The 72089-nt window shown below is 44.9% G+C and overlaps 1 long non-coding RNA gene across 1 annotated transcript; it reads right to left on the bottom strand.

Moving 5' to 3' along the window:
* Positions 1-38887: 38887 nt before the first annotated feature.
* Positions 38888-40908, bottom strand: LOC125516522. The gene is made up of 3 exons (XR_007287369.1): positions 40770-40908; positions 40473-40500; positions 38888-38943 (listed from the first exon to the last, which is right to left on the bottom strand). It is a non-coding gene; the product is annotated as an uncharacterized LOC125516522 (long non-coding RNA).
* Positions 40909-72089: the final 31181 nt, after the last annotated feature.

Raw genomic sequence — 72089 nt, 5'->3', positions numbered from 1 at the left:
ATTGAGCAGGCTCGAAACAAAGTGGGGGCGCAGAAAAATATAGTAAGGTGCCATCACACGAAATTGTAGCCATACGAAAACCTTGGTTGTCTGAGGGGTAAGCAAATGCAAGCTTCGAAGAAAAGTTAATAAACATGTCAACTTATCTTTTGTCTGTGTTCCCCTCCTTGGTAGGGCATGCATTTGGTCACGCATAACATCTTCTTCCCCACACATGATCGTTCCTCCCGTCCGTGTATCCCAATGAGATAGTGCTTGTGTATCCACCCTTGTTCTGAAAAGACAAGAAACGAGAAGGCGCGCAAGGGAAAGACTTGGCAATTCATTAGTTACGCACCTAGCCCAGACAAAGGCTGGAAGAACCCAAAAACACATGCAACTGATGATGTATGGTAGAAAAGAAGGAAGAGTCGGCTCGTCTCTCCTTTTCCATGTACTGTGATGTGGAGCATCCTATGGACATCACCATGTCAAGAGCCACTTCGTCAAGTGACACATGTGACATCTACTTCACGCTTACAAAGGTGAATCGTCTCCTTTACACGTGTCCACTTGTACCCTTTGAGGATGGTGTACTACTTGACCCCTCTCTCGTGTGCATGCATAGGTGTGAGCGGAGCTGCACGTTCTTCAAGGAGGAACCCAATTGGAAAAGTACAACTACACCATCCACGAGGAGAACGCACGAAATAAGGAAGCTCGCCAAGTCCAAGGAGAAGGACGGGAAGACCGCAAGGAAGACGGAGGCGAGAAGATGGAAGAAGAAGCACGGTTCAGAGGACCCCGTGCGCATGGGCCTTTTGGACCCCGTGCGCATGGCCTATCCAGAGAGTTTCTGGATACCCCATGCGCACGGGCCTCAAAAGACCCCGTGCACACGGGACCCTCGTGCCCACGGGGCTGACTTAGCCCGTGTGCACGGGCCTACCTGCGAGTTGGCCGGGAGATGCCCCATTTGCCCCTCCACTCGTCCCTCACCTCCAGCCACCTATATATTTCATCCCTAGGTCATTTGTTAGGGTTAGCAAAGGACATGACATGATCTATGTGAGCTTTGCTCCTTGTACCACTCCTCCTCTTGAGAGAGAGAGAGAGACCTCTCCAGTGGAGATCAAGACCTCCTATGGAGAAGATACCTAGTGGATAGATCAAGACCTCCTATGGAGAAGATCCCTAGTGGATAGATCCCCATCATAGGATCACCATGACCTCATTCCTCATAGGATTGGGATGAACTAGTACCTTGTATCTTTCCTTTGTTGTCTTTGAATCATTGTATCTCTCTTTGTGTGATTGGATCTAGCATATGTGTGATTGGATCTAGTCAATTGAGTGTCTTCCCTCTTGTGTTCATCTTGTTCTTGGGGATTCCCCCTCCAATTCGTGAAAGATCTCCACTTAGGGTTCCACCCTACACCATTTTGGTATCATGAGCCATGGTTTCTCACGAAATTGGAGCCCCCCTCTTTGTTTTCTAGCCTAGTTTTGTTGTGTTCTTCCCCAATTTCGAAAATTCCCACCAAAAATAGCCTAATTTTTTTTGTGATTTGTTGGTTTTGGTGATGTTTTGTTGGATTTGATCCATGGATTTGCTTGGTTTCAAGTGGATCTAGCTTTCCTCCACCTTCCCCTACTTTGCATCCCCAAAATATCCCCAATTTTGCCCAAGAAATCTCCAATTTCCGCCACGAAATCACAAAATTTCCGCCCACCCCGTGCCCACGGACCCCAGACCCCGTGCGCACGGGCCCTCAAAAATTCTCTAGACACCCCGTGCCCACGGACCTGTACTGTGCGCACGGGACCCCGTGCCCACGGGCTCCTACCCCCGTGCGCACGACCCCCCAGTACAGACGCGAGTGCTTCACCGTTTTGCCCATAACTTCAACATCCGGAGTCCGATTTTCGCGTTCTTTAGCTCGTTGAGTAGCTATTGACATCCCCCATCCACCTAGATAGGATCCAACACCATTTTACTCCATCAAAGTTTTGACATTTTGGCTTCTTTAACTAGGCCTTCCACCATATCATCCGCAAAACCCAACATAGCCTTCCGCAACCTAACCCATTTTGCTCCATTTAGCATTTGTGGTTGTTTGAGTGGTGACTTGAGTCTCCTAAGGTGTTTCGGCTACTTAGGGACGGTTGCTTCTTCATCATCCATCACCACCACTTCCACATTGTCATCTCCGCTACCACCATTTGACTTTTGTCCGTGAGATTTTGAGTTCGCGGTTTTTCCGTTTCCTAAGGTGTTTCGGCTACTTAGGGACGAGTCTCCATCATCTTTGTATCTACATCAAGAACACCGCCATTGTACTTTCCCCTTGCAATTGCATTGATAACCCCTAGCCCCTTTTGCATCACTTGCCTATCGAGACTAGCCATTTGAGTATTGCCGGCAACGTTACTTGTGCACATTAGTGATCTACACCTCCCATTGCATACATACGATATCATATTGGTATCACATCATCTCTTGTGTCACAAGATTGTTCCCGCATATACACAATTGCTATCTTGGTTTGTGCATTTCGCATAGTGTCCATATCAAAAAAAAGAATAAGATTTTAAGCAAAAGAAGAGAAAGAGCAAAGATCTTGTAAGAAAGCGTCACAGCATCATACCACATCGCACATAAGATTTTCATATCCGATCATCTTGGATCATCCTGAGAAGAACAACGGGAACATCATACATATAGCATACTTGGGATAGAAAGCTCATACATTGTGCATCTTATAGGTTGTGCACAAGTGTCGTATCCGCCTATTGAGCAATCGTGCTAGCGTCTCTCTTGAGTTGTGCAACACGAGCATTTTCCATGGATTCCACATTTTTTGCTCATTCCTTGGTTGCACGACCCCATTTATCTATCCGTGTGTGTGTTTCTGTGTGCCACATATTTCTATTGGTCTACTTCTTTGACTTGCGAATTTGTGAATCTTTTCCAACATTATCGACTCTTGCTAACATTTTGCATCAAATTTTTGTGCCACTATCCTCACCGAGCTCCACCTTAAGCCTTATTTGTGTAGGTGTGAGAATTGACAAGATCCGGTACCAATTGTGCTATTTCCTTGATACATTATTGAGTGATCATTGATCCAACTTCAACATTGGATAAGGTACATTGGTCTAGTTCTTTCCTTTCTTCCACTCATATTTACTCGAGTCTTGTGATCGATAGGCAAGGCATTTCATCTCCGGTCTTCGACAACAACGACGGCGTGAACAACTACCTCACCAAAATGTCCATCTTCGGACTACAACACGAAATGCAAGGCACACAATCCACCTTGCGAGAGCGCCTCGACAACCTCGCCATCGACATACACCACTCCGAAGCAAGGAAAAGGGACTACATCGACACCAAGTTGGGCGAGCTAAAGGATCAACTACGAGACTTGGTGGCTGACTACAAGTCTTCTTCGCCTTCATCATCCTCAAGGCAGTGGCGAGCAAGTCGATCATCTTCGGAGCGCAAACAAGATGCAAGCGCAAGTCGTCCACGTCCACATCTCCATGGCCACCATCACCAACATCGTCATGAAGGGAAAGACACCTCCAAGCATCATGTGCACAACGACGACGAACGACATCTACTACGATCTCAAGCACGACAACGACATCATCAACATGAAGATGCTCAACAAGCACAAACATACAAGTCCGAACAAGCCCTACTTCACGCCAAGTCCAAGATTCATGAGCATAAGAGAAGACCGCGAGACGAGCACCACCAAGACGGAGCTACGGCTACAACAGCCACTTCGGCATCTTCGCCAAGTGCTATCAAGGCATCTTCGCCTTTGGACGTACGGCATCTTCGCCTACTTCCCACGAGTATGCCTACATTGACTTCATCAAGTCCAAGGTGACCACCTACACGTGAGGGCGACACATCCATCTTCGGAAGCCCCTCAAGGAAGATGGCCGAGCATGGGAATTTCCCTTCGGTCATGGAGACGAGCTATGAGGTGCCACATCATATGGACCTCCTACAACAAGACGGCGACATGAATGTCGAGCTAGGGCCATCCCCTTCGACCACGGCGACGAGCATGAACCTCTTCAACAACATGAAGACGGCGCCCATATTGGACTCATACTCCGAGTCAAGCTACGAGACCGCACATGAGACCTTATCTTTGGTCTTGGAGGAGAGTGATGATGTGCCATATTCGGCCTTCATACACGGCTACGACCACGACATGATTGAGCATGGAGACATTTGCACCTACATCTCTCCGACACCCACATATAAAGAGATGCCTCAATTCCCATGTGAGGAGAGCCACCCCACCATGAGTGATATGAGTGACTCCACCATATATGACATTGAGTGCATTTCCTATGAGAGGATGAGTGTGACCACCACTAGCCCCACACATGAGAGCATGCCACACATCCTATGTGAGGTTGAGAGCCATTTGAGTGACTCCACCAACCATATGAGTGAGAGCATCCAAGAGGGAGTGCGTGAGCCACAACACTTAGTGAGTGAGGTAGTTGACACGGCATGTGAGGCCACTTTAATTCCTAATGACTTACCCTCTACTCCTAGTGTGTTTTCTTCTTTGGTGCTAGGTCTCTGACATGACGACACGCCTATCCTCGACGAGTCCATGCCTCCAATGGAGACAATGATGGCCATGGTGGACGATGATACACCCCCACATGGTTCCATCAAGATGAAGATGACCACGACTCGGTCTTCGACACCTCACCTACAACACATGAGCGATGCTCCAAAGGTAACATAGGTGATGGTGCTTCTCTTGTCCCACTAGTGGGCTATTTTACGAATGATTGCTTGCATGATGTTGACACACCTATACCCATGCTTCATGCTAGTGCGACTTCTTCATGTCATGACTTACCTATTTATGATAAATATGATGATGAGAATATTGAGTTGCCTAGTTGTGATGCTAGGATATCACGTGAAAATTCTTTTGGTCACATCATGTTTGACAATCCATTAACATTGTCATATGTTATGAGTGACATCTCCCATATTGCATCTTTTCAATCTCAACATAGTAACTATGCATGCCCCATTAAAATCAATCCCATTTGCACTTATGGCATAGATGACGAGATGATGGTCATTGGCTTTTGTTTTTCATGTGATGATATTGCCGTGCTTCATTTACATGATTTGCGCAATTCATCTACTATGCCATGCCATGATCACATTGCTCCAAATATGCATTGTTTTGAATGTTGTCAATATTCTCCATGTGATGTTTCCATTAATGCTCATGAGGAGACCCCCATAGTTTCCTCATACATATTAGGAGATTTTGATGCATTCCATACTTTGCATGATTCTCATAATTGCTTGCACCATATGCATTCCATGAATAACAATGCTCTACATATATATCATGATGCATTGCACAATTTGAGTCTCCATTATGCTATACATAACAACAAACCTATCATGATGGATGACATGTTTCTATATCACGCATCTCATTTATTTGAGCATTGGCTATTTTGTGCTAACCAACACAAGCACGTGCGCATCATAATGGATGATGTGTACATCTACCACGCACACACAATTTTCCCTTTGTGTTTGTTTTTTGTAGGTACTCACGTATACTCATCAACCTCTCAATCTCAAGAGTGGACGAAACGAGCTCTTGAGAGCAAAGATTACTTGGGATCCCGTGAACTATCCTTACCACCGTTCCTTTCGCGCAACAACTACGCGCATCTCTCTCACTTGGCTCTCGCACGGCTATGGGCTATATACTGCTCTCTTTCTCATTTTACCGTGTTCACTTTGCATGTTATGCTTGCTTCTATGCCCTTGCCATGCAATTGTGACCCTTGCTTGCATCTACCCATGATTCACAATTATGTTACTCCTATGTGTATTTGCATGCTTGGTGGAGATCCTTGTTGCTATTGCCATGTTTATCATGTGCCTCATGCCATTGATGCTATTTTGCTCATATCCTCCTTTCATGCTTGTGATATGTCTTGTGCATTATTCATGCCCACCATTTGCACACATGACATACTTGACATGATTCTTTCTAGTATGTTGCATCTTCGCAATACTAGCTTTCTTACCTTGATTCCCATGATTGCTTGCTTCGTCGCATCACCCATGTTCCATTCTTCATTGCTTTCTTGGGTTGATGACGTATATGTTCATGCCTCTCACATGATATATTTTTTTCATTGTCGCTTGCCTCCAATTGTTGCTTCTATGCTTATTGATCGTGGAGACGTGGACACTTTACTTGTGATGCATGCTTGCTTGATTGAGCCTATTGTATTTGGTTCTCCTCGCATCATCATATGCCTCCATACTATGAAATGCTCCCTTGTACTTTCTTATGATGAGCATGATGCATCCACTTGTTGGATATTTTACCACACGAATGATAGGTTTTGCATCTCCGCTAACCTCATTTGTTTTTCCGAGTGTTTGTCATGTTCTTTCATGTTGAAGGATTCACAAGGCGATATCGTCATGAGACAATTTGATCATGTGAAGGCATACACAATGTGAAACACCAACATTTGCGAGAATCTCCTAAAGGTGAACTCCTTCCCTTTGAGACATCCTCAAATATGCATATTGGATGGGTCACTCTTTCATTGTTGTTTCCTTCTTCTTGTCTACATGTTACATCTATTGGATGGAGGACCGACATTGGAGATGGAACCATGAACCTTCAAGTTGAGGAGCGCTCGGACTTATTGGATGCACCTTCGAACCTCCACTCATGCCACGACATCGAGCATTGGTATACCAACACCTCCATATTTGTTGATTGTGTTCACACATGTCATGCTCGATGGACATATCATACACATGACAAATTTGCATCTTATGCACGGATTGACTCATATTACAATTGCCTTGTTGCATCTTGTCTTTCTATGTCATCCATGATATATGAGCTTGTGCATTTCATTAGCAAATTTGTTGTGATCTTTCTTGATGGCATATTCATACATCATGATCATATTGCTTACCATCACTTGCATGATAACTCATTCATATTGAGCATCCATTACCATATTCATTTTATTGATAAACCGTCTCACTATGACATCATTTTGCACCGTGGTTGGATTGATCACATTCACAATACATTTGTGTGCACAATGAATGCTTTTCCTCCCATGAATGCTCTACATGTCATTTTACATCATCTTGATAAGCTTCATGCGCTTTTTCACGAACAATCTTGCCGCAAGGACTTATGCTTATTTGATGGACGCTTTGTGTGCGCTAACCATTGTATTTCCGAGTGTCGCTTGTGTTTGCTCTTTTTGCATGTATACCACTCCGGAGACACCTTGGAGTACTTGGATTGCGCCATGTCTTCAATTCCGTCCAACTACAAGTCCGTCCATGACAACTGTTTCCATGGTGATGACGATCACGTTCCGAGGTCGGATCTTTCCTGACGGGGAGGAGATGATGCGGAGCATCCTATGGACATCACCATGTCAAGAGCCACTTCGTCAAGTGAAATGTGTGACATCTACTTCATGCTTACAAAGGTGAATCGTCTCCTTTACACGTGTCCACTTGTACCCTTCAAGGATGGTATACTACTTGACCCCTCTCTCGTGTGCATGCATAGGTGTGAGCGGAGCTACACGTTCTTTGAGGAGGAACCCAATCAGAAGAGTACAACTACACCATCCACGAGGAGAACGCACGAAAGAAGGAAGCTCGCCGAGTCCAAGGAGAAGGACGGAAAGACCGCAAGGAAGACGGAGGCGAGAAGATGGAAGAAGAAGCACGGTTCAGAGGACCCCATGCGCACGGGCCTTTCGGACCCCATGCGCACGGCCTATCCAGAGAGATTCTGGATACCCCGTGCGCACGGGCCCCAAAAGACCCCGTGCAAACGGGACCCCCATGCCCACGGGGCTGACTTAGCCCGTGCGCACGGACTTACCTGCGAGTTCGCTGAGAGATGCCCCATTTGCCCGTCCACTCGTGCCTCACCTCCAGCCACCTATATATTTCGTCCCTAGGTCATTTGTTAGGGTTAGCAAAGGACATGACATGATCTATGTGAGCTTTGCTCCTTGTACCACTCCTCCTCTTGAGAAAGAGAGAGAGAGAGAGACCTCTCCAATGGAGATCAAGACCTCCTATGGAGAAGATCCCTAGTGGATAGATCAAGACCTCCTATGGAGAAGATCCCTAGTGGATAGATCCCCATCATAGGATCACCAAGACCTCATTCCTCATAGGATTGGGATGAACTAGTACCTTGTATCTTTCCTTTGTTGTCTTTGAATCATTGTATATCTCTTTGTGTGATTGGATCTAGCATATGTGTGATTGGATCTAATCAATTGATTGTCTTCCCTCTTGTGTTCATCTTGTTCTTGGGGATTCCCCCTCCAATTCGTGAAAGATCTCCACTTAGGGTTCCACCCTACACCATACAGTCAATGGTCTCACGGCAGCAGGCGTGAAGTCCATGCTGGCACGAAAGGCCCTGCTTGAGCACGCTTGCCGGGGCGTCAACCAACGGATTCGCACCAGCGCTCCACTCAGGATATATCCTTGGCGGGATAAATGCAGGACTGAACTCCACACGGGCTCATCGATGCTAGCGACGCTACCACTACATCGCTCGATCATTGTCAAGTGAGAAGGGAGGGGGGGTCGACCACGCACCATTTTTCTCGTTTGCCCAAATGATAACTTTCAGCATCGGGCTTACTTAAAAGGAGCTCATGAGGAGGGCGACGTTGCCGCATGCCTTGCTTCTTTTTTTAGACACGGGTCGCCCGTGATCATCGCCACCGCCTTCCACCCCCGTCGTCAGGTGGCTGCGGTGGAGACGAGTGGTGGAATCTGAGTAGGACAAGGCGAGGGAGTCAGGCTGTAACTCCCCGAGACTAATGCGCCAGGTGTCTTCCAGTTATTCGCTGTTGTTGTCTTGTCATTCGCTTGCGTGTTGCATCTTGCCATGTCATCATGTGCATAGCATCATCATGTTTTCAGAACTTGCATCCGTCCGATTTCCCCGAGTTCTCTCTGTTGTCCGTTCTGAAACCAGACACACTTGCACGTGCCAGCGGCATGTCCGAAATATTATTTTATAAGAGGCCGAAAAATGTTCTCGGAATGGGATGAAAGTTGGCGTGAGGTGTTGTTATGTTGTTATTAGGTCGCCTGCCAAGTTTCATCACATTCAGAGTCCGTTTGACGCCCCAATTGTTAACTATAGCGGCATTATAGCCGGTCTAACGTCGGACGTTTTCGGTCTCCGGAAACGGTTGCCGGGTTGCATTCCTCCTCTCTCTTCTCAGCCCAACAACACAATTGACCTCGTTTGCCTAACCCCTCTTTGCACAGTGCATCGACCCCTCGCGCGTGTCCGAAACTTACCCGAACCCGAACCACTCAGTCGTCACCATTGGGTCCGGATCATCCCCAAACATTTATAAAACATCTATGTTTTCTTAATAGGACTTCCTAATCTATATTTGCTCACCCATCTGATTACGACATAGGGACGCGGTAGCCCCTAACCTAATCCACCTAATATATATATATATATATATATATATATATATATATATATATAGGGTCGTGCTATTCGTCACCCTGGGTGAGGAAAAGTTATTCTTCACCCCCCTCTATTTTACCATCAATGCACCATAATTTTACGTTCCGTAAGTTTTGTCTTATTTCCGATGTAAAAAGAGACCGTAAGAAAATATATAATTGCCGTAAAAAATATTTTATGTTATATAAAATTATAAACATAAAAACATAGTCTAAAATACACATAAACTACAAATTTTCTTGTCTTATGATCTATATTTTTATTTTCTTATGTCAAATTTTACGTGGTGAATCTATAGGAATGTAACTATTTGAATTCTAAACATAATTTAATTATGAAATGATCTTAATATTACCTCAAGTGAAGAATAACTTATTCTGCACCCTGGATGATGAATAGTAAGACTACATATATATATATATATCGTGCAACCCTAAATTAGAGGGGAGCTGTCCCATCCACCCGTGTCCGCCGCCGCCACTGTTCTCTCAGGATCCATCCTGACCCAGCAGCCGATCCACCACATCTCCTCAATTTCAGCGTCGGCCATTTCCCCACCAATATCCATCCATCCAACCAGCAGTTCGAGCCCCTTGTCATGGAGTGCATCCGCCCTCGCGTTCCTCAACCCATCGGCGAGCCGTCCTCCAGGCGCCCCGCAGCCTTCAAGCTCACCCCGTCCCTCTCACGTGCCAGCCCGAGGAGATCCCCGTCGTGACCCCGTCGCCTACTCATCTCCAGCAGCCGGCCTCCTCAGCTCCTCCAGCCCTTTAAGAACCCTCTCCGGCGAGCTTCGCTGACCAGCACCACCAGGCCATGCCTCCTCCCTCATCCCTCTGTTTCTCCTTCCCTCCTCTATCCATCTCTCTCTCTCTTTCTCTCTCTAACCTCCCTGCTCTTCCTCTCTTGTCCTGGATAGCAGCAAGGCCGCCATGGCCACCGCCCATGCAAGCCCCTCCGCCGTCGGGATTTTCCCACCTCTCCGCCTCCTGCCGTCCCCGTTGCCATTGGACTGCGCCGCTGCAGGTAGCCACCTTACCGCTCGCGCCGGACCTTTGCTCCTCATGAGCCTGTTTTGACACAGCCATTGCAGCCGCCTTCTGCTACAGGAGGTTGCCCCGTCACGGCCTTGCCTCCGGCCAGAACCACCCGCCCTCTAAGCCTCTTGCTCGGATCCAGCCGTCCCTGCCGCCAAGTGCCGTCGACGACCTCCATCTCCCTGCATGGCACCTAGTAACGCGCCACCTCCCTGTTTCGTTCCTGCATGAGCAGGACGACGGGCGCCTGATCGATCTGGATGCGCCGATTGACCGCGAGCGTGACTGGGCCACAACCGTGTCGCGGCTGCAAGGCCCAGCGCCGTCCTCTGCTTTGCCATCGCCGTGGGCCACCAGATCCGCCAGCCTATTCTACAGATATGGGCCTTGGCCCGTGGTGAGGCACCGATACCCCAGCGCCCAAGTGCTCTGTACGCCTAGTTTCGGCCCGTGCCTATTTTTTTACTATCCATCATTTTTTTAAATAACCCGTGCATGCATAATTACAGAATTGCCATCATTTTAAAATGCTCACACCTAAATAACCATGCATCATATTAAAACAAACTATACATGTAATATTCTTAGAATTTCTTCTACCTTCATAATATGCTATTTTCATGCATGTTTAAAATGTTGTTTGTTTAAATTTACTCAAATAACATGCTAAAATGATTTGTTTCATAACTAATTAAACATAGCTCCGAATTTAATAAACTATAAAATGCCTAGTTTAACAACTCTAAAATATGGTTTAGGGCAGAACAATACCAACTCTAAAATTTTGCATATGGGGATTTTTCTGGACTTGTTGTTTGTTCTTCCGGCCTCATTTAAACTTGCCTAGAAGGTAGTTTTCATATGCTTCACCCCTTGACACTACTGGAATCAGCTTCTTTGCTGTCCGCCATAGATCACGGACGGCAAACCTCTTTGACGTCCGCTAGCAGACGGCAAAATGTCTGGATGAACACGTGCCAGCAAAGGCCTTCTTTGTCGTCCACTTCTTAGAAACGGACGGCAAAGGATTACGCCATCCTCCATCCGAGGCCAGCAGATGGCAAAGACAGCGGACAACAGTCCGGTAGCGTGACGGCGGTTAGGTGGTTAATGGTGCTCTTTGCCGTCCGCTAACAGATGGCAAAGAGCCCAGCTAGGTAGCACTGGGAAGCTGCCACGTGTCCATATATGTCGTCCACCAGCAGACGACATAGAAGTTTGAATCTTTGTCGTCTGCCGGCGGACGGCATAGCTGGTCACTTTGTCGTCTGCCAGCCGACTGCAAAATGACCAAATAAGCAGCCAGTGTTCCCAGTTTGCATAGGTGACTGCCACGTGTCCTCTTTGCCGTCTGCTAGCGGACGGCAAAGAGGCTATATATCGCCTGTTTTTATTTAAATCCCATTAATTAGACATGGTTTCAAACACAGATATACATGCATACATATCCAACAGCATGTCCAATGACATATTTCATCAAATCCAACAACATAGGTCAACAAAGTCCAACATATCCATATATACATAACCAGAAACAAGTTTCCAACATGTCCAAACAAGTTTTCATAAACAACAAGGAAGCACCAGAAGAATAGTAGACTCCATGAATCCAAGCTTCCTCATGTAAAGCAAATCTGCAAATTGTGAAAGATGAAAGTTAGAAGAAGAAGAAGAAGATTTTTTTCTTCTCTTTGTTTTTCTCCTCTCCTCTTCTTTATCTTCTTCTTCTTCTAACTAAGGTAGGTAAAAATGTCATTTTATTGCTAAGCTAGGTAAAAAATGCTAAGTGTAGGTCATTTTAGAGCTAAGCTAGGTAAAATAGGTCATTTTGGAGCTTAGTGAGGTTATTATGTCATTTTCGAGGAAAACAAGCTAAGTGTATATCATTTTGGAGCTAACAAAGATTATCATGCCATTTTTTACCTACGTATGCTAAGTATGTCAAAAATGAACTGAATAAGCTAAGTATAGCTCATTTTTTATCTAACTTAGGTAATTATGCCATTTAGGAGGAAAATAAGCTAAGTATCCATTTGTAAAGCAAAACACTAGAGAAAACTTACCCTAATCACAACAAATGTGATGAAGATCGCAACTAAGGTAACAATTGATCCAACGACATAATGATACCAAGCCTCATTATCAATGGCATATTTTCTAATCTTCTTAAGCGTGAGGCGCATTGCATCCATCTTCAAGCGCATTGCTTTCATCTTCATCTTGTGATCATCGATGACATCGGCAACATACAACTCCAATGTCATCTTCTCTTCTTCAATTCTTTTTATTTTTTCTTTCAAATACTCATTTTATTTTTCAACTAAATTTAACTTCTCGACAAGAGGGTCTGTTTCAAATTCCGGTTCACATACCTCCTAGTTTAAAATATCTCTATGTCAACTTGATGGCCATAATTGTCATAAAAAATAGAATTTACCACATCTAAATCATAAAGCGGGCGAGGGCCGACCGGGACGGACATCAAGACCATGGCACTATGTATAAGAAACAATCATACAAAGTAAGAAAGTTATAAATACCAACTATATAAATCATACAATCATACAAATAACTATATAAATCAAGTACAACATAAAAATTTGAATACCTAATAATCACTATCGGTAATGACGTGATCATCATCATTAATAAAAGCATCATCATCATCACTATCGGTAATGAAGTGCTCATCATCATTAATAAATGCATCATCATGTGGAAGGCCACCTTTACGTAATCGTTCAAGCATTGATAGGTCACCTACAGCAGTAACTTCTTCTTCCGGCTCTTCTTCTTCCAGCTCAGGGGTGAAGTCGGATTCACTATCATTGTCTACTTCAATGTTCTGGGGTGGAGTAGAGCGGTTCTTGAAATGTTTTTTTCGAAAGACGTGTTTCTTCGAAGAATTCTCCTTCATCATATGTGTCTTGGTTAATGTGAGGTTCATAATCCTTTTCATTGGGGGGAGGTGGTCTAACACGTGGCGGCACTTCATAAACGACGTCCCAACCACTGAGATTTGGATCACTTTGACAGGCCCACGATAGATAGAAAACTTGGGTTGCCTATTGAGCCGTAATATAGACATCAAGAACATCCAAATGGGTGCTTTGTTTGATTTCGACTAGCCCTATATGTTCATGAGTCCTTCTAGTCTCCCTCGGCTGGAACCAATAACATCTAAAGACTAGGACATTTGGTGGGTTTCACCATAGAATTCAAGTTCATAAATTGCTTCAACTCTTCCATAATACTTGATACCTTCTTCCCCGATAGCAGAGACACAACAATTTGGAGACTTTCGATCGGCCATAGATAGCTCTTTGCCATAGGTACAAAAGCAATACCCATTGATGTCGTATTTGTCAAATGAACGGACCTTATAGTCAAAACAATTAGCTACTTGTCTCAATTCGGCATCCATAATCTCTGATTAGCCTACAAGTTTAATACAAAAGGATTGTTGCATTAGTCGCAAATTAGCCAAAGAAATGAAAGGGTTAAATGAAAATTGTCGTTTTTTGAACCAAGAGATGAAACCGGGATATTCGGCTCCTTGTTTTGCCAGAAGCTCATACTCTTCGACGGAATCCTTTTGTATCAACGCTCCATACGAGAATATGGAGACGTATCGACTGCATCAAATATCCAGGAATAAGAGAAGTTGAATAGAATTAGAAGTTGTGAAACAATGTACCGAGATCTTGCTCGATGTATGGCCGCACTTCTGTTAGGTTGTTGAAGAGATACAGCGAAATGGTCTGCCATTCTTCAACATCCAACCTTACTGGTTTCCAACCACTGGCTGGCGCAAGATTCCCTTTGAATAGGCTGAGGTTGGATTGACCCTTTTGAGGTTCGTCAGCATTGCACCGAGGCTTCAGATTATGCAAATGACGTTTTTTGGCTTCCTAGTGTGCTGTCACGAAGTTTGACGCCTCCTCAGTGATGAATGCCTCCGCCATCAATGCTTCTATTCTATGTTTATTTTTACATTTTACTCGAAGCATCTTCTGCATCCTCTCAGTTGAGTAGCACCAACGATTTTGCAGGGCGCCCCCAATCGTGCCTCGGTCGGGAGATGCAAAATCAAGTGTTAAAGTGGATTAAAGAAGCTTGGCGAAAAGATCATCTCTAACTTGCAGATCAACTCCGGCGCCAACTGTTCCATTTCTTCTAGGAGGCCAGGTGATAGTTCTTTCGCACAAAGAACATGGAAGAAATAGCTTAGCTCTGCCAGTACTAGCCATTCATCCTCAGGGATGAAGCCACGCAACATCACCGGCATTATCCGCTCAATCAATATGTGCCAATCATGACTTTTTAGACCAAATACTTTCAATTTTTGAAGACTCACTCCCCTCTTTAGATTTGCTGCATACCCATCGGGGAACATCAACTGCATTTTCACCCACAAAATAATTTCCTTCATAGCTGGCATTCCAAGATTGAACCATGCCTTTCGCTTCGTCCAGTTCCCCATTCCTTTCGGTTCTTTCATGTTTTGTAACGATCTATCACATAGCTCCTCTTGATCGACTCTATCCTTAGTATTATCCTTTGATTTCCCTCTATGCTGAACAATGTACCAAAAATGGCTTCGGCGATATTCTTTTTAGTGTGCATCACGTCGATGTTGTGTGGGCAAATGAGGTCTTTAAAGTAAGGCAGATCCCGGAAGCATGTCTTGTGAGTCCAAGCGTGTTCCTTATTATACCCCTTGAAATACCCTGGACGCTCTGGATCTGACTCTAGAGCGTTTAACTGATCTAGAGTCTATTGGCCTGTCAACGCAGGTGGTGCAGAGTGTTTGACAACTCTACCTTTGATGAAGTTCTTCTTATCTTTCCTGAACTTATGGCCAGGATGTAGAAATGGTCTATGCAAGTCGAAGCAACTATACTTGCACCCTGCCGTTAGCCAACGAAACTCAAGAGCTTCATTGCATGTGGGACACGGGAACCTTCCATGCACACACCAGCCAACGAATAGCGCATACGCCGGCAAGTCATGCGTTGAGTACATGTACCAGGCACACATTATGAAGTTCTCTTTGCTAAAGGCGTCGTATGTCTTGAACCCATTATCCCAAGCTTCTTGCAATTCGTCCTTAAGCGGCTGTATGTACACATTCATATTCTTCCCCGGATAGTTGGGCCCTGGAATTATTAACGTCAGGAAAATGTTCTTTCTTTGCATAATCCGCTCAGGGGGGAGATTGAGTGGAATGACAAACACGGGCCAACAGTTGTATGCGGTTGCCATCTGACCAAACACACTGAACCCATCTGTGCTGACGGCGACTCGAGGATGCCTTGGATCTGCCTTTTTTTCCTTATGTAATGCATCGAAGCGCTTCCACGCTTCACCATCCGATGTTTGCACCATTATCACATTCCCATCTGCATCTAGTTCAGTTCTTTTGCCCGTTTTGTGCCATGTCATCTGTCTGGCCGTCTCTTTGACCATGAAAAGACGTTGAAGTCTTGGTACAATTGGCATATACCGAAGAACATTAACGTTTTGGTCTGCATCTTCTCACCCATACCGTTGTCTACCAAAACATACCTGGAAGAATTGCAAATGGGACAATAGTTCAAGTCCTCATACTGAAGCCTAAATAAGACACATCCTTTCTCAGGGGCATGTATCTTCTCATAGGGCATCTTAAGAGCACGGAGGATTTTGTCTGACTAGTACAGGTTTAGAGGTAGCACATGGCCTTTGGGTAGAAATCATCCGAATACTGTCATCATCGCGTCGTAGCATTCTCTGCCCAAGTTGAATTGAGCCTTTAGACCAATTATTTGTGAGATGGCATCCAGCTGACGAAGATCCGTGTGCTTGTGGAGAGGATGTTTTGAGGACTCCAACATTTCAGTGAAGGCCTTTGCAGATTCCTCCATCTCCTTATCCGAGTCCCAAGCATCGTCACAGTCTTGCACCATGTCTGCGATCCCGGTACCATGCTCGTTGGTGCGATGACGAACCACCTCGGCTCTGGCACGTTGGGCAGACCCACCATGTAATGTCCAGACCGTGTAACCAGGCGTAAAACCAAACTTCTGCAGGTCTTTACTCATTACAAGCTCGTCCCTCTTTTTATAGTTGTCGCAACGGGCACCAGCTTAATTCCTGGCCATTTGCAAATGTGGCTCTAACAAACCCCTTGGTTTTTGTTAACCATTCCTCGGTCCAAACTTTCTGACTAGTGTAACCGGTGTACATCCATGCACGATCACTCATATTGACTTCCTACTGGACACACAAGAAATATATACATAATTAAGCAAACCATGCATATCTATCAGTTAATGGAGTTTGTCAGTTTTATTAAGTCCATGCAACCTACACGCTAATAGGTAAAGATAGGTCCTAATCCCACCCAAGTATGTGTAGATTGGGTTCGTTTTCCAATGCTCTGCTCCGGATCCGATGCAAAATTTCGGCAGCACCTCCCCGCTGTTCTCCTGATACATGTCTCGGCAATAAGCAGAGAGGATGTGTACCAGGAGAACAACAGGGAGGCACTGACGAAATTCTGCATCAGATCCGGAGCAGAGCATATGGGAAAACGAACCCAATCTACACATACTCGGGCTGTCCATGGATAACGTTGGGCAATTCGAAAGAATCACGATTATAAATATGCAAATGCATGCATATTTATAGATGTAACCCTTTTGAATGGGAGACGCATAGTGGTTACGCATACTGATGATTGACACCTATAGCTAGCAAGCTTCATCGTAACGAAGATCGGAACAGAGCAAATGAAGGGGGAGGAGGAGATGTCATTTGTGCTCACCAATGAACGCAGGGGCAAAGCTCGTCGAACACCACACCCTCGCAGTGACGAAATAACTGCACATTTGAATCGAAAGATGAATAACATAGCAATTTTGTTTCTTCCGTCAACCTAACTAAATTTTTACAATAGGATGAGCGGGTTAGGTTGTCCTTGGCGTCAATGGAAATCTAAATAGAAAGTATCATCGGTTCGAGATACATGTGGCGCTCGGCGTTGAACACTAGATCCACATCCCGCAAGTGAAGACGGCACCCGGTGTCCCGCAACAATAGTTTCGGTGTTCAATGACGGTCGAACACCTTGGAGAATTTGTCTGGCAGCCTCTGCGATGAGGATTAAAGCCAAGTTTTGAAATTTCAAACAACCTAACCGACTTGAGTCAGTTTGGGTGTTTCAAGTTTCAACACTTGCCTTTTAATCGTCATCGCAGAGGCTGCCAGACAAATTCGCAATGGTGTTCGGCCGCCATCGACGCCGAGAACAGTTGCTTTGGGACGTCGGACGTCGGTGTCACTTGTGGGACATGGATGTAGTATTCGACACCGACGACCACATGTATCTCGCACCGGCGATACTTGCTATTTAGGGTTCCATCGACACTGAGGAACCCCTAAACCACTCGTCCCCGGGCGCCCTCTTTTTCCTTTCCTTCTTCTCTTCCTTTTCTTCTTCTTCTTCTTCTTCTACTTTCTTCTTCTCCCTCCTCCTCCTCCTTCTACTCTAGAATAAAGTAAACTAAACTAAACTAAAATTAAAACTAAAACTAAACTAAAAATAAAACTAAACAGAAACTAAAACAGAAACTAAACTAAAAAACTAAACTAAAAAAGGGGGGAAGAACAAACCTACAGCGGATCACCGGTGGAGGGCGAGGTCGGCCGGTGGGGCAGGGCGGCGTAGGGGCTGCGGGGAGGAGGGCGGCAGCGGGGCGGGGCGGCGCAAGGCCGCGGGGAGGGGTCCGGCACCGGGGCGGTCCGGCGCAGGCCTCTTCGGTGACGGGGCGACGGGGCGCGGCGGGGCGACGGGAAGCGGGGGCGGGGGGGAGGGCTGGATGGCGGCGGGGGCTGGGTCCGGGGGGCGGGGCTGGCAGGCGGCGGCGGCGGGGGAGGAGAGAGGCAGGCGCACGGGAGGGAGACCGAGAAAGAGAGAGAGGGGGGAGATGGCTCGGTCCGTTAAGTGGGCCTTCTTTGCCGTCTGCTAGCAGACAGCAAAGAGGGCGGCCGTTTAGGGCTGGCCCACGTCTCCTCTTTGCCGTCCGCCGGCGGATGGCAAAGAACCTGACCTAGCCATGCCGTGCCCTGTGGGGCCCACCTGGCCCTTTGCCGTCTACCTTCTAGGTCTTTGCCGTCAGCTGGCTGATGGCAAAGAAGCAGTGGACGGCAAATAGACTTTTTGCCATGCGCACTTTCTTTGCCATCCGCTTTGTGGAAGTGGACGGCAAAGAGGCTCTTTGCCGTCAGCCGGCAGACGGCAAAGAGGTGGCAGACGGCAAATTGCCAGATTCCAGTAGTGTGCCATGTCTAATAACATTTAATATTGTTCGGTACATAAACGAGAGTGAACTAAATGTTTGGAATGTGGTGTTTCGTCAATATGTAACTCGTTACATATTGTGCTCCACTTAACTTGTAGTATTGTTTGTGCACTTTGCCATGCCATGTTTCAATAAACCGGACATGCATCATACTTGGTTGTGCATCATGCCATGTTTATGTGATGGTTGTTTACTATGTTTGTTGCTTCTTTCCAGGTTGCTTCCCTCGCTAGCTTCAGTTTCATTCCGGAGTTGTGAGGATTCGTTTGACTATGTCCGTTCATCTACTTCTTGGACTCGTTCTTCTTCCTTGCGAGATCTCACGCAAGATGACCATACCCTCGAAATCACTTCTATCTTTGCTTGCTAGTTGTTTGCTCTATCGCTATGTCGCGCTACCTACCACTTGTTATATCATGCCTCCCATATTGCCATGTCAAGCCTCTAACCCACCTTCCTAGCAAACCGTTGTTTGGCTATGGCACCGCTTTTGCTCAGCCCCTCTTATAGCATTGTTAGTTGCAGTTGAAGTTGAAATTTGTTCCATGTTGGAACATGGATATGTTGGGATATCACAGTATCTCTTATTTTAATTAATGCATCTATATACTTGGTAAAGAGTGGAAGGCTCGGCCTTATGCCTGGTGTTTTGTTCCACTCTTGCCGCCCTAGTTTCCGTCATACCGGTGTTATGTTCCTTGATTTTGTGTTCCTTACGCGGTTGGGTGTTATGGGAACCCCTTGATAGTTCGCTTTGAATAAAAATCCTCCAGCAAGGGCCAACCTTGGTTTTACCATTTGCCTCACCACCACCTATACTTTTCCCTTGGGAGTCGCACTCCCAAGGGTCATCTTTATTTTAAACCCCCTTGCTAGTGCTTCTCTAAGTGTTGGTCCAAACCGAGCTGCCTGCGGGGCCACCTCGGGGAAACTTGAGGGCTGGTTGTACTCGTAGCTAGTCTCATCCAGTGTTGCCCTAAGAAAGAGATACGTGCGACTCCTATCGTGATTGTCGGCACATCGGGCGGCTTTGCTGGTCTTGTTTTACCATTGTCGAAATGTCTTGTAACCGGGATTCCGAGACTGGTCGGGTATTCCCGGGAGAAGGAATATCCTTCGTTAACCATGAGATCTTATGATGGGAAAGTTGGGACACCCCTGCAGGGTATAAACTTTCGAGAGCCGTGCCCGCGGTTATGTGGCAGATGGGAATTTTTTAATGTCCGGTTGTAGAGAACTTGACACTTGACTTAATTAAAATGCATCAACCGCGTGTGTAGCCGTGATGGTCTCTTCTCGGCGGAGTCTGGGAAGTGAACACGGTTCTTGTGTTATGGTTGTGCGTAAGTAGTTTCAGGATCACTTCTAGCTTCACGACCGTTGCGTTGCTTCTCTTCTCGCTCTTATTTGCGTATGTTAGCCACCATATTTGCTTATCGCTTGCTGCAGCTCCACCTCATTACCTTATCCTATCCATAAGCTTGAATAGTCTTGATCTCGCGGGTGTGAGATTGCTGAGTCCGCGTGACCCACGGATACTCCCAAACAGTTGTAGGTGCCGATGATACCAGTGCAGGTGATGCTGCCAAGCTCAAATGGGAGCTCGATGAAGATCTTGTTCATGGTGTTGTGTCTTTTCCGGTTGATCAGTAGTGGAGCCCAGTTGGGACGATCGGGGATCTAGCAATTGGGGTCGTCTTCTTTTATTTTGTTTCCATAGTCAGACCTTGATTGTACTCTGGATGATGTATGTTTAACTTGTATTTGTGTGAAGTGGAGATTGTAAGCCAACTCTTTATCCCTTTCTTATTCAGTACATGGGATCATGTGAAGATTATCCCTTTTGCGACAAAACTACCATGCGGCTACGCCTCTAAGTCGTGCTCCGACACATGGGAGATATAGCCGCATTGTGGGTGTTATAGAGGCTATTCTTCCTCTTTGAAGCCATTGACGAAGAGAGCGTTGACAAAGATGATGATGCATCTTGATTCACTGTTCACAATCTTGGATTCCCGCAAGCGCTTCCCCCTACCTAGCGCGCCGAAGATGTCGTGAGTGGACATGATCACCTATGGGCCGTAGGCCCCTTGTGGTTCGGCAAGGGGGAAGATCACATTGCACAAAGAGCGGAGGCCATGAAACAACACGACGACGGTGATGTTGGTGGTTTTTACGCAAGTTCGGGCCGCCGTGAAACATAAAACTCTACTCCTTCTTTGGTAGATTTGATGGAACAACCCAATGAACATGCAACGCTTGAGCCAGGCAAGGTGGCCTTGCAGAGAGCAGCTATTTGCGCACAAGTATGAAAGGGTCTGAATCCTTTGAAATGTTGCCTTAGACCTCCTTTTAGAGCTTAAGGGTGACCATAGTGGCAAAATAGTCTTTATCTAATGATTAGATACCTAACAGTGATATCATACCTGACTCTGGCAGTTAGGACAAAGTACATTAAATGCACTCCTAGGTGTCTTGCTAAGGATGCAGCCCGACAAGCCTGCTGTGCCGCTTAATCATCTTTTTCTTATTAGCTTGACACACCTCTGGATGGGTGTCATGTGAAGGTAATCTATCTTATAAATGGCTGCCACATGCTTAGTGGAAGCCACTTAATCACTTGAGGGCTCAACACCGCACGGATAGCTGATTTGCATCGTGGTGCGGTGGAGCGGTGGCGCCTTGGCGGGGAGATATGCCCTTGGCGGACCCGGCAAGCCTGCCGGGGAAACCTTGAACTTGCCCTTGGGGCGGCCTCGACTCGGCAAGCTCTCCTTCCCGGTAAGGGAGGCTTTCCTAAGGTGGTGTCTTACTGTCTTGGTTTGTCTTGGTCTTCTTTATCCGCTCTTTGATCTTACAAAGAGCTGCTTCTCTGGCTTTGGCCTTGCTTTGAATTTTTGGTGCTTTTTATCCCTCTGTCAAGCCTTGGCTACCAGGGCAGAGGCACATAGTCCATGCACAAGTCAGGGGAAACAAACACCCTATTTGTGTTATGTTCCAGTGATGTGATCCAAGATGATCGAGTATGACAATCTTTATGCAATGTGGTATGATGCTATGGCACTTGCTTAAAAGCTCTTTGCTTATCTCTCTTTTTTCTTAAAAGCTTGTTGGCTCTTTCTCTTTTGATCTCTTTCTTTGGCCACATATGCACAACTTCATGAACCAAGATAGCAATTGTGTATGCAAGAACAAGGATGATGCACTAGTGATGACAAGATGATACAAAGATACGAATACCAAGGTGATATGGTATACATGCAATGGAGATGATGATCACTAATATGCACAAGTATCATTGCCGACAATACTCAATGGCTAGTCTCGATAGGTAAGTGACGCAAAAGGTAGGCTAGGGGGTTATTAATGCAATGGCAAGGGAGAATATACGAGAGTGTCGTCGAGGTTACCGCCCTTGCTTAGGGTTGATGGTGTCAAAATGGTGAAGTGGTTGTTGCTGATGACGAGTCCTTGGCGAAGATGAGTAGCGGTGATGTCGTTGTCGAACCGTCCCTAAGTAGCCGAAACACGTTAGGAAACGGAAACCGCAACTCAAATTCTCAAAGCAAATGTGTCAAATTGTGGGAGGTTATAGAGGGTAAGCGATGGTGGTTGTGGAAAGCGGTGCTGGTATGTGGAAGTATTTCTGGAAACCCAATCAAAATTGGCGAAAGTTAGGCGGAAAAAGGACTGGTGGATGAGGTGATGCGGGATGGATGTCCGGGGGCCACGGTCCAGATGTCCGGGGCTCCAAATCCATGATGAACTCGATGGATCACGTGGGAAACAAAAAAATTCGGGGAAAAATTTGAAGGATTTCGTGGATAGAATTGGAGGAAAAGTTGGGTGATGCTAGATCTATGAGTAACACATCATATCCATGGATCAAATCCAACAAAACATCATCACACCAACAAATTACAAAAAAATTGTGAGAGCTATTTTTGTAGGGATTTTCAAAATTGGGACAAAAGACAACAAAATTAGGCTAGAAAACGAATAGGGAGGCTCCAAAATCATGATCAACCTTGGATCATGATACCAAGATGATGTAGGGTGGAACCCTAGAGGCCGATCTTTCATGATTGGAGCGGATCCCGCGAAGAACACGAAGAACACACGAGGGGAACGAGAGGAAAACACTCAAATCAACGAGATTCGATTACACATTGTCAAACCCTGATTTTCGGTCCTTTCTTTTTCCTTGGATTTTCTAAGATTTTTGCTTGAGATTTCTTTTTCCGTGGCTATGTGGTCTAGAAAATGGTGAAGATGACCTCTTGTTCCCTTCCAGAGTGGTTTTTCATCCCCATATCCATCCCAAGACCTTGCTATTTCCATCTTGGACGAAACCCTAACATTCTTTGTATTGGGAATATTCATTTTCCTGTTAAAGGAATACTCCTTAAATCAACCTATATTTCCATCACTCCTAAAATTCCCAAATAATTCTCATAATTTTTTGGGTCATATCTTCGTCAAATATTGCAAAAAAATTCATTGCCATGTTCAAAAATAATCCTCAAATAATTCTTTTCCTATTCTGCCCTAAATGGCACTTTGTGAAGCAAGTGATATTTACCTTTGCCCAATTGACCCCAACTTTTTGTACACCTATTGATGTCCAAATCATTGCCCCATGCCAAAATTCATCTTAATTTGCCTAGTGAATATTCCTGAGCAAATTTTCAAAGTTCCTGTCTGAGGGAATCCATAATGAAGGAAGTACTAGAGCTAGGTTAACCCAAATGAGCTGAAAATTTTCATGCTCCTTCATATCATCAAATAAAAGCTCTCGTCAAGAATTGAGCTCATGCAATGCATCCATGTGAGCTCATCTTCAACTCTTTGTTTCTGTCCAAATTTTCAGTTAGTGAACTAAGTATATTTTATCTTGCTCCATTATTGCTGGAAATTTTCCAAGACCTTTTCCTACCCATATAACCTTTCTCCACAAGATTTGGGCTCATTTCATCTATCCATTTTCCCTCGGGATTTTTCCCCAGTTTCTGTCCAGAGAGGTATTGTATGAAGGAAGTACCATTTTGGCTTGGCCAAATGGCATGAAATTTTTATGGCACTCTCATATGACCAAACAAACCTGCCATGTTCATTTTCAATTCAATCCATCACTCTATGTGAGTGCTACTTTATGGTTTTGTCTCTGGACCAAATTATGTAGTTGAAAAACAACTATATTAATTAGCGGTCTAAATCATCTTAAACTTACCAGGATTGTAGTCCTTGTTATCCTAATCACCTGTGACGTCTTGTTTGATCCTCTCACCATCTCATTTCATCTCATCACTTGCTCCAAGTTTGCTGCAGCAAACTTGTGATGCTTGTTTCCTTCTGCTCTCAGTGCCTATGCATGTTACGTCACCTCTCTTAGACTTAGTGATGCAGGGACTCATCACCAGACATATCAACGCAGCCCCTCTTGTCCTCGTCAGGCCAGACTGTGCGCAGACCACCGTTTTGGCATACAATGGATGCGTCCAGAGCGTCTTCTTGCTCGGGCCCCTCCTCTGCTCAACGTCCAAGCGAGCACGGGCATGTCTAGTGGCTCTGCCTTGTCGTCCCCTTCTTCTCGGACCCCTCTCCCGCCTCGGGCAGCCCGCTCGCTGGCGCTCATCGCCGAGTGCCCACGGACGGACTGTGCCCTTTCGTCTCGGTTCGCCCCTGACCGTTTCCTCCCTGTGCCCCTCGACCTCTTCTACCACATGACCTGCCCTCTGCTCCCCCGTGTTGCCTACTGTCGAGCAAGCTCGCATGCCCCGTGGCTCCGGCGACGTGTCACGCGGCCGTGCTCACCCACCCACGTTGCCCCAGCTATTTATAGCCAGGCCCGAGCCCCTCCGAGCACTCCATCGCCTCCACCTCACTCCCAGGACACTTCCCAGCTTCTCGCCCGAGCTCCCGGAGCTCTCCCCTCTCCGATTCATTGCCAGGGCCGCCACTCCCCGCCGGCCAAATTGGCTCAAGCCGAGCCCTCCCCCTCGTCATGGCGACCACCAGAGACCTCCACCACACCCCTAGAGCCTCCCCTTCATTTCCTCCCTCCTCTAATGGCCTCTCGCCGCGGTCCCCATCTTCGGCCAAAGCGGTTCTCTGCCGCGGCCCGTGTTCTCCTCATTCCCGAGCTCCCCGGCATCCTCCAAGTCCGGGAATAGGTGTGTCTCCTCCTCCCGAGCATCAGGGTAGGTCACACGCCGCCTACGGTGGCCAGATGCACCGTCAATTGCCATCGCAGCGGCCGGCCTCGCCTTTGCCTCGTCCGACGTGGGTGGAGGAAGAAGAAGCTAGCAAGGCGGGCCCCACCCCTGTGGGACCCGCTCATCAGCGACCCAGCGCTAGGCCCCGTCTCTGCCACGTGGTAAGTGGAAACGTATTTCCACATTTATGTTTTCGATAAGAGAAAGTGTAAAGTCCCGCGTCCTTTGTCGAGAATACGTTTTCCCCGTTCGAAAGCATATTCCATTTCCACTACGTCTGAAAGTGCGCTTTCCCTACGCAGAAGACGTATTCCCTCAAAGGCGTTTTCTGTTTTCTCATTCAGGGGCCTATTTGAAGAAATCTTTTTACAGATTGGCCCTTGGACTTCGTCGGGCAATGGTTAATCCAAAATAACTTTTTGCTCGAGACTCCGAATGAGGTTAATCCAATGCCCACATCTTCGTCTTGTCGATCCCGTTCGGTTCACATCATTTTTGCTATGGTTTGACATACTTAAAATGACCTTTTCGCCCTTGCCCCTTCAAGAGAGACACTTTTCCGGTGATTCGTCCCGCTATCTTTCCGCACTTCTTCCCGGTGGTTTCTTCATCCCAGGCAAGCCACAACACCCACTTGCATGATGGCCATGCAATAGCCATGGTTTTCAACTTGAATATTTAATAAATGTCTGCTTGTTTTGATACGGTTATCATTGCTTCAGTGATGCTTATATTGTGTTCACTTTTATGCTATGTTTTTATGCACCTGGTTATCATCTACTAGTTGCTAGTATCTCTGTCGTATGTCATGATTGGCAGTAGTACATGTTGGTGTTGTTAATGTTCTTCGTTGCATGACTATGGTAGGTTACCAAGTACCGTTAGTATGCATGTTTCTTTGCATCTAGTTGGTTAAATGCTTACTTGATAGTGTTATTGCCATGGTATTTATTTCTGATGCTAGTGGTCATGCTATGCTTGTGTTATTCATGCTCATCCATATGTCATGCTCATTCGGATATATGATGTATGGTTGTTGATATGCTTGAGGATTATGTTGCACATCCACACTCATGTTGATATCATGCTCATGCATTGTAGTTGCATCATGTTATTTTAATATGACAGCTTATTGCATTCAAGTTTAACCGGACTTAAATGAACTTGAACAGCTGTTGGCTGAGTCATGGTGCCACCATATCGAGCTGACCAGTGCAGTCGCATTTGCCTTTTATGGGAAGCTCCTAACTAGGTCTATTGTCATGCCTCTCACCGGTGCCTCTAACGAGGGAAGGTTATGTGCGGGCGCTACCTTGGCCGGGTAGGACGTGCTGGGGAACGTAGTAATTTCAAAAAAAATTCCTACACACACTCAGGATCATGGTGATGCATAGCAACGAGAGGGGAGAGTGTGTCCACGTACCCTCATAGACCGAAAGCGGAAGCGTTAGCACACCGCGGTTGATGTAGTCGTACGTCTTCATGATCCGACCGATCCAAGTACCGAACGTACGGCACCTCCAAGTTCAGCACACGTTCAGCTCGATGACGTCCGTGAACTCCTATCCGGCAGAGCTTCACGAGACAGTTCCATCAGCACAACGGTGTGTTGACGGTGATGATGTTGCTACCGACGCAGGGCTTCGCCTAAGCACCGCTACGATATGATCGAGGTGGATTATAGTGGAGGGGGGCACCGCACACGGCTAAGGGATCAATGATCAACTTGTGTGTTCTAGGGTGCCCCCCTGCCCCCGTATATAAAGGAGCAAGGGGGGAGGCGGTCGGCCAGGAGGAGGGCGCGCCAGCTGGGGAGCCTTTTCCTTGTTGGAGTAGGAGAGGGAAGGAAGGGAGAGAGGAGGAGGAGAAGGAAAAAGGGGGGCGCCGCCCCCCTCCTTGTCCAATTCGGACTAGAGGGGGAGGGGGCGCGCGGCTGCCCTGGCCGCCCCTCCTCTTCTCCCACTAAGGCCCATGAGGCCCAATTAACTCCCCGGGGGGTTCCGATAACCCCCCGATACTTCGGTTTTTATCCGAAACCACTCGGAACATTTCCGGTGTCCGAATATAGTCGTCCAATATATCGACCTTTACGTCTTGACCATTTCAAGACTCCTCGTCATGTCTGTGATTATATCCAGGACTCCGAACTACCTTTGGTACATCAAAACACAAAAACTCATAATACCGATCGTCATCAAACATTAAGCGTGCGGACCCTACGGGTTCGAGAACTATGTAGACATGACCGAGACACATCTCCGGTCAATAACCAATAGCGGAACCTGGATGCTCATATTGGTTCCTACATATTCTACGAAGATCTTTATCGGTCAAACGCATTACAACATACGTTGTTCCCTTTGTCATCGGTATATTACTTTCCCGAGATTCGATTGTCGGTATCTCAATACCTAGTTTATTCTCGTTACCGGAAAGTCTCTTTACTCGTTCCGTAATGCATCATCCCGCAACTAACTCATTTGTTACAATGCTTGCAAGGCTTATAGTAATGTGCATTACCGAGTGGGCCCAGAGATACCTCTCCGACAATCGGAGTGACAAATCCTAATCTCGAAATACGCCAACTTAACGAGTACCTTCGAAGACACCTGTAGAGAACCTTTATAATCACCCAGTTGCGTTGTGACGTTTGGTAGCACACAAAGTGTTCCTCCGGTAAACGGGAGTTGCATAAACTCATAGTCACAAGAACATGTATAAGTCATGAAGAAAGCAATAACAACATACTAAACAATCAAGTGCTAAGCTAACGGAATGGGTCAATTCAATCAAATCATTCTCCTAATGATGTGAACCCGTTAATCAAATGACAACTCATGTATATGGCTAGGAAACATAACCATCTTTGATCAACGAGCTAGTTAAGTAGAGGCATACTAGTGACACTCTGTTTGTCTATGTATTCACACATGTATCATGTTTCCGGTTAATACAATTCTAGCATGAATAATAAACATTTATCATGATATAAGGAAATGAATAATAACTTTATTATTGCCTCTAGGGCTGTAACGCCCCGAGACCGATGTGCCAGGTGTCATTCAGTTATTCGCTGTTGCTGCCTTGTCTTTGCTTGCGTGTCATGCATTGCATATCATGTCATCATGCGCATTTCATTTGCATACGTGTTCGTCTCATGCATCCGAGCATTTTCCCCGTAGTCCATTTTGCAATCCGGTGGTCATTTCTACCTTTCTTTCGTGTGTGGGGATTAAACATTTCCGGATTGGACCGAGACTTGCCAAGCAGCCTTGGTTTACTACCGGTAGACCGCCTGTCAAGTTTCGTACCATTTGGACTTCGTTTTATACTCCAACGGTTAACCGAGGGACCGAGAAGGCCTCGTGTGTGTTGCAGCCCAACACCCTTCCATTTTGGCCCAAAACCCACCTAACTCTGCTCCATCATCTAGAGCGTTCGATCATGATCGCGTGGCCGAAAACCGCACCTCATTTGGTCTCTCCTAGCTCCCTCTACCTATAAAAGAGCACCCCTCCCCGAAATTTCGGATCAATTCGCGGATGAAACCCTAATCCTCTTCCCCTCTCGCCCGCCGGACATGTCCGTCCCGGCCGGACGAGATTGCGCCGCCGCCCCGGGCGAATCCAAGATCCACACGTGGACGTCGCCGTCCCACCGCCGCCGCGGCCCGCGGAGCCCATCCAGGGCCCGCGCGGGCCCAGTTTCGCCGCCGCCGCACGGGAGCGCCCGACCGCGCCCGGCTCCCCTTCGCCTTGCCGGAGCATCGCCGGCCGCCTCGCTGACCACCCTCGCCGGTGAACCCCCAGGCAGGAGCTCCGCCGCCCCTCCTCTTCATCTCCCTGCCTCTCCCTAATCTCTCTCCTCTCCCCTGCAGCGATCCTCGCCGCCACCGCCACGGATCCGGCGGGATCTGGCCCCCACCGCCCGGATCCTTCCATCCCCGATGGGATCCGCCTCCCTCCTCCGCCGGAGACCCGCTGCCGCCTCGCCGTTGACCTAGGGCACCGCCGCCCTGTTCCTGTTCGTGCGCCAGGCGCGAGGAGGACGACGCCCTCGCTCGGGTGGGCCGCCTTGGCCTCCCAGGCCCAGCATCGTCGGCCTGCCTCCTCCTTCACGGGCCGAAGCCCATGGGTGAGGCCACACCCCAGCGCCCCGCCTCTGTTTTTTTTTCCTCCTGTTGGGCCAGCTTGATTCGGCCCGAGTCACTGTTTTTATTTCGCGGATGAATTTACTAATTTTCCAGAGAAAACCTGTTTTACAGAAAAGTCCCCCTGGTTCATGCATTTAATAACTCACTAACCGTGCATCAGATTAAAATGTTTTATATATGAAACTTGCTCAGAAATTTGTGTAGATTAATAATATCCAACTTTCATCTATGTTTGAAATGTTAAAAATGTTGTTTGCATTAATTTGCTCCTATGCCATGTTAAAATGATTTAATTCATAACTAAATAACCGTAGCTCGGATTTTAATAAACTTTATATGTAAATGGGGTAGAATTTTGCCTGGTTTAACATGGTGGCATAATCTTGCATGTTTAATAACCATAAAATATGGTTTAGGGCAGAACAGGACCAAACCTAAAATATGCACATGAGGAGTTTCCGGATTTGTTGTTCGTTGCTTCCGGCCTCATTTAACCTTGACTAGATAGGTAGTTTTCATTTGCTTCACCCTCTTGCCATGCTTAACAACATTTAATATTGTTGGGTACATAAACGGGATCAAACTAAATAACTTATCATGGTGTTTCGTCAATATGCAACTCGTTGCATATTGAGCTCCATTTAATTTGTAGGATTGTTTGTGCACTTTGCCATGCCATGCCTCATTAAACCGGACATGCATCATACTTGTTTGCGCATCATGCCATGTCTATGTGATGGTTGTTTACCATGTTGTTTGCTTCTTTCCGGTGTTGCTTCTTTGGGTTGGTTCCGATAACGTCGTGTTTGTGAGGACCCGTTCGACTACGTTCGTTTGTCTTCTTCATGGACTCGTTCTTCTTCCTTGCGGGATTTCAGGCAAGATGGTCATACCCTCAAAATCACTACTATCTATGCTATGCTAGTTTGCTCGCTCTTTTGCTATGCCAATGCTATGATGCCTACCATTTGCTTTCAAGCCTCCCAAATTGCCATGTCAAACCTCTAACCCACCATGTCCTAGCAAACCGTTGATTGGCTATCTTACCGCTTTGTTCAGCCCCTCTTTTAGCGTTGTTAGTTGCAGGTGAAGATTGAAGTTTGTTCCTTGTTGGAACATGGAGATGTTGTTCCTTGTTGGAACATGTTTACTTGTTGGGATATCACAATATATCTTATTTAATTAATGCATCTATATACTTGGTAAAGGGTGGAAGGCTCGGCCTTATGCCTGGTGTTTTGTTCCACTCTTGCCGCCCTAGTTTCCATCATATCGGTGTTATGTTCCCGGATTTTGCGTTCCTTACGCGGTTGGGCTATAATGGGAACCCCTTGACAGTTCGCCTTAAGTAAAGCTCCTCCAGCAATGCCCAACATTGGTTTTACCATTTGCACTAACAACCTACCACCTTCCCTTGGGTTCTGCAGACTCAAGGGTCATCTTTATTCTAACCCACCCCCCCGGGCCAGTGCTCCTCTGAGTGTTGGTCCGACCGAGTAGACTGCGGGGCCACCTCGGGGCAACTTGAGGGTTGGTTTTACTCGTAGGATGTCTCATCTGAGTGTGCCCTGAGAAAGAGATATGTGCAGCTCCTATCGGGATTTGTCGGCACATTCGGGCGGTGTTGCTGGTTTAGTTTTACCTGTCGAAATGTTTTGTTGTACCGGGATACAGAGTCTGATCGGAACGTCTCGGGTGGAGGTCTATTCCTTCGTTGACCGTGAGAGCTTGTGATGGGCTAAGTTGGGACACCCCTGCAGGGATTTGAACTTTCGAAAGCCGTGCCCGCGGTTATGGGCAGATGGGAATTTGTTAATGTCCGGTTGTAGATAACTTGAACCTTAATTAATTAAAATGAATCAACCATGTGTGTTACCATGATGGCCTCTTCTCGGCGGAGTCCGGGAAGTGGACACGGTGTTGGAGTAATGTTTGCGCAGGTTGCTCTCTAGTTTCTCGCTCGCGCTTTGTCTCCTCTTCTCGCTCTCTTTTGCGAATAAGTTTGCCACCATATATGCTAGTCGCTTGCTGCAGCTCCACATATATATTGCCTTACCCTTCCTATAAGCTTAAATAGTCTTGATCGCGAGGGTGCGAGATTGTTGAGTCCCTGTGGCTCACAGATACTATAACTGCAGATGCAGGTCCAGGTGATTCCGCTCCAGGTGACGAGTATGAGCTCAAGTGGGAGTTCGACGAGGACTCTCAGCGTTACTACGTTTCCTTTCCCGATGATCAGTAGTGGTGCCCAGTTGGGGGTGATTGGGACCGTGTCGCATGTTGGGTTCTCTTCGATTTTGGCACCGTAGTCGGGCCATGAGTGTTTTGGATGATGTAATGTTATTTATGTACTTGATTGACGTGGCGAGTGTAAGCCAACTATGTTCTCCCCTTTATTATTCATATTACATGGGATGTTGTGAAGATTGCCTAACTTGTGACATATGCCTTCAATGCGATTATGTCTCTAAGTCGTGCCTCGACACGTGGGAGCTATAGTCGCATCGAGGGTGTTACAAGTTGGTAATCAGAGCCTTCCCCGACCTTAGGAGTCCCATTGCTTGATCGTTTTTAGCAGCCGAGTTGTGTCTAGAAAAATGTTTTGAGTCATTTAGGAATTATATATCGGAGAGTTTAGGAATTCTTTTTACTTCCCAGTCTCCTCATCGCTCTGGTAAGGCATCCTGACGTAGAGTTTTGACTCTTCTCTTCTCAAATTTCACAAAAAAAAATTAGGATCACGCGGGTATCTCGGAATCGTTCCGATGGTTTTATGATGAGAACATTGTCTTGGTGCCTCCTGTCAGGGTTTTTGTGGAAGTGTCCCGGGGAGTTGAGCTCTGAGGTGTTGTCATCATAATTTTATCGTTGCAGTTCTGGAATACCTGAGTTTAGTACGCCGACATCGAAAATCTCTTTTATGTAGTTCGTTGGTGAGATAACCTCGACGCCACCCAGTACTGGGGCGGGAGTTCGGGAGTATTGCCATAACTTGTATAACAGATGCTTTTCGAAGGTTGAGGTAGACGATTTCCGAAGGTTTCTTGGTTATGTGTTGAAGGATGGATACAGCTGGATGTAGGATTTGCTAGTTTGGGTGAGATAATATGCTTCCGCTGTATCCCCAACACCTGATTGCATAACCGGAAAATTTCGGGAGTTTCATAGGTGGGAATTCAAGTAGCTCCTAGGATTTCTTTCCGACAGATGTATGATACGAAATTGGGGTTCGACGTCTAGTGGTCCGCCTATTCACGGTTGGTTTTACAGTGGTCTCGTTGTGTCTTAAAGAGTCCTTGGCTATGCCAACTCAGGGACGCTTCGTATGTCATGTGCACTGACTTGTACATGATGGTGCTGTACGATCGAGCCCGTGTAGGCCCCACCACGAAAACTTCGGACGAAATCTCTATCATATGTTTGTTCTGGCTTATTTTACAAGCCAATCCTTGTTTTGTTTTGAGATGTGGTATTCGAGTTGCTTCGAAGTTAAATGTTGATTCCATACCTTTCCCAAATGGTGTTCTCATACTCCGGTGTGGATACCAATCCTTCTTGATCATCAAGATTGTTTTTGTCAATCCTTTTAATCGGTGTGCTTCTCTTCAAGTGGATCCAGTCACTTCAATATTCGCAAGAGCAATTATCAGTTCTTCTCAATATTGCTTGTTTCATCCGGTTCCAAGTTACCTTTGTTTTTCCCGCCCACCCACCCTTGTTTTTTCTTCAAGGACTCATATTTATTCATCAAGTATCCATTTTATTCTTGTGAAGTCTCTTCATTCTTTTCTTTCAATGTTTGTATCTGGTGATTCTCATGAAGATTCTAATGAAGCTTCAAGTTCGTCACTCTTCACTCATTTTCTTCTCCGGTGGAATTAATTCAAGCTTTGGTATTGAGCATACTCCTTTTCTTTTTGCCCAATGCCTATTTATGCCGTTGCACCTCTTAATCTTCCACTTCTCGCTATTCAATTATTCTGGAGTGCTCAAGATATCTCGAAGATTCGTGTTTCCACTCTACATTCGTTCAAACTCTTTCGAGGATGTTATTTCATTCTAGCCATTTAATTCAACTGGTGCATTCCCTCTTTTAAATCGTTCTACGGTGTTTCTTTTGAGTGGGCCCTAACCCACAGGTCTTTTCCCAGGATCTTACCTGACTCTTCTAATTCTCCCGGAGATATCCTTAAAATTCTTTTCGAAGTTTGACGTAAGAATGAATTGCCATCAGTCAAATGTCCTCCTCTAAAATCTTTCAAATTCTTTTCATTGTTGGCTCAACCTTTCCATTATTCATTCCGGAGTGCCTCAACAATTCACGGTGGTGTCTCTCATTGTCATTTGAAGACCGAAGAAGAGTTTCTCTTTAATCTTGCTCCATTCTCTTCAAGATTCGTGATTCTAGCTTGTTGCCATCCTCTCATAATTATTTGCGATTGTGAGATATTCTTTTCAACCATCCAAAGTAATTCAGGAGCCTTTTCAGTTCGATTCTCCGGAGCCCATCATCTCATAATTATTATTTCCCAGCTTTCAGTTATCGTTCTCCTAATCTTACCGGTGCATCGATCATTTATCCTCTAATCAGTTCTTGATCTCTTTGTTCTCATGTATCTAGATTCTCTCAAGCTTCATCGTTCATTTGCTAATTCTTCCCGGTGTTGTCCTTATCTTTTCCTCGGTCATTTTAATTCTTACGGTGGTTCGTGCAAGATTCCTCTTCTTTCGTTATCATATCAATTCATTCGCTGTTTTGATTCCACCGGTGGATCGTTGAAGACTTTCCCAAGTTTGCGCCATATCTATCCTAATCTCTCTACGAGAATAAGTGGTATGCCAAATCCGTTGCTTGTCATCAATTTAAATTGGTGAAGGATACGCATAACGTAATTCTTACTCTTGTTTCATCCTTATGTTAATCTTTTCTTCCGGAGTTTGTTCACGATGATTAAATTCTTGGGTTCAAGTGCTCATCCTTCTTTCCTGGAGTTCCAAGCTCTAATTATCACGGAGATCCATCTAAATCATTACAAGGTTTCACCTTGTGTTTTCAACTTCTCTTTCTTTTCGGTATCTTTTGTTTACCGGAGTTCTTCACGGAAGTTCTACATGATGGTTCATATATGATTTAATTCATTCTCGAAGTGCTCATCGAGATTCTTTTCTAAGAAGCTCAAGCTTTCTTCATATTGTAATCCGGAGTGCAATTTCTTTCTGCCATATTATCGGAGGTGGTATTATGTCATTCTTGATAATTTGAGTTCATGTTTTTCATGATTCACATGGTGTCAAGAATGAGATATTTTAAATCCATCAATCTCTTCTTTGGAGTTATCTTGGGTTTATTTTCACCTAAAACTTTCCCTAAGGTTTGTTGCTATTATGGTGCTTATAAATGACCCAAGTTCTTCTTTTATCCTCCCGGTGAAATAAGTTTCTCGTCTCCTTGTCATATAAATCCAATCAATTCTTTTCCCGTGAGTGGCAGGCTGTCACCTCATAATTTGAGATGTTTTCCATAAGACCATGTCAAGTTTATTCTTTTCGTTGTGGATTGTTTCAACAACTCCGTGTGACCCTTCTCTTTAAGATGCTTTTCAAGCTCATTGGAGGTAGAAGATGTTGTTTTCTTCTCCGTTCTTTTGTTCCGTCGATACAACTTCTATTCTTTCGTTCCGGAGGCATCGTGTTGTTGTTCTCTTCAACCCATCTTCTTGTTGTGTCAAGATCATGTTCTTTTCATGATTGTCCATTTAACCGGAGTGTCGTGCCCTCTTTTCAAGTTCTATCACCTTATCAAGTTCTTGTTCAATTACTTTCTTTTCAACCGGAGTGCTACCCGAATTTGGTCTCCCTTGATCCCCTTCCCTAACCGGAGTGTTTTCTATATATATCTTCCCTTCAACCTCAAAGGTTTCGCAATGTTCTTTGTCTCTCTTTTCTAATGGAGTGTTTTCAACTTCGTTCATCTCCGTTGTATTCTTTTCTCGAAACGGCTTAACCTTTTTCAAGGTTTGTGGTTTCACTCGTTTGTAAAAGAAGCAACTTAGTTTTACCTCTTCTCTGTCTCTTCTGTTTTCTCTCCGGTGCCATTCTAGATCTCGGGACGAGATCCTCTTGTAGTGGTGGAGTGTTGTAACGCCCCGAGACCGATGTGCCAGGTGTCGTTCAGTCCAGCTGCCTTGTCTTTGCTTGCGTGTCATGCATTGCATATCATGTCATCATGCGCATTTCATTTGCATACGTGTTCGTCTCATGCATCCGAGCATTTTCCCCGTTGTGCATTTTGCAATCCGGCGTTCCGTTCTCCTCCGGTGGTCATTTCTACCTTTCTTTCATGTGTGGGGATTAAACATTTCCGGATTGGACCGAGACTTGCCAAGCGGCCTTGGTTTACTACCGGTAGACCGCCTGTCAAGTTTTGTACCATTTGGACTTCGTTTGATACTCCAACGGTTAACCGAGGGACCGAGAAGGCCTCGTGTGTGTTGCAGCCCAAAACCCTTCCATTTTGGCCCAAAACCGACCTAACTCTGCTCCATCATCTAGAGCGTTTGATCACGATCGCGTGGCCAAAAACCGCACCTCATTTGGACTCTCCTAGCTCCCTCTACCTATAAAAGAGCACCCCTCCCCGAAATTTCGGATCAATTCGCGGATGAAACCCTAATCCTCTTCCCCTCTCGCCCGCCGGACATGTCCATCCCGGCCGGACGAGATCGCGCCGCCGCCCCGGGCGAATCCGAGATCCACACGTGGACGTCGCCGTCCCACTGCCGCCGCGGCCCGCGGAGCCCATCCGGGGCCCGCGCGGGCCCAGTTTCGCCGCCGCCGCACGGGAGCGCCCGACCGCGCCCGGCTCCCCTTCGCCTTGCCGGAGCATCGCCAGCCGCCTCGCTGACCACCCTCGCCGGTGAACCCCCAGGCAGGAGCTCCGCCGCCCCTCCTCTTCATCTCCCTGCCTCTCCCTAACCTCTCTCCTCTCCCCTGCAGCGATCCTCGCCGCCACCGCCACGGATCCGGCGGGATCTGGCCCCCACCGCCCGGATCCTTCCATCCCCGATGGGATCCGCCTCCCTCCTCCGCCGGAGACCCGCTGCCGCCTCGCCGTTGACCTAGGGCGTCGCCGCCCTGTTCCTGTTCGTGCGCCAGGCGCGAGGAGGACGGCGCCCTCGCTCGGGTGGGCCGCCTTGGCCTCCCAGGCCCAGCATCGTCGGCCTGCCTCCTCCTTCACGGGCCGAAGCCCATGGGTGAGGCCACATCCCAGCGCCCCGCCTCTGTTTTTTTTCCTCCTGTTGGGCCAGCTTGATTCGGCCCGAGTCACTGTTTTTATTTCGCGAACGAATTTACTAATTTTCCAGAGAAAACCTGTTTTACAGAAAAGTCCCCCTAGTTCATGCATTTAATAACTCACTAACTGTGCATCAGATTAAAATGTTTTATATATGAAACTTGCTCAGAAATTTGTGTAGATTAATAATATCCAACTTTCATCTATGTTTGAAATGTTAAAAATGTTGTTTGCATTAATTTGCTCCTATGCCATGTTAAAATGATTTAATTCATAACTAAATAACCGTAGCTCGGATTTTAATAAACTTTATATGTAAATGGCGTAGAATTTTGCCTAGTTTAACATGGTTGCATAATCTTGCATGTTTAATAACCATAAAATATGGTTTAGGGCAGAACAGGACCAAACCTAAAATATGCACATGAGGAGTTTCCGGATTTGTTGTTCGTTGCTTCCGGCCTCATTTAACCTTGACTAGATAGGTAGTTTTCATTTGCTTCACCCTCTTGCCATGCTTAACAACATTTAATATTGTTGGGTACATAAACGGGATCAAACTAAATAACTTATCGTGGTGTTTCATCAATATGAAACTCGTTGCATATTGAGCTCCATTTAATTTGTAGGATTGTTTGTGCACTTTGCCATGCCATGCCTCATTAAACCGGACATGCATCATACTTGTTTGCGCATCATGCCATGTCTATGTGATGGTTGTTTACCATGTTGTTTGCTTCTTTCCGGTGTTGCTTCTTCGGGTTGGTTCCGATAACGTCGTGTTTGTGAGGACCCGTTCGACTACGTTCGTTTGTCTTCTTCATGGACTCGTTCTTCTTCCTTGCGGGATTTCAGGCAAGATGATCATACCCTTGAAATCACTACTATCTCACTACAACAAAACCTCCCAATAGAGACGTCAAATTACATAGCTAGTGACGTGGTATTTCATCTCTAGCCAATTGTAGAGTCGTTTTAGTAAAGCGTCCTTCGAACGTCTCCACACGGACCGTCTCAAACATTTAGACACGCTTGATAGGCGTGTCTACATGACATGAGACGCTATATTAGGACGCTCAAGAGCGTGTCTACATGACATGAAACGCTATATAAGGACGCTCCAAAGCATGTCTACATGACTTGAGACGCTATATAGACACGCTCAAAAACGTGTCTAAACAAATATATATACGTTCTGCTAGACATGCCCGTATGACGTCGTACATTGTTGTATTTCATTATTTTGAATTGGATTGTTTTATCATGCCCTGCTACACATGCAGATCATCATATAATGTAGTTGTCTAGGCATTATTCAACATCATTGTTGCATTGAAATCATCTTATTCTCATAATTAACTAAAAAAGTTTCTCATAATCACAACCGCAAAACAAGTAGCAATGTGCAAGCCATTACAACTATTTTTATTACAAAGGGTATTGATACTTTACAAGTGAACTATAGGTTCATACAATAATGTGTATGTCACTAGAAAATAAACTTCTAATTCTAGTTCTAACTATCTGAAAGTTGAAACCAATTTGAGAAAAAATGGAAATTCTCAGTGGAAATCTATCTAAAAATTCTATAGCTAGTTTGGTACATCAGCTTGATGGCTTTCGCAGCTTTTATGGATATGGCTTCTAGAAAAATGTGAAGATTTCCCTTGCACGTTTCAAGATTATTTCCGATATAAAACCTGTTATAATCTGTCCATATAATTAGTTTTGTCCTCTAAATCCTGCAATAAGAGCACATTAGCATCGGAAAAGGTGAAGGGAAATATAGAGAAGCAGAGCTAGATAATTTTAAATAAGAAATATACATTGATTTCACAAAGAATAGTTATAATTTGTGTGTTTCTTCTCTATAGAACTAAGACTTCTTAGGATTGACTGGTTATGCTTGTCGACACTAGTAATCTTCCGTCCAATAGAAACTCTACACTCTAGTGGGGATGACACAACAAAGAAGTTTGAGCCAGCTGATCTAGAGATAATGCAGCTTATCTGTCAAACAGATGATGACTACATTATTCTGAACCATCTTTGTCAGCAAAAAAGGTTGGAACATGGATAAATCACACACCTTGTATTGGCCCCATATTGATTGCTCCTTATAAAAATGTATTCTTTTCACTTGCAAAAGAGCATTTGCTGAACATTTCCATAATTTTAAATCCTCAAATATCTGCAAACAGTAAGAAAACATTGTCTCTTATGATAGTGTCAATGCAATAAAAAACTTACTAGTTGTTTGTTGATAGAAAAAAAATCACAATGATGTTTGGTTATAGCCCACGTCGATTTGACAATATTATAATCTGTATAAAAATGACCAGTTAATGTGCGAACAGAAAAAATACTGTATGTGGTTTGGTTAAAGCCCACATCAGTTTGATATTATTACAATCTGTATAAAATTGACCAGCGAAACTGCTGCCAGAAAGAAATTACAATGTTTTGTTTGGTTATAGCCCACATAAATTTGACAGCATTATAATCTGTTGTCATGTATAAAGGTAACATAGAGAAACTTTGATCACCTTAACATACTACAAAATTTGTAGTCTTTATATACACTCTCGGAGATATCAGAAGTATATTATACTCTTACATGACATGGCAAAAAAATAAACGTGCCCCAATTGGATAGTAGCACAAAACAAGTGGACAATGGTATGGAAGGTGAGGTAATACTATGTAGAAGTATTAATATTATCATACTAGATACTCGATGATATGTACAAAAACATGAATCCCATCATCCATTCTTATACATAACAAGGTGGAGTCAACCAACACCCGAAATTAGAGCTCTGATCAATCGCTCATAGGAGTTGTACTTATTGAAGAAGGAAAAAAATGTTTGGGGGCAAACACAAATTGACAATAAAAAAATCAATTGGAAGGAGGATCATGGGGTACCACTGTACCAGGTGTCGTCCATGGAAGAGGATGCACACACGGCTGCACCTCTACTACCTCCTTGAACATCTAGCCTGCCAGCGCAGGAAGGAATCAATCTATGGATGCATGGTAGTGGTATTGGATGCATGGTCCGATGGGGGCAGGGGGGACTTTGGTTTGTAGCGAGCGGCATCACCCAGATGTCTGGTAAGTATCAATGTCATAAGTTATCCCCATCAGGAGCCATGGATGCGCCGTATCTGGGGAGAGAGATACAACTTTTTTTTTGTTTCTTTGAGGGGTTAGGTATAGGGCAGTTGTGTGTAACAGGGCGTTGATCTGGTCAATTTGTTGATTCAACAGTGAGTTGCATCCTCCATTGTCAAATACTAACATGCATTTCCCTATGCCCTAGCTGACTTGTGTAAAATCAGAATGTTTCAAGGCTATATCAGATAGGTTGGCGAACCACAATTTGCCGGACCAGGTGTACTGGATCAAACTGAGCGGAAAACTATATCTAGTTTGGATCTTTTTTCAAAATGTACATAACTTGGCTTGTTCTGATCTTACTCATGCCTAATTAAGATGCATAAACACTTCCCAAAATGGTACAAGTAAGACAAATACTAAGCATCTACCGAGCTAAAGTAAGCAAAAATCCATGAAAATAATCGCACTAGCCATTAGTGGTGGACCAAAAAATATGCCTTGTCAGTTGCACAAAGTCATGTGAAGCCAGAACCAATAAAGTAAAAACCCACATAGATATGCCATTTTGCTTCGTAAGTACTAGGCGAAAGTGATGCGAGTTTCTGGAAGCTAAAACTATACATAATGAAACAATGAACGTACGGATCATGTTGGAATTGCAAATTAAACTGGAACTCTCCCACAGAGAGTAAATGTAGTCTACTTAATGGCCAGTCATTCGAACCTGCACCTGATTAATGTATTCGCTCCTTCTCCCCCTAAAAAGAAACAAACAAAATTAGTAAGTTGCAGAGTGAGATGCAAAATACAAAAATGTGTTAAGCTGCAGGCCACACCACCATCGAGATTTACTTCATGAGATCTGATGCATCAGGATCAGTTGTGTGATTGATAGTGGTCGGTCCAAGTTTTGAGATTCAGTTGAGAACCAACCAATCGAGATAGAGGCGTGGGATGTGTCAACTAAGAAGCTGCGTTGATTGATTTAATTTAAAAACTATAGAAGAGATGGGATTCGAGGGAGCACCTTCTTGACATGGCGGATCCCATCTTGCGGGACGGTGTGGCGATGAGAGTTGGGAGGGGCGCGCCGTGGCAACGGGGAGTACGCCGATGGCCGGCGGGCCTCTGACCGGCGAGGATGCCGACATAGGAGAATGAGAAGTCGCCGGAGGGCAGAGCCAGGCCGAGATCTGCCGCGGGGGTTAGGCTTTGGTGGCGGCGCAAATTGGGATTTGTGTGGGAGGTGGAAACTGGAAAGACGGGGTGTGGGAGGATTACACGGAGTATCTTACTAGTAGCAAAATAAAATCCAAAAAGCCACGGGAAGTCTTTAATCTTTAAGCGTTAAAATAATGAATTTGCGAGCGCCAAATATCTTGCGGGCTTAACTAATCGTCCCACAAGTCGCCACAAGTCGCCTCTAAGTTAATTAAGAATATAAATTTATTATATAAATGCATCATTCTAAAAATAAGATTGGGATGCTTATGTAAACGTCTCAGGAAGCGTCTTTAGTATGCTAGTGTCCCGACCATAGAGACGAATATAAATAGCGTTTCAGAAAAAGCGACCTTACGCGATTGTTTTGTTGTAGTGTCTATGCTATGCTAGTTTGCTCGCTCTTTTGCTATGCCAATGCTACGGTTCCTACCATTTGCTTTCAAGCCTCCCAAATTGCCATGTCAAACATCTAACCCACCATGTCCTAGCAAACCGTTGATTGGCTATGTTACCGCTTTGCTCAGCCCCTCTTTTAGCATTGTTAGTTGCAGGTGAAGATTGAAGTTTGTTCCTTGTTGGAACATGGAGGTGTTGTTCCTTGTTGGAACATGTTTACTTGTTGGGATATCACAATATATCTTATTTAATTAATGCATCTATATACTTGGTAAAGGGTGGAAGGCTCGGCCTTATGCCTGGTGTTTTGTTCCACTCTTGCCGCCCTAGTTTCCGTCATATCGGTGTTATGTTCCCGGATTTTGCGTTCCTTACGCGGTTGGGCTATAATGGGAACCCCTTGACAGTTCGCCTTAGGTAAAGCTCCTCCAGCAATGCCCAACATTGGTTTTACCATTTGCACTAACAACCTACCACCTTCCCTTGGGTTCTGCAGACTCAAGGGTCATCTTTACTCTAACCCCCCCGGGCCAGTGCTCCTCTGAGTGTTGGTCCGACCGAGTAGACTGCGGGGCCACCTCGGGGCAACTTGAGGGTTGGTTTTACTCGTAGGATGTCTCATCTGAGTGTGCCCTGAGAAAGAGATATGTGCAGCTCCTATCGGGATTTGTCGGCACATTCGGGCGGTGTTGCTGGTTTAGTTTTACCCTGTCGAAATGTCTTGTTGTACCGGGATACCGAGTCTGATCGGAACGTCTCGGGTGGAGGTCTATTCCTTCGTTGACCGTGAGAACTTGTGATGAGCTAAGTTGGGACACCCCTGCAGGGATTTGAACTTTCGAAAGCCGTGCCCTCGGTTATGGGCAGATGGGAATTTGTTAATGTCCGGTTGTAGATAACTTGAACCTTAATTAATTAAAATGAATCAACCGTGTGTGTTACCGTGATGGCCTCTTCTCGGCGGAGTCCGGGAAGTGGACACGGTGTTGGAGTAATGTTTGCGCAGGTTGCTCTCTAGTTTCTCGCTCGCGCTTTGCCTCCTCTTCTTGCTCTCTTTTGCGAATAAGTTAGCCACCATATATGGTAGTCGCTTGCTGCAGCTCCACATATATATTGCCTTACCCTTCCTATAAGCTTAAATAGTCTTGATCGTGAGGGTGCGAGATTGCTAAGTCCCTGTGGCTCACAGATATTATAACTCCAGATGCAGGTCCAGGTGATTCCGCTCCAGGTGACGAGTACGAGCTCAAGTGGGAGTTCGACGAGGACTCTCAGCGTTACTATGTTTCCTTTCCCAATGATCAGTAGTGGTGCCCAGTTGGGGGTGATTGGGACCATGTCGCATGTTGGGTTCTCTTCTATTTTGGCACCGTAGTCGGGCCATGAGTGTTTTGGATGATGTAATGTTATTTATGTACTTGATTGACGTGGCGAGTGTAAGCCAACTATGTTCTCCCCTTTATTATTCATATTACATGGGATGTTGTGAAGATTGCCTAACTTGCGACATATGCCTTCAATGCGATTATGTCTCTAAGTCGTGCCTCGACACGTGGGAGCTATAGTCGCATCGAGGGTGTTACAAGGGCATATTTCCTTCAGTCTCCCACTTGCACTAGAGTCAATAATCTAGTTCACATCTTTATGTGATTGGTTCACATCTCCATGTGACTGATACCCAAAGGGTTTACTAGAGTCAGTAATCTAGTTCACATCGCTATGTGACTAACACCCAAAGAGTGATCATGTTTTTCTTGTGAGAGAAGTTTAGTCTACGGGTCTACAACATTCAGATCCTTATGTATTTCGCAAATTTTTATGTCTGCAATGCCCTGCACGGAGCTACTCTAGCTAATAGCTCCCACTTTCAATATGTATCCAGATCAAGACTTAGAGTCATCTAGATCGATGTAAAAAGCTTGCATCGACGTAACTCTTTACGATGAACTCTTTTTATCACCTCCATAACCGAGAAATATTTCCTTAGTCCTCTAAGGATAATTATGACCACTGTCCAGTGATCTACTCCTAGATCACTATTGTACTCCCTTGCCATAAAGATGCTAAGGTATACAATAGGACTGGTAAACAGCATAGCATAGGGAATGACTTTTCTTCTGTTTCTATTTTCTGATGTGGTCGGGTTTTGAGTCTTTACTCAACTTCACACCTTGCAACACAGGCAAGAACTCCTTTTACTTTTCCATTTTGAACTGCTTCAAAATCTTGTCAAGGTATGTACTCATTGAAAATATATCAAGCATCTTGATCTATCGCTATAGATCTTGATGCTCAATATGTAAGCAGCTTCATCGAGGTATTTCTTTAAAAAAACTCTTTTCAAACATTCCTTTATGCTTTCTAGAAAATTCTATATTATTTTCGATCAACAATATGTTATTCACATATACTTATCAGAAATGCTGTAGTGCTCCCACTCACTTTCTTGTAAATACAGGCTTCACCGCAAGTCTGTACAAAACCATATGCTTTGATTACTTTATCAAAGAATATATTCCAACTCCGAGATGCTTGCCCCAGTCCATAGATGGATCGATGGAGCTTGCTCACTTTGTTAGCACCTTTAGGATCGACAAAACCTTCTGATTGCATCATATACAACTCTTCTTTAAAAAATCCATGAAGGAATACAGTTTTGACATCCATTTGCCATATTTCATAAAATGAGGCAACTGCTAATATGATTCGGAAAGGCTTTTAAGCATCGATACGAGTGAGAAAATCTCATCATAGTCAACACCTTGAACTTGTCGAAAACATTTTGCGACAATTCGAGTTTTATAGATAGTAACACTACTATAAGCGTCCGTCTTCCTCTTGAAGATCCATTTATTCTTAATGACTCACCGATCATCGGGCAAGTCAATCAAAGTCCATACTTTGTTCTCATACATGGATCCCATCTCAGATTTCATGGCCTCAAGCCATTTCGCGGAATCTGGGCTCATCATCGCTTCCTCATAGTTCGTAGGTTCGTCATGGTCAAGTAACATGACATCCAGAACAGGATTACCGTACCACTCTGGTGCGGACCATACTCTGGTTGTCCTACGAGGTTCGGTAGTAACTTGATTTGAAGTTTCATGATCATCATCATTAGCTTCATCACTAATTGGTGTAGAGATCACTAGAACTGATTTCTGCGATGAACTACTTTCCAATTCGGGAGAAGGTACAATTATCTCATCAAGTTCTACATTCCTCCCACTCACTTCTTTCGAGAGAAACTTCTTCTCTAGAAAGGATCCATTCTTTGCAACGAATTTCTTGCCTTCGGATCTATGATAGAAGGTGTACCCAACTGTCTCCTTTGGGTATCCTATGAAGATATACTTCTCCGATTTGGGTTTGAGCTTATCAGGATGAAACTTTTTCACATAAGCATCGCAACCCCAAACTTTAAGAAACGACAACTTTTGTTTCTTGCCAAACCACAGTTCATATGGCGGCGTCTCAACGGATTTAGATGGTGCCCTATTTAACGTGCATGCAGCTGTCTCTAATGCATAACCCCAAAATGATAGCGGTAAATCAGTAAGAGATGTCATGGATCGCACCATATCTAGTAAAGTGCGATTATGACATTCGGACACACCATTACACTGTGGTGTTCCAGGTGGCGTGATTTGTGAAACTCTTCCGCATTGTTTCAAATGAATACCAAACTCGTAACTCAAATATTCTCCTCTACGATCAGATCGCAGAAACTATACTTTCTTGTTATGATGATTTTCTACTTCACTCTGAAATTCTTTGAACTTTTCAAATGTTTCAGACTTATGTTTCATCAAGTAGATATACCCATATCTGCTCAAATCATCTGTGAAGATCAGAAAATAACGATACTCGCCGCGAGCCTCAACACTCATCGGATTGCATACATCAGTATCTATTATTTCCAATAAGTCAGTTGCTTGCTCCATTGTTCCGGAGAACAGAGTTTTAGTCATCTTGCTCACGAGGCATGGTTCGCAAGCATCAAATGATTCATAATAAAGTGATTGAAAAATCCCATCAGCATTGACTTACTTCAGGCGCTTTACACCAATATGACCTAAACGGCAGTGCCACATATAAGTTGCACTATCATTATTAACTTTGCATCTTTTGGCTTCAATATTATGAATATGTGTATTACTACGATCGAGATTCAATAAACCATTCACCTTGGGTCTATGACCTCAGAAGGTTTTATTCATGTAAATAGAATAAAAATTATCCTTGCCTTAAATGAATAACCGTATTGCAATAAACATGATCCCATCATATTATGCTCTACGCAAACACCAAATAACATTTATTTAAGGTTCAACACTAATCCCGAAGCTAAAGGGAGTGTGCGATGATGATCATATCAATCTTGGAACCACTTCCAACACACATCGTTACTTCACCCTTAACTAGTCTCTGTTCATTCTGCAATTCCTGTTTCGAGTTACTAATCTTTAGCAACTGAACGAGTATCAAATACTAAGGGGTTGCTATAAACACTAGTAAAGTAGACATCAATAACATGTATATCAAATATACCTTTGTTCACTTTTCCATCCTTCTTATCCGCCAAATACTTGGGGCAGTTCTCCTTCTAGTGACTATTTCCTTTGTAGTAGAAGCACTCAGTTTCAGGCTTGGGTCTAGCTTTGGGCTTCTTCACGGAAGTGGCAACTTGCTTGCCATTATTCTTGAAGTTCCCTTTCTTTCCCTTGTCCTTTTACTTGAAACTAGTGCTATTTTCAACCATCAACACTGGATGCTTTTCTTGATTTCTACCTTCGTCAATTTTAGCATCACGAACAGCGTGGGAATCGTTTCCGTTATCCCTTGCATATTGTAGTTCATGACGAAGTTCTAGTAACTTGGTGATAGTGACTAGAGAACTCTGTCAATCACTATCTTATCTGGAAGATTAACACCCACTTGATTCAAGTGATTGTAGTACTCAGACATTCTAAGCACATGCTCACTAGCTGAGCTATTCTCCTCCATCTTGTAGGCAAGGTACTGTCAGAGGTCTCATACCTCCCAACACGGGCATGAGTATGAAATACCAATTTCAACTCTCAGAACATCTTATATGTTCTGTGGCATTCAAAACGTTTTTGAAGTCCCGGTTCTAAGCCGTAAAGCATGGTGCACTAAACTATTAAGTAGTCATCATACCGAGCTTTGTCAAACATTCATAACATGTGCATCTGCTCCTGCAATAGGTCTGTCACCTAGCGGTGCATCAAGAACATAATTCTTTTGTGCAGCAATGAGGATAATCCTCAGATCACGGATCCAATCAGCATCATTGCTACTAACATCTTTCAATTTATTTTTCTCTAGGAACATATGAAAAATAAATGGGGAAGCTATGTGCGAGCTATTGATCTACAACATAGATATATGCAAATACTATCAAGACTAAGTTCATGATAAATTTAAGTTCAATTAATCATATTACTTAAGAACTCCCACTTAGATAGACATCCCTCTAGTCATATAAATGATCCCGTGATCCAAATCAACTAAACCATGTCCGATCATCACGTGAGATGGAGTAGTTTTCAATGGTGAACATCATTATGTTGATCATATCTACTATATGATTCACGCTGGACCTTTCGGTCTCCAGTGTTCCGAGGCCATATCTGCATATGCTAGGCTCGTTAAGTTTAACCCGAGTATTTCTGCGTGTGCAAAAATGGCTTGCACCCGTTGTATGTGAACGTAGAGCTTATCACACCCGATCATCATGTGGTGTCTCAGCATGACGAACTTTGGCAATGGTGCATACTGAGGGAGAACACTTTCACCTTGAAATTTAGTGAGAGAACATCTTATAATGCTACCGTCGATCTAAGAAAAGTCAGATGTATAAAAATAAACATCACATGCAATCATAATATGTGACATGAAATGGCCATCATCATCTTGTGCTTTTGATCTCCATCTCCAAAGTACTGTCATGATCTCCATTGTTACCGGCATGACACTATGATCTCCATCATCTTGATCTTTTATCAACGTGTCGTCACATGGTCGTCTCACCAGCTATTGCTTTTACCACTATTGCTATCGCATAGCGATAAAGTAAAGCAATTACATAGCACTTGCATCTTATGCAAATAAAGAGACAACCATAAGGCTACTGCCAGTAGCCGATAACTTTAACAAAACATGATCATCTCATACAACAATTTATATTTCATCACGTCTTGACCATATCACATCACAACATGCCCTGCAAAAACAAGTCAGACATCCTCTACTTTGTAGTTGCAAGTTTTATGTGGCTGCTACGGGCTGAGCAAGAACCGTTCTTACCTACGCATCAAAACCACAACGATAGTTCGTCAAGTTAGTGTTGTTTTAACCTTCGCAAGGACCGGGCGTAGCCACACTTGGTTCAACTAAAGTTGGAGAAATTGACACCCGCCAGCCACCTGTGTGCAAAGCACGTCGGTAGAACCAGTCTCGCATAAGCGTACGTGTAATGTTGGTCCGGGCCGCTTCATCCAACAATACCGCCAAACCAAAGTATGACATGCTGGTAAGCAGTATGACTTGTATCGCCCACAACTCACTTTTGTTCTACTTCTGCATATAACATCTACGCAATAACCTGGTTCTGATACCACTATTGGGGAACATAGTAATTTCAAACAAATCCTACGCACACTCAGGATCATGGTGATGCATAGCAACGAGAGGGGAGAGTGTGTCCACGTACCCTCGTAGACCGAAAGCGGAAGCGTTAACACAACGCGGTTGATGTAGTCGTACGTCTTCATGATCCAACAGATCCAAGTACCGAACGTACAGCACCTCCGAGTTCAGCACACGTTCGCTCGATGACGTCCCGCGAACTCCGATCCAGCAGAGCTTCACGGGACAGTTCCATCAGCACGACGGCGTGTTGACGGTGATGATGTTGCTACCGACACAAGGCTTCGCCTAAGCACCGCTACGATATGATCAAGGTGGATTATGGTGGAGGGGGGCACCGCACACGGCTAAGGGATCAATGATCAACTTGTGTGTTCTAGGGTGCCCCCCTGCCCCCGTATATAAATGAGCAAGGGGGAGGCGGCCGGCCAGGAGGAGGGCGCGCCAGGTGGGGAGTTCTACTCCCGGTGGGAGTAGGACTCCTCCTTTTCCTTCTTGGAGTAGGAGAGGGAAGGAAGGGTGAGAGGAGGAGAAGGAAAAAGGGGGGCGCCACCACCCTCCTTGTACAATTCAGACTAGAGGGGGAGGGGGCACGCGGCTGCCCTGGCTGCCCCTCCTCTTCTCCCACTAAGGCCCATGAGGCCCAATTAACTCCCCAGGTGTTCCGGTAACCCCCCGGTACTTCGGTTTTTATCCAAAACCACTCGGAACACTTCCGGTGTCTGAATATAGTTGTCCAATATATCGATCTTTACGTCTCGACCATTTCGAGACTCCTCGTCATGTCCTTGATCATATCTGGGACTCCGAACTACCTTCGGTACATCAAAACACAAAAACTCATAATAACAATCATCATCAAACTTTAAGTGTGCGGACCCTACGGGTTCGAGAACTATGTAAACATGACCGAGACATGTCTCCGGTCAATAACTAATAGTGGAACCTGGATGCTCATATTGGCTCCTACATATTCTACGAAGATCTTTATCGGTCAAACCGCATAACAACATACGTTGTTCCCTTTGTCATCGGTATGTTACTTGCCCGAGATTCGATCGTCGGTATCTCAATGCCTAGTTTAATCTCGTTACCGGCAAGTCTCTTTACTCGTTCCGTAATGCATCATCCTGTAACTAACTCATTAGTTACAATGCTTGCAAGGCTTATAGTGATGTGCATTACCGAGTGGGCCCACAGATACCTCTCCGACAATCGGAGTGACAAATCCTAATCTCAAAATACGGCAACTCAACAAGTACCTTCGGAGACACCTGCAGAGCACCTTTATAATTACCCAGTTACGTTGTGACATTTGGTAGCACACAAAGTGTTCCTCCGGTAAATGGGAGTTGCATAATCTCATAGTCATAGGAACATGTATAAGTCATGAAAAAAGTAATAGCAACATACTAAACGATCAAGTGCTAAGCTAACGGAATGGGTCAAGTCAATCACATCATCCTCCTAATGGTGTGATCCCATTAATCAAATGACAACTCATGTCTATGGCTAGGAAACATAACCATCTTTGATCAACGAGCTAGTAAAGTAGAGGCATACTAGTGACACTTTGTTTGTCTATGTATTCACACATGTATCATGTTTCCGGTTAATACAATTCTAGCATGAATAATAAACATTTATCATGATATAAGTAAATAAATAATAACTTTATTATTGCCTCTAGGGCATATTTCCTTCAGGACGGCATAAGCCTTGTAAGCCTGAGTTTGGTTATGTGCACATGTCCTCATTTGGGACCGTTTATTGTTTTGCCACGACGGTGGACGTTGATGTCTTTGGTAGACACGGGGCCACCCATGACTTAGCCCAGAGGGGAGTTGGTCAGAGTGGCCATGAAAGTGCGATGGCAGTATATCGGTTTTGTCAGAACGACGTTGGTCCACCTGAATGGGAGTGCGAGGCCATGGGTTCCGTGGTGTGGGTACAGTATGCTAACCTCTGCAGAGTGTGTAGTCAATCTATCAATAGCCACGCCTGCGAATAAGGGCCCAGTTCATAGTTGGTCAGACTATGGGTCAACAGTAATAATAATATTGTGCTTAATAACTACCCTTGTTCGATTATGAGAAAGAGGTTGATTGTGATCGTGAGATGATCACCATGGTATCAAGGATACCGAGTTGTTGGATATTTTTGGTGTTATGCGAGATCAAGGGTTAAGGTCAAGCTCCTTGTGGTCATGTAATGATTACTATGGTATTGTAATACCATGCTTGATTGGATCCTAAGATGATCGTGTGATGTCCGTGATGGTAAACTTATGCATGTGATGGTTACGAGGTAACCCGAACAGAGTAAGTTTGTGCATGATAGAGGCATCCTGTTGCATGTTAGTATCACGATGTTCATATGTTCATGCCATGATTGTATTATTCTAGCTGTATCATGTTCATCTTGTTCATGCTAATGATTGATCTGCTAGGATCATGTTAATCCTTATCAACCTGTAATTGCCATGTTGTTGTTTGTCTTGATTGCTTTGGTTGCAGTGAGCTTGCAAGTACATTCAATGTATTGACCTGGCGTGTCATGCCAGTTTCAGGTCATGCCAGATTTTGATTGCTTGTTTGCCGTGGATCCCTTGTTTGCGAGCTAGGATAAGTGTTCCAGTCAGAGTCCCTGTGGAGTGGAGTTCATCACCGTCGTCGTTGTACTGATGCTAGAGTTATTTCGCTGCTTTGTGTTGTTCTGCTACATGCATGGAATAACCGTGGTAGGCGTAGTGTCGCCGGGCCGATGTAATTCCCTTGTACCCATATAGATTGTAATAAAGAGCTGATTTGTTCTATGCTAAGTAGTGATGTATTCCAGAAGACTTCTCCTCAATCTCTGGACTAGAATACGGGGCGTTCCGGTTTCTCTGCACCGGGTTACCACAGGCGTGGTATCAGAGAAGGTTTGGTTGTAGGACGCCCTAGCCCACGCGAGCGTTAGAATGCGGTAGTATAGAGCCCAATTGGTTTGCTGCACTTGATTACCGCATTTGATTGTTGCATAACATGCATATAGATTATTATCTGGTCGCTGATAGTGATCTTGTGAGTGTAGGTGGTATCGGTTTCAATCTGCTATGTGCACCCTTCCTCTTTGCATCCTTGCTTTTTGATGTTTGGCATCATCTCTGTCCCCGTAGAGTGATGCCCTGGTACCAAGTGTTCCAGACACCATTTTGCAGGAGTTATGCTCGGGTATCGCGTTGATATCTTTCCATCATCCACCCATATCGTTTCGGTGATAGACTTGTCTCTATCCCGAATCATGCCTTCCATCTCGTCCCTTTGGCAACCCTGACTAATCTTTCTTGCCAGAAAAGGGCAATGCCAGTAAGACCAGCTTTCCACTACTATCCCACCCTGTCATCCCATTCTTTGGATGTGTACGGTTCCCTCCGTCTGCTTGATGATGATGTGGTCATGATCTTGCGTCTCGCTACATGATCACCATGTCCGACCTCACCTGTGTATCCGTCCAGATGCAACCGGTGTTCAGCCAGCGCTTGGTGTAGCCTTGGGTACACCAACTCCTTCCACACGTGGATTCACTTTTCATGCACACTGCCACAACATATTACACCGAAATACCGGAGTTTCCGCAAGATTTTTGTGCTTAGGTGTGCATGCATATTATTGTTGTGAGTAGCAGTAATATGTGATGTTGCTAGATTAACTGTATTATTTGTAGGATTTGAGTTCTTTTGTTTTAGTCGTTTCTTTGGCTTCTTTCTTCGGGCCCTCGGTGTTGCAAATTTTCCCCTTATTAAAATTGCTCCTCAATCGACACCGGACCCGAAGAATTGGCAAGGAGTTCAAATATTTGGAAACTCAGTTAAACAGAATGGAATTCTCAGCCGACTGTAGTGAAATTTGGAATATCTCGTCTGAATGCGAATGATATCCTGGATTGATTATCCGCACCAAGTTTGCATTAGTGTGCACTCCTCCTCACCGTACTGATAATCAAAGATTATCTTAGTAGGCACTCTTCATAGCAGTGATGATCAAATCAGCAAGAAGATAAATTGTGTGCAAGATCGATAGTATATCATCTGTCAAAGGTATGGTTCAGATGCAAGGTTTGACTCTTCGTTGAGGATGATTTTGAAACATGATATACCTGGAAGCAAGTGAGAATGTGCCATCTATTCAATACTCAGAAAGGAGGATAGTTCATCAAACCTCTTTTCGTACAAGTAATCCACATCAGAAATATTAAGATGGTATGTATATGTGGTAATCGGTCCGCATATCACAATGAGAAGCTTCTGTTGTAAGCAACCCATTCTTCTCTCGCAAGCTACCATAGAAGATTCCATTGCAAGATTCCTTTATCTTCCTCAGTACGAATTACGGATGACTCCACGTCCAAGATACTCTGTCTTATTCATAAGCAACCGCAAAAGCTTTCGGCATAAGGTACTGAGTCCTTCCCCAGCAAGTCTTTAAGGGTGGAAGCTTCTGAAGCACGATATCCAGACTTCCTCAACAAGATACTCTTGATGGTTTACAGCATAAGCCATCCAATCGTTCTCAGTATGGCATTAGTGCAAGATACTACCCTTTGAATTGATAGCTTATGGCAGTGTATCCCAAGAATTAGTTAGACAACAAGTCTGCCTCGAGAATCTGTTACTATGGTGAGTATGGTGCCAAGTTCTTGCTAGTCCCTGGTACAATGAGGAAGTCAAGGTAAGAATCCGAAGACCTAACGATTTATGCAAGAATAAAAAAGCCAGTTATACACCGCAGTGTGACAAAGGACTATGAAGATTGATGACAACAGTGAGCTCTGTAAAAGTACCTATGAACCTGGAATGTGGTCCTGATGAGCCCTTGTCTACTTTTCTCTGGTAACGGCACTACGCCTGTGTTCTGAGCTATTTTTGTCTGACTAGGATGGATGCCGACTTTATATTTCTCTATTCAACAACTGTCGCGAGTTTTGAGCTGCTTTCTGGCTATCTCGTACAGCTGTTGAGATTCTTTTTGTGATAATGGGCCTTTGCTCTCAACTGCTTTTCGCCCGTCTTAGGGAACTACCACGTTCTTCTTATCAACATGGTCTCATGCTCTGAGCTGTTTTTCAGCCGTCTTGAGCCATGGTTGAGTTATTTCAGTGATGTCCCAGATCTGAGTTGTAAAGACCATTGTGGTGGCTACTGATTTATTTGTCGATTTCTTGCAAGGGTTCGGATGATCATTTCCCTACGGTTAAAACTTTAGAGACGATGAGCCTGCAATTTGAATGATGCTACCATGTCAGGAGATGAGGATAAAAGTACGCATGTCAGAATATTGTACCCAACAGTATCTATGGTCACACAAAGAAGCAATATGAGCAAGGTCTTTCAGAAAAGGATCCAGCCCAGGAAAATAATAATGAAGGAGAAGACCGGTGATGCAGGTATAAAAAATTGTTACATGAACCACATGGTGCAGATACCCCAAATAGTATGAGTCAGCATTGATCACCATGAATATTCACCAAAGGGGTCTACTCAATTTTGTTAAGGACCCCATATCCAGACAACCCTCTCAGTTAACAATATGTGCTCAGATTTGTCAGTATCGAATATCTGAGTCGATCAAGTCAGACCAAGGGGCCATTCAACAGTCTGACCCTGGCAAGCATGGTAAAGTGTCACACAGCCTAGTTTCCCCATGGATATGCCGACGGAATGAATAATCAGGATGATGAATATGTTGGGTTTCGTAGTAATTTCAAAAAATTTCCTACGCACACGCAAGATCATGTGATGCATAGCAACGAGAGGGGGAGTATGATCTACATACCTAGTAGATCGACAACGGAAGCGTTTGGTTGATGTAGTCGTACGTCTTCACGATCCGACCAATCAAGCACCGAAACTACGGCACCTCCGAGTTCTAGCACACGTTCAGCTCGATGACGATCCCCGGACTCCGATCCAGCAAAGTGTCGGGGAAGAGTTCCGTCAGCACAACGGCGTGGTGACGATCTTGATGCACTACAGCAGCAGGGCTTCGCCTAAACTCCGCTACAGTATTATCGAGGACTATGGTGGCTGGGGCGCCGCACACGGCTAAGGAATAGATCACATGGATCAACTTGTATGTTCTAGGGTGCCTCTGCCTCAGTATATAAAGGACTAAAGGGGGGGAAGGCTGGTCGTCCAAGGAGGGCGCGCCAGGAGAGTCCTACTCCCTCTGGGAGTAGGATTCCTCCCCCCCCAATCCTAGTTGGAATAGGATTCACGGAGGGGGAAAAGAGAGAGAGGGGCCAGCCCCCTCTCCTTGTCCTATTCGGAACAAGGGAGGGGAGGGGCGCGCGGCCCATGTAGGGCTGCCTCTTCCTTTTCCACTAACGCCCATCATGGCCCATTTAGCTCCCGGGGGGTTCCGGTAACCTCCCGGTACTCCGGTAAAATCCCGATTTCACCCGGAACACTTCCGATATCCAAACATAGGCTTCCAATATATCAATCTTTATGTCTCGACCATTTCGATACTCCTCGTCATGTCCGTGATCACATCTGGGACTTCGAACAACCTTCAGTACATCAAAATGCATAAACTCATAATATAACTGTCATCGTAACCTTAAGCGTGCGGACCCTATGGGTTCGAGAACAATGTAGACATGACCGAGACATGTCTCCAGTCAATAACCAATAGCGGGACCTGGATGCCCATATTGCCTCCTACATATTCTACGAAGATCTTTATCGGTCAGACCGCATAACAACATACGTCGTTCCCTTTGTCATCGGTATGTTACTTGCCCGAGATTCGATCATCGGTATTCCAATACCTAGTTCAATCTCGTTGCCGGCAAGTCTCTTTACTCGTTCTGTAATACATCATCCCGCAACTAACTCATTTAGTTGCAATGCTTGCAAGGCTTAAGTGATGTGCATTACTGAGAGGGCCCAGAGATACCTCTCCGAAAATCGGAGTGACAAAACCTAATCTCGAAATACGCCAACCCAACATGTACCTTTGGAGACACCTGTAGTACTCCTTTATAATCACCCAGTTACGTTGTGACGTTTGGTAGTACCCAAAGTGTTCCTCCGGTAAACGGGAGTTGCATAATCTCATAGTTATAGGAACATGTATAAGTCATGAAGAAAGCAATAGCAACATACTAAACGATCGGGTGCTAAGCTAATGGAATGGGTCATGTCAATTAGATCATTCTCTCAATGATGTGATCCCGTTAATCAAATAACAACTCATTGTTCATGGTTAGGAAACATAACCATCTTTGATTAACGAGCTAGTCAAGTAGAGGCATACTAGTGACATTTTGTTTGTCTATGTATTCACACATGTATTATGTTTCCGGTTAATACAATTCTAGCATGAATAATAAACATTTATCATGATTATAAGGAAATAAATAATAACTTTATTATTGCCTCTAGGGCATATTTCCTTCAGAATAACAGTCTTGAGGCATGTGTCCTCACTTATGAGGATCATCAAAGGATATCCTGTCATGAACTAAATTCTTCTGCCAGCACAATCCTCAGCCAAGACTGCAAATACTATCATATAAGGTCGTACCCCTTTATGCTGACCACAATAGGAGACACTCAAATATTTGGTACGGATTTGATACTCAAGACAGTGGAGCCAGTCAAGATGATTCAGAAACTCCTGCGAGAAGTTAGAATCCGTTAGGAGAACGGTTATGAACTACCTCACTGCTTTGAACCTGGAGGACCTACATTTAGTTGAGAAACCCAATGCAAGGAGCAAAATGATTGGGTGTCCACCAGGAAAAATCTGATCTCCACTTCATGAAAGGTTGTCGGTGCTGGATGACACATCCATCGGAAAATCACTCTTGGACTTATGAGACGGGCATATGTCTCAGTCATTATAACTTGTCACTCAGCTAAGTTAGCAAATATGAAAAGAATTGGAGCCAGTATAAGCATGAACATGTAAGGTAAGTTCTGTCAGGATGTGGATACAGTGAAGCAAACCAACCCAGAGCCAGACAACCTCGTCATATGAAATTCAGTGGTGAACAATCAATAAATGAAAAATGATACCCGAGTTGGAAACGGTTTCCTTATGTCAGTATATTCATACCTGTTCCCTGAGCAACCAAATCTCGAGGATGAGATTTATTTAAGGGGGGAGGTTTGTCACACCCTGATATTTGTCCCTTTCTTTTACTTTGGATTTTCTGAGATTTTTGCTTGAGATTTCTTTTTCCGTGGCTATGTGGTCTGGAAAATGGAGAAGATGACCTCTTATTCCCTTCCAGAGTGGCTTGTCCTCCCCATATCCATCCAAAGACCTTGCCATTTCCATCTTGGACCAAACCCTAACATTCTTTCTATTGGGAATATTCCTTTTTTCCATTAAAGGAATAATCCTTTTTGCCCTAGGTTGTGAAGCAACCTATATTTTCATCACTCCTAAAATTCCCAAATAATTATCATAAATTGTTTGGGTCATATATTCCTCAAATATGGCAAAAAATTTCATTACCATGTTCGAAAATAATCCTCAAATAATTCTTTTCCTATTATGCCCTAAATGGCACTTTGTGAAGCAAGTGCTATTTACCTTTGCCCAATTGACCCCAAACTTTTTTTACACATTTTGATGTCCAAATAATTGCCCCATGCCAAAATTCAACTTAATTTACCTAGTGAATATTCCTGAGCAATTTTTCAAAGTTCCTATCTATGGGAATCCATTGTGATGGAATTACTAGCTAGGTTAACCCAAATGAGTTGAAATTTTGCATGGTTCTTCATATCCTCAAATAAAAGCTCTCCTCAAGAATTGAGCTCATGCAATGCATCCATGTGAGCTCACCTTCAACTCTTTGTTTCTACCCAAATTTTCAGTTAGTGAAGCAAGTATGTTTTATCTTGCTCCATTAGTGCTAAAAAAATCTAGGACCTTTTCCTACCCATATAACCTATCTCCACAAGATTTGGGCTCATTTCATCTACCATTTTCCCTCAGGATTTTTCCTAAGTTTCTGTTTGGAGAGGTGTTGTATGAAGGAAGTACCATTTTGGCTTGGCCAAATGGCATGAAATTTTTATGGCACTCTCATATGACCAAATAACCATGACATGTTCATTTTCAGCTCAATCCATAACTCTATGTGAGTGCTACTTCCTGGTTTTGTTTCTGGACCAGATTATGCAGTTGAACAACAACTATATCAATTAGTAGTCCAAATCATCATAAACTTACCATGATTGTAGTCCTTGTTATCCTAATCAAATGTGACATCTTGTTTGATCCTCTAGCCATCTCATTTCATCTCATCACTTGCTCCAGGTTTGCTGCAGCAAACTTGTGATGCTTGTTCCCTTCTGCTCTCACTGCCTCTGCATGTTTCGTCACCTCTCTCAGACTCAGTGATGCAGGGACTCATCACCAGACATATCACAGCAGCCCCTCTTGTCCTTATCATGCCTGTCTGCGCGGTGACCACCGTTACGGCATACAATGGCAGCGTCCAGAGGGTCTTCTTGCTCGGGCCCCTCCTCTGCTCCGCGTCCAAGCGAGCACGGGCATGTCTAGCAGCTCTGCCTCATCGTCCCCTTCTTCTTGGACCCCTCTCGCCCCTCTGGCAGCCCGCTCACTGGCGCTCGTCGCCACGCGCCAACGGACGGACTGTGTCGTTTTGTCTCGGTTCGCCCCTGACTGTTTCCTCCCCGTGCCCCTCGAAATCTTCTACCCCATGACCTGCCCTCTGCTCCCTTGCATCGCCTACCATCAAGCAAGCTCGCATGCCCACACGTCCACCGCTCTGGCAACGTGTCACGCGGCCATGCTCACCGACCCGCATTTCCCCGGCTATTTATAGCCAGCCCCGAGCCCCTCTGAGCACCCCATCACCTCCACCTCACTCCCAGGACCCCTCCCAGCCTCTCACCCGAGTTCTAGGAGCTCTCCCCTGTCTGGTTCTTCGCTAGGGCCGCCGCTCCCCACCGACCAAATTTGCTCAAGCCGAGCCCTCCCGCTCCTCATGGCCACCACGAGAGACCTCCACCATACCCCTAGAGCCTCCCTGTCGTTTCCCTCCTCCTCTTGTGGCCTTTGGGTGCGGTCCCCATCTCCGGTCGAAGCCCTTCTCCGCCGCGGCCCGTGTTCTCCTCATTCTCGAGCTCTCTGGCATCCTCCAAGTCAGGGAATAGGTGCATCTCATCCTCCCGAGCATCTGGGTAGGTCGCATGCCGCCTACGGTGGCCGAATGCGCCATCAGTCACTGTCGGGATGGCCGGCCTCGCCTCTGCCTCGTCCGACACCAGAGGAAGAAGAAGAAGCCAGCCAGGCGGGCCCCACCCCCACGGGACCCGCTCGTCAGCGACCCAGCACCCGGCCCCGCCTCTGCCACATGGGTAAGTGGAAACTTATTTACGAGTTTACGTTTTCGATAAGAGAAAGCGTAAAGTCCCGCTGCCTTTGTCCAGAATATGTTTTCCCTGTTCGAAAGCGTATGCTGTTTCGACTGCATCTAAAAGTGTGCTTTCCCTATGCAGAAGATGTATTCCCTCAAAGGCGTTTTCTGTTTTCTCATTCAAGGGCCTATTTGTAGAAATCCTTTTATAGATTGGTCCTTGGAGTTCGTCGGGCTATAACTTTTTGCTCGAGACTCCGAATGAGGTGAATCCAACGCCCACATCTTCGTCTCGTCGAGCCCGTTCTACTCACATCATTTTCACTGTGGTTTCACATACTGAAAATGAACTTTTTGCACTTTCCCCTCATCAGCCCCCTTCGAGAGAGAAACTTTTCCGGTGATTCATTCTGTGATCTTTCCGCACTTCTTCCCGGTGGTTTCTTCATCCCCAAGCAAGCCACAACACCCACTTGCATGACGGCCATGCAGTAGCCATGGTTTTAAACTTGAATATTTAATAAATGTCTACTTGTTTTGATACGGTAATCGTTCTTTTGGTGATGCTTATGGATTTGTGCTCACTTTCATGCTATGTTTTTATGCAACTGGTTATCATGTACTAGTTGCTAGTATCTCCGTCATTTGTCATGATTGGTAGTAGTACATGTTGGTGTTGTTAATGTTCTTCGTTGCATGACTATGGTCGGTTACCAAGTACCATTGGTATGCATGTTTGTTTGCATCTAGTTGGTTAAATGCTTACTTGGTAGTGTTATTGCCATGGTATTTATTTCTGATGCTAGTGGTCATGCCATGCTTATGGTAGATTTTTACACCCACGATGCGGCTATAGCTCCCACGTGCCGGGGCATGAGTTAGAGGCATAACCGCATGGTAGGCATTGTCGCAAGAGGGGTAATCTTTACAAATCCCATGTACTGGATGAGAAAGGGATAAAAGTCAGCTTACAATCGCCACTTCACACAATACATAAATATAGCATACATCATCCAGAATACAATCAAGGTCCGACTACGGAACCAAAATAAACAAAGAAAACCCCAAATGCTAGATCCCCGATCGCCCCAACTGGGCTCCTCTACTGATCATCCGGTAAAGAAACATAGTAACGACATGAATCCTCGTCGAACTCCCACTTGAGTTCGGTAGCGTCCCCTGCACTGGCATCATCGGCACCTGCATCTGTTTGGAAGTATCTGTGAGTCACGGGGACTCAGCAATGTCGCACCCTCGCGATCAAGACTATTTAAGCTTAAGGGTAGGAAAGGGTAGTGAGGTGGAGCTGCAGCAAAGCACTAAGCATATATGGTGACTAACTTACGCAAAAGAGAGCGAGAAGAGGAGCAAAGCACGGTCGAGAAGCTAATAGTGATCAAGAAGTGATCTTTAAGCTACTTACGTTCAAGCATAACACGAGACCGTGTTCTCTTCCCGGACTCCGCCGAAAAGAGACCATCACGGCTACACACGCGGTTGATTGATTTTAATTAAGTTAAGTGTCAAGTTTTCTACAACCGGATATTAACAAATTCCCATCTCCCCATAACCGCGGGCACGGCTTTTGAAAGTTCAAAACCCTGTAGGGGTGTCCCAACCTAGCCCATCACAAGCTCTCATGATCAACAAAGGATATTTCTTCTCCCAAGAAGACCCGATCAGACTCGGAATCCCGGTTACAAGACATTTCGACAATGGTAAAACAAGACCAGAAAAGCCGCCCGAATGTGCCGACAAATCCTGATAGGAGCTGCACATATCTCGTTCTCAGGGCACACCGGATAAGCTAAGCGTACAGGTACCAACATGACCTAAGTTGCCAAGGGATGGTCCCGCATGGTGCTCTAGTTTGGACCAACACTCAGAGGAGCAGTGGCCCTGGGGTTTAAAATAAAGATGACCCTTGAGTCTGCGGAACCCAAGGGAAAATGCTTAGGTGGCAAATGTAAAACCAAGGTTGGGCCTTGCTAGAGGAGTTTTATTCATGGCGCACTGTCAAGGGGTTCCCATTATCACACAGCTGCGTAAGGAATGCAAAATCAAGGAACATAACACCGGTATGACGGAAACTAGGGCGGCAAGAGTGGAACAAAACACCAGACATAAGGCCGAGACTTCCACCCATTACCAAGTAAATAGATGCATTAAAGTAAACAAGATAAAACTGTGTGGGATGTACGTTCGAACGGAAACGTTTTCCCTGGATTGACTGTGTGAGATGTACATAAGAACGAAAGCGTATTCCTTGGATTGACTGTGTGTTATATACATACGAACGAAAATGTTTTTCTAGGATTCACCGTGTGGGATGTACATACCTACGGAAATGATTTTCTTGGATTACCGTATGGGATGTACGTACCTACAGAAATGATTTTCTCGGATTACTGTGTGGGGTGTACATACCTACGGAAATGATTTTCTTAGATTACCGTGTGGGATGTACATACCTATGGAAATGATTGGGTTTCGATGCCTCGCCCGATCGCACACGGCCGCAGCCTGGGTCCCAGGAGGGCCTATCCCCGACGATTTCTGGGTCGTGTGGGAAGGACACCCTATCACACACACTCACTTGGCGACTGTTCCAAATGCCGTCACGGAAAGGGGTTAAAACCGTTTGTTTAGGACCGACGCGCACCACTGATATCTCCATGTTCACTATGCTTGATATGATAATTCATATGCCTTTGTCATGCATTTGTGACCCATGCTTTTCATTTCACATGATCCATGATTCTAATACTTGTATGTGTATTTGCAATCTTGGTGGATATATTGCTTATTATTGCCATGTTCCATTTGTGACCCATTCCTATGATGATACAATGATCTTGTATTGTAATCGTGCTTGTGATATGTCATGTGCATTGCCTATGCCTATTATTTGCTCACATGACATGATTGCCATGATTTCCTCTAGTATGTTGCATCTTCTCACTACTAGCTTGCACGACTTGATTACTGTGATTGCTTGCTTTGTCGCATCACGGATGATTCATACTTGCTCATTTCGTGCGGTTGATAGCCACTATTGCCATGCTTTGCACATGATTGCTATTGCTTAATGTCATGTATCTCCATATGTTGTGATCCAGAGCATCCTAGGGTCGTCCCATGGACATACCATCATCTCGCAAAGTGCCAAGAGGACCGATGACACGAGAACGAGCTAGAGCTCTCGAAATCGAGGTGACATCTCTTCTTAGTGATATTCCATATGACACACTTGAGACATGGCTACTACCTAAAGCCGGATTGCTATATGTGCTTAGGTACCAAGAATACCCTCTCAAGAATGCTCACGGAGATGGAAAAGTCCCCAAGTACAAGGATGAAGAGGAATGATGAAAGGCATCGAACACAGCTCCCAGGACCCAGACATCTGGCCCCAACACCGGACATCCGGTGCCAATCCCGGACATTCAGCCCCTCGAGCGTGCCACCCAGTCGAAGGCCCGCAGCCAAAAGCTTCAGGTCCCGGACATCTGGCCCAGGCCCCGGGCATCCGACCCAGCCCCGGAAATCCGGCACTCCATCACAAAACCTCACCGAAGTCGGCCTCCTAGGCCCCGTACGTTCGGCCCCCATAGCCTGGACATCTGGCACCCCCTAGAAGGCCCGGACAACCAGTCCGACTCCCGGACATCCGGCCTCTTCTGTCTGCGCACAGTAAAGGGCCGAAGCCCATGTACCCCATCACCCCCTAGACTATAAATACTCCTCCTTCACCATTTTAGGGTTAGCATTGTGATAGCTCATTTTGGAGATTAGAGCATTGCTCATCGACTTGTACCCCTACTCCATTGGAGATCGAGGCCTCCTAGGAGAAGATCCCCCAAGTGGATTCAAGACCCCGTCAAGGGAAGACCCCCTCGTGGATTCAAGCCCCCATCTCCTCACGGATTGGGAAGAACTAACGGCCGTTTGCATCGTACTTTTTTGTGTTTGGATCGCGTGTCTCGTTGTGTACTCGGATCTAGCAGATGCGTGTGGCACCCCGGTTCAGAGAAACCGGAATGCCCCGTATTCCAGCCTAGAGATCGAGGAGAAGTCTTCTGGAATACGACAGTACTTAGCATAGAACAAATCAGCTCTTTATTACAATCTATATGGGTACAAGGGAATTACATTGGCACGGCGACACTACGTCTGCCATGGTTACTCCATGCAAGGAGCAGAACAACACGAACACTACCAGAAATATGTCAACTTGTGACCTTCTCTTAGTGACTGTGGATGAATTGGTCATAAATTACGACTATTTTGAACAAATTGGTCGTAAGCTGTTTGGGAGGGTTCAAACCCTAAACCATAACCACCATTTTTGTTAGAAAGGTCTTAATTGCCTTAGACGAGATGGTCATAAAGTAGATATAAGTGGTCGGTGGCCTTATTTCTAGCTAATTATTACTAATTTAGATGGTCATGATGTTGTAGACATGAATGCATTGATATGACTGGACGCCACCTCATCAATTTTGCGTACATGTCATGTCCATGTGTCAATTTTTACCTATGTGTCACGTTCATGTGCTTACGTGTCTGGATAACAGCAAGTTTGAACCATACAACTGACCAATGGGACCCGCCTTAGTGACTAGGGTGACAATCAAGGTGGGGCCTTCCCTTCTTCACAAGTGGGAGCCGCCTTGGTTGACCATGAGGACCCGTCCTTCTGACTAGTGGGACCAGCCCTGCTGACGGTAGGGACCCACAACCACACCTCTATCCGTTTGTGCCTGCTGCCAACCGAAACCTCTACGTCCCCGCGTATAGACCAAACCACTGCGCCACCAACCTCCTTGTGAAAGGATCCCAATCCAACTCTTGTTAACCACTAATTTCCGTTGCTGGGCTGGACCTCGCTATGACGTGACCTCCTTCTCTCCACCTCTCTTCTAAATATATTTTTCGTAATGCCGAGTGGGCCGACAGCCCATAGTCTATATGTGCATGCATATCAGTGGGAAATAGAGGCTTTGCTCAACCAATTTTTTTAAAAAATTGTCCTGATTTCAAAATGCGGTAAAATTTTGCTTCATCACAATTTGAAAAATGTTCTAATATTTTTGAGAAATGGAGTGGCATCAAAAAATGTTGAAATTGTACTTGAACATGATAATCAATATGTGGAAAAATGTTAAATGTACAAAGAAATGTTTTTTGCAATGTATTAAAAATGACAATGAAATATTTGAATTATGTTAAATGTGTAAAGAAAAAATGTTAAATGTGTATAGAAAAAATGTTGACCATGTATTAAAAAATGACGATAATAGAGAAAAAAATTCTCATGTATACGAAAAAAGTATACAAAAAATATATAATGTGTATGAAAAAAGTTACTCATCATATTCAAAAATGTTAATCCAAGAATTTGAAAAATATGTTAAACAATATTTTGATTAAATGTTGACCTGTTTTCGAAAAAAATATTCAACTTACATTTTAAAATTTTAAATATCTCCACACATGATAGCTCGTTTCTGAGAACACTTTTTAAAAATAATATCGTATTACAAGTTTATTATTGTTCCTGGTAACTTGGCCACATATAATGACACAATGCGAAGGTTTTCCAATTTTCTGATTTTTTTGAATTTTTCATGCCCATTTCAAAATGCGGTCAAAACGACGGGCATGACCGTTCCTAGCTAGTGGTTGAATCTTAGAAATTTTTTGGTGTTTCTCTGATTAAATAGATACTTTTGTACCTAAAAATGATTTTTGGGAAAAATAAAAAGCAAACTATGAGGCAGTTGCAGTTCAAATTTGACCCGCTTCTAGCTGAATCGGCGGAAAATTGTCTTTTTCACTAGAGGTGGATCAAAACTTTTGACACCAACCATTTTTTTCAGTTGTGCATAAAATATGGCCTAGTATTTTATAAAATTGATTTGGTACAATTTTGCAACATTTATTTGTTAGGTTCTTCACAAAAAAGCTTATTTTGGGTGCTCGAAAAATGGAAAATGTTTTTTTCGTCCAAAGCAAATGAAAAATTCCTTAGGCAACATTCTTTGCCATTCCAATATGCATCCTTCTGCACAATATGGGATCATTTGAAGAAACTATGCCATGAATATGGCCATAAGATTGATCATTTGACTTGAAAGCATTGATCTTCACACATGATAACTCGTTTCTGAGAACACTTTTTAAAAATAATTATCGTATTACAAGTTTATAATTTTTCCTGGTAACTTGGCCACATGTAATGACATAATGCGAACGTTTTCCCATTTTTTAATATTTTTTGAATTTTTCATGCCCGTTTCAAAATGCGGTCAAAAGGACGGGCATGACCGTTCATAGCTTGTGGTTGAATCTTGGAAAACTTTTGGTGTTTCTCTGATGAAATAGCTACTTATTACCTAGAAATGATTTTTGGGAAAAATAAAGAGCAAACTATGAGGCAGCTACAGTTCAAATTTGACCCGCTTCCACCTGAACGGGCGAAAAATTGTCTTTTTCATGAGAGGTGGATCAAAAACTTTTGACACCCAACCATTTCATTATTTATACATTAAATATGGCTTAATATTTTAGAAAATTGATTTGGTCCAAATTGGCAACAAACATTTTGTCGGTCCTTCACAAAAAAACTCATTTTGGGCACCCGAAAAATGAAAAACGAAATTTTCATTCAAATAAAATGAAAACTCCCTCTGAAAACATTGTTTGTCATTTCAATATGCAGCCCTATGTACAATAAGAGATCATTTTTTTTGAATTTTTTCATGCGAAAATGTAGAAAAAAAAAGGAAAACTCTATTGCATGTGCTCTATTCTCATTGGTGGAATCAATTGTCACACAGATCGACGACATGGCGCCCATCCATCCACCTATCCATCTCTCCATCTCACATCCATCCATCCATCTATCAACAGAAAAGAAGGAAAAAAGAAAATGAAAAAAGGAAAACCCCATCCGCAGCCCAACTATCCAAACCCTAACTTAGATCCCATCTACCCCTCCTCCCATCGCACTCCTCCTCCCTCGTCCTCATGTCCTCGCCACTGCCACCGACGGCTCCCAACCCAAACTCAGATCTCGTCGACTACCATGACGCATTGTCACCATCGCACCCTCCACCACCGACGTCCCCGTCTCGCATCGTCCCCGCCAACTCGCAGACGCCCCGCATCAAGCCCAACAAAACCTCATGCGCCCCCACACCTTCTTCGCCGACTCGACCATGACAGTGGTGGCGACCGTGAGCTAGGCTGGCATGGTGACCCCACGCCACACCATCGCCACCGCCTGATCCACGACAGCCAGCTCCGCCGCAAGGAGCCTGGAGGACCATCCTTCCAGGTGAGAGATGGACTCTCCCCCATCCCCGCCCCATCCAAATCCGCGTGCCATGCTCTCCGAATTCTGCCCCTCGCGCTCGCGATTCTGCTCGCCCCCTCAACCTAGTGGCGAATGCTTGAAAGGAATTCCCGGAGCGCCCCTCGACGGGCGAGCTTGTGCGCGTACGGGCAGGCCTCGCCAGGAATTGAGATATTCCGGCTCCCCACGTCACCGTGGTTCCGCTCCGAATTCTGTAGCAGAGTCCCGTGCGTGCGTAGGAGCACTGGAATTCCCTTTCCTTGTAGTGGCTCGTTGTGGTTTCGTTATGGCCGGAGATGGTAATACTAGCACTACTAAGTTATACTCCCTCCGTTCTAAATTACTTGTCTTGGATTTGTCTAGATACGGATGTATGTAGACTCATTTTAGTGCGAGATACATCCGTATCTAGACAAATCTAAGATAACTAATTCGGAACGGAGGGAGTAGCATTTTAATAGAGCATACGGACATGGGCCGGCCATTCGAGATTTGGTTGGGAAATCAACCTTCTATGCTAGGCCATGCTACAGACCGACAGTGATGTTGCTGGTTCTCTGTATGTCGCATGTGTGTGCTTCAAACTGATTCTTTGGGTTAGATGGACAGTTTGTTGTATATGAAACAGACTGGTTGGTTCGTTCTACTGCGCCATGAAATAATTTGCCAGTGATGTGGGGGTATTGTGTCAAAGCTCACTTTTGATGAAAACTACATATTGCAAGGGAGATGTGCTACAGATTTAAGTGCTATGGAATCTCTCACCTACGCCTGGACCCATTAAAAGAAGCACATGTGAAAGCTTAGTTCACCTATACTTTTAGTTCAGTAATAAATTATTGTGTATGGTATGTTGATACAGTCTTGAATTCTACATGGAGAGAGGCAGGCGTTCAGTAAAGGCATGGCGCATGATGAAGCTGTGGCTGCCCAGAAGACTAGGAAATCAGGTTCAGCCCCTAAGGTAAGAAACACTGATTTACATGTATCCGCTGACTACTATGATATTGCAGACCGACAGTGATGTTGTTGGTTCTTTGTATGCCGTGTGCGTGTGCTTCAAACTGCTTCTTTGGGTTGAACTGATCGACCATGAGCTCTACAAATAGGACATAGTATAAATGGCATTGCTCTGTCAACTTATATCAGCACTCTACAGAACTTGGGCAGTTAAATATTATTCTAAGATGCACCTCTATGATGTGTGTGTGCTTGATGCCCACGTACTAAGCAAGGTTGGTGGTTGTTTTGCGACTGAATCATGTTTCAGTTTGATAGTACTATCCTTTCTTTTGTCAAATTCGTCCCTGACTAGTATAGTTAGTACTATTTCAAGTTAGTACTATTGTAGGAGGTTGATTGATTGAGGGAAAACTCTTGCCTCTGCTTAACATATCTAAAATCTAGTCAAATTCCTCAACAACATATTTGTTTTTACAACAACAATGCATTAAAAAATCTGACCTATCTATATACACACTTCATGGAAGAAATATGATATATATATATAACTGTTGCTTCTATAGTATTGTTAGTACTGATGCCCATGATCGACCAGGTCCCTGCTCTGTTTCTTCTTCTTTTGCTTCCTGTATGTATGTATGTGTCTGACGACTAAGGTGGTTTCTTCAGAATTGATCGAGTGTAACAAAGTTGTTCTGAATATTTCTTGAAACAGGGCGAGGCCAAAGATGTCCGTGCGGTGATGTCATTGTCACCGTGGTGCTTCGGGGGCTTCTAGACCCTCTCCTGGATGTGGTGATGGTCACACCACAGCTGTGGTGTAGCTGAGCCTCTGCTACAGCTACAACCTCCCACTGGTGAGCTCCTCCCCGTTCCTTCTTCTCTGATGTAGCTCCTGCATGGCCTTCGCCATGATTGGGGTTGGATGTGGGGCTCTACTAGTTGCTGCTAGATGCTGTAACCAAGCATCAACTCCTACTGGAGCTCTCTGGTGATAAATTCATGCGGTTCTAGGGTCTGTCAATAGCTGCCCATGTGTACTTGCTTTATATATGTGCTCGTGTGATCATGGTGGTGTTGATGCTTATCTTGCGTCTCTCTGGTGGTGGTGTTCACAACAGTTACACACCTAGCTTGTAACTAATATCCTAACTACTAATTTACCTCAAGTTTATCCGAACATGGTTGAAATGAGCGCTGCAAATTTTGATGTCTAAAATCAATTTTTACCTCAGGTCCTTAAGTAATTATTTTCATTACATCACAACTAGCTGAGAATATAGACTTGAATATTTTATGTATGACTTGATGCATGTACACATACGGTTGAGTAAATTCTGAGCTGAAGTGGAACAACCTGGAGTTAGATAGGTCCAGTTTTATTTTGTTCTATTTCTAGTTTAAGCATAAGAAAGTTCTAGTAACTGTCTATGCATGTGGCTCATGAGTCGGAATATCTAATCTAATTAGGGACTGCAGACCTGCTGTGTCATGTGCAAACTTGCTTGCATTCAGTTCAGACATTTCTGAATTGTTTGATGTTTTCTTTCACATAATGATTGTGGTAGTCAAATTAGATGCCTCCTCTGCTGCAATTCACTAGTCTCCTGGTCATGGTTTGTCTTGAATTTTGGTAGTGTAACAAACACATTAGTAAATTCTAGTTTTTGGGTGCTAATTGTAGTTACTTTATATGAAGCAAAAATTATCTTGCAGCCATCTAATATGCAATTCCAATAATATTTCATATCCTGTTTTTAGTTGTATATGTCATTCATGCATGAATTCCTTTTCTTATGTACCGGCTCCCTAATCATGTTTTTTGTTTTTTTGTGTTGCTATCTTAGGAGAGAACCTAGTGTCCTATATGGGGAAGCAAAGCAGCAGCTCACAACTCCGACCTACAACTCCCGATGAAGGCACAACGACGCACCATGCTGCTCCTTTGGAAGGTCAGCTCCTGGACCGTAAATCTCTCTCAATTTGTGCTGATACCAACTCTTTGTATTGTTGATGCATTGATGCTGAACAATATGCTCTTAATCTGTTGCTATATTCTCACCAAATGCATGGGTTGGTACTTATCATTTGCCCTTTAACAAATATATCTTAGTTTGGCTGTTATGGGAATGTTAAATGCTGGCCTTCATTCGTCAAAAGTTGGTCTACAAGAGCTCCAGTAGAAGAATCCCGAAGAAAACCAGCACCCAACTATGTGTTTAGCTCCCTGGAGCTGGCCATGTTAATATTAGGTGTATTTGATAGTTGAATACCTGATTCGTACTGCCATGACCGTAAAGTACTTCGTTTGGCTGTCGTTTGAAATTGTATGTGTTATTGGCTCTGTTTGAATTAAGTTATTGGTTATTGCACAAATAGTGAACTAACTTGCGGCGCCTAAACAACACCCTTGGGTCCCATTTCACTAGTGAGTCCTTTAAAATGGGAAACAAACAAAAGAAAACTGACAAGTGGGACCTAATTGGATGATTTGACCAGTGGGACCTTGTCTAAAATGGAATGTAAAAAGGCCAAGGCCCAAACAAGAAATGGAAGCAAAAAGGCCAAAGGCCTAGAAAATGAAAGGCCGAATTGATGGGCTAGGCCCATGTAGCTAGCGAAAATTAACAAGAAAAATAAATATTAAATGGGCTGAATTAATGGATCAGCCCATGTAAAACACCAAATTGGACCGGGTTGATTCTTATCAACATCAGCTTGCCATGCTTGATCCTACATGGGCTGCCAGTGACGAAACATTTGGTCGTGGAACCAACGACCTTTTACATATCACAAAGAATGTCGTTAATTTCCATTAACGAACGTCAGCTTCTGACCATCTGTTTTTGGTAACAAAAAGGTCGCAAATGAAAACCAACGACCTTTCAGCGACCAATAGTGATGGTCGCAAGTTGACATATTTCTTGTAGTGGAAGCAGCGGAATAACTCTAGCAGCGGAACAATGACGACGGTGATGAACTCCACTCTGTAAGGACTCTGACTAGAACGCTTATCCTAGCTCGCAAACAAGGGATCAACGGCAAACAAGCAATCAAATCCGACATGACCCGCAAACTGGCATGACACGCCAAGTCAGTACATTGAATGTACTTGCAAGCTCATAGCAACCAAAGCAATCAAGACAAACAACAACATGGCAATTACTGGTTAAGAAGGATTAACATGGTACTAGTAGTTCAATCATAGCATGAACAAGATGAACATGATACAGCTAGAACAATACAATCATGGCATGAAGATAGGAACATGCATAAGCTTACCATCACGGACATCACATGATCATCTCAGGATCCAATCAAGCTTGGTATTACAATACCGTAGTAATCATTACATGACCACAAGGAGCTTGACCTTAACCCTTGACTCTCGCATAACACCGCAAATATCCAATAACTCGGTATCCTCGATACCACAGTGATCATCTCATGATCACAATCAACATCTTTCTCATCATCGAAACAAGGTTGTTATTAAGCACATTATTATTATTATTATTATTATTGACCCATAGTGTGACCAACTACGAACTGGGCCCTTATCCGCGGGCACGGCTATCGATAGATTGGATACACACTCTGCAGAGGTTAACACATTGTACCCACACCACGAAACCCATGGCCTCACAGTCCTACTCGGGTGGACCAACGGTGTTATGACAAAACCGATCTTCTGCCATCACACTCTCTCGGTCACTCCGACCAACTCCCCTCTAGGCTAAGTCATGGGTGGACCCTTGTGTACCAAAGACATCAACGACCACCGTCGTGGAAAAACAATAAACTGTCCAAATGGGGACATGGGCACATAACCAAACTCGAGCTCACAAGGCTTATGCCGTCCTACCCGGCCAAGGTAGCGCCTGCACATAACCTTCCCTCATAGGAGGAACCGGTGAGAGGCATGAAAATAGACCCAGTTAGGACCTTCCCATAAAAGGAAAATGTGGCTGCACTGGTCAGCTCAATATGGTGGCACCATGACTCAGCCAACAATTGTTCAAGTTGATTTAAGTCCGGTTAAACTTTAATGCAATAAGCTGAGTCATATTGAAATAACATAATCCTCAAGAATATCAACAACCATACGTCATATATCCGAATGAGCATGACATACGGACAAGCATGAATAACACAAGCATAAATCTACGTAACACCCCGGATGTAACTTACCATATTTGTAACTCCAACTCTGCCTTTTCCGGCTTTAAGATATGAGATTTCCCTTCGTGGTTGGGTTTTGTCTTTGTTTTGCATTTTTTTCATGTCATGCATTTCATATCATGTCATCATGTGCATCGCATTTGCATACGTGTTCGTCTCTTGCATCTGAGCATTTTCCCCGTTGTCCGTTTTGCAATCCAACACTCCTACGTGTACCGGCGTCCCCATCTTGTCTCTTTTAGTGAGCGGGTGTTAAACATCCTCGGAATGGACCGAGATTTGCCAAGTGGCCTTGGTACACCATCGGTACACTGCCTGTCAAATTTCGTGTCATTTGGAGTCCGTTTGATACTCCAACGGTTAACCGTGGAACCGCAAAGGCCTCGTGTGTGTTGCAGCTCAACACCCCTCCAAAACGGCCCAATAACCCTTTCAAACCCCTTCCTTGTCCTCCATCGTCGGATCATGATCGTGTGGGGTGAAAACTGCACTCCATTTGGACACTCCTACCTCCTCCTAGCTATAAATATGTGCACCCTCCTCCAAATTCGGGTCCCGAAACCCTAAATTTCATCCCCCGCCGCCACCGGACATGTCCACGCGCCGCCGAACACTTCACGCTGCTGCCCCAAGCCAGTGAGGCGCCACCACATGTCCCCATCCTCTTCCCCGCTGCCACGGCCTGCCGGGCCCACGGGAGGCCCTCCCGGCTTGGATCGGAGCGCCGCCCCCGTGCGAGCCGCTCGGCTTCGCCGCCCCGTGCCCAAGCTCACCTTCACCGCATCGCCTTCCCGCCTGCTCCGGTCGTCGCGTTGCTCCTTCGCCGCACCACCCGAGCTCCGGCGAGCCCGCGTCCGGTCGTGCCCCGCCGCCCTCCGCCGACGACCCCGCCCCGTGTGACGCCGCGTCCTCTGGCCGGATCCGGGCGCCCCCTCACTGGATCCGCCTCCCCGCGTTCTCCGGCGAGATCTCGATGAATTCCGGCCGCCTCCCTGTTGAACCTCGGTTCGCGTGCTGCATTCAACCCTAGATCTATCTTCTGAGGTTGTTTTCTGCCAAGTCCCTAATGTTTTTATGCTCTGTTCATCGCATCATAACTCCATGACCATAGCTCCATTTCATGCGCACGATATATCAAAATGTTCATTGGAAGATGCTATTCAT

This window comes from Triticum urartu, chromosome 1, assembly GCF_003073215.2.
Source record: "Triticum urartu cultivar G1812 chromosome 1, Tu2.1, whole genome shotgun sequence".
NCBI lineage: Eukaryota > Viridiplantae > Streptophyta > Magnoliopsida > Poales > Poaceae > Triticum > Triticum urartu.
The sequence above is the reverse complement of the archived record's forward strand: the minus strand, read 5'-3'. Positions and strand labels throughout refer to the sequence as shown.